Here is a 71,740-nt window from a genome sequence, read left to right as displayed (position 1 = left end):
AAGGTCTTTGTCAAACCTGACGAGGTGAAGGAAGTGAGTGACCATTCGCTGCAAGGTTGCGTCGCCCACATCACCGTCAGCCTCAATAACTTGCTTGTTCAAAGCAGCAAACACGTCAAGGTCCTTTGCATCCTTATACAAAGAAGCCAGCCTTTCCAGAATCTTCTTTCTGTGCAGCTTTGCCTCATCAAAGAGAGCCTGAAACTGAGGACTGACCCTTCGAGAATCACAGAAATGGGGCCTTGTTTGCTTGATACCAGCAATCATGGATTCCTCCACAAGCAGCAGCTTGAGTAATAAGATGGTGAACGAAATCTTCTTCCAGCATTTTATAAGATCATGTAGACAACCTGTGCCTTGAGGATCAACATATCTTTGGTGTTTCGTGATGCTGCCAGCAGAGTTATCATCTACGGGGGCGAAACGCGGGCATTCTCCAAACAATACGAACAATGTGTGAAAATACAAGGAGCCTCGAGCATGTGTCTTCTGCAAAGGATTCTCGTAGAGATCCCTGAGGAAGATCTCAATGTCCTCCAACACTTCCCTGTGTATTTCCACTTCTTCCCTAATAAAAGATTGAAAATGTGTGTTAGCAAAAAAAAGCAATTCTAAATCACTGAGTAGCCACTGTTATAAACACATTGCATTGCTACTGTTATTAACACTTACAGCTCATGGGCATAGCCACTGGGATAATTACATTTATGTGCCATATCTTTGAAAGGTTCATCATTCATATGGCTTGCCGTGTCTCTAAAAAATAACCAATGGGCCGTTTTACATTGCTCCGGCGTCGTCAAGACCCTCCACGCGATAAGATAATTGTCCTCGTCTCTAAACAAAAATTCAATAAATACTCGCCGACGGCCGGTTTTTTTAATCCCTCGGGTTCGCATTCTGATTATGTAATACGTGTCTTAAGAGAAAATGAAATATGAATATCAAAACACCAACAAAGTATATCCAAGAATAAGACATAACATTGCAAACAGTAAAGAAAAAGCAATAAAATACAAGTAATTGCAGCTTGCAACAGTTATGGTGATGAACAAGATAGTACAATGAATGACAGGGCAAGACCTGAAAAAAGTTTGGTTATGTTTTAATCAAGAACAGGTCTGTGGAGCGAAGACAGCGAGATAATACAAGTAAATGGAAGTGCAATACATAGAGAGAAATTGATAATTTGTAAACAACAATCAGTATCGCCAAGACAGCAAGATAGTACAGTCAAGACATCAATATAAGACAGCAAGGTAGTACAATAAATGAATATGAAAAACATAGAATAAATTAGTAATACTATTTGAACAACAACAAGGCAAAATAAACACAGCAGGGTGGTAGAGTCAAGCAAATCCATATCAAAACAGCAAGATAGGACAATGAATTTAGTGCAAAACATGGGGAAATTAGAAAAACAACGGCAGGTCAATATAAAGAAAGCAAGCTAGCACAGACAAACATATCATCAAGAAATCTAGATGGTCAAAAGGAATAATTCAATTCATACAATGACAAACAGTGAGTAGTTCATAAACATACAAGAAATGATACTCTGAAAAAGGGAAGATGCAATTAACAACAGTGCAAAACATGGAAAAACTCACTTTTGCTGGCGGGCTGGAAGGTGGTAACGGATATATGGTAGTATAAGCACCATTGACAGCTGAATCGCCCTCAAATGTCAGTGGAGACGATCTGTTGAAATGGTGACGCACCTGGTTGAACAAGTTCTTGAGTTGATATTTGTTGGGGGTCGTTGGTAAAAAAGTATGTTCCAGTTTCAAGTTCTTGTAATTCTCGGGTGCCCACGCTGGCCGTATCTGGGAGCCAGACCACAAAAAGCCAGGCTTGGGAGTATCCTCCTCATCATGATATCCATAAGGAAACTTAGGGATGTCCTAAGTCAGGAACAAGTGCATTTAGAGGCAGGTAATGAGTTGAAATGCAAGAACAACAGTAATGATAGGCAAAGTAAGGGAATGTACTTGGTAAGTCGTCTGCCTTGGCGATGCTTTCGCCACGGCCTTGACACTGGCATCTCGGTACATAGCCGACAAGAGGTCTGAGATGTAGACATCTAAAGACAAGACAAGAAGGAAAAAAACATCAACTTTTTTTTAGCAAAACAGAGGCACAATGGCATGCAAATCAATAGCATTTTGTATGGAAAACAGAAACATAGTACTCCTATTTGCTAGTATCAACCCCGACGATAGTAAAAGATTTTGAAATTTTGTTAAACCAGTGCTAGATTTGGCTCAACTTTTAAAAAAGGGTCAAGACACGAATTTGCCCGGAAAATTGCCACACCTACTTCTACCATGGTGGTTCGGAAACAAGTGGTGGTGAAAGGAATCGCATCAGGAAGCAAACAAATCACGCGCACATGATCATGTAGTGCTTGTGCCTACCCGCAGCAGGCGTGAAATGTGCTGCGCACATAGTGGAGGTATGCTCGTGATCTTTTTTTTTCTCTTGGAGGGGAGGGGGCGAGCTCTGTTTTTTTTTTTGAATTGTTTGAATTGCTTATCACATGTTTCATGTGGTAAAACATATTTCTGTTGACTGTAGCTGAAATAACCTGTCCAGGGGCCGGGGGGCGAGACAGGCACCCCGCACCACGTGCTTCATCGACACGTCTCGGCTCTCCACGTAACGTACATACGTACATCACTCTTTTTTTCGGTAGGCTATATATATAATACAGCACATTAAAATATACTAATAAAAATAGAGAAAAAGAAATCGGCGACCATGGTGATTGGCATGATTGACCAATGGCCAGCCAGCTCAAGGCGGAAGAGAAACTCCTCGGTTCAACTAGTAGCAACTTTTTGAGCTCCAATTTGGATAGTCCAGGGCTAAAATAACATGGGAAAGTCCAGGGCGTGCTGGGCTAGCCAAAATGTTGGCCCCAGTCCAAACGATAGCCAAATCATACGGGGAAGCCAATATTTTGGTATGGTCATTGTTTTTTTTTTCATGGTAACACGTGTTTTATTTACTAGATGATGCCCCGCACGTTGTTGCGGGAATATTTTGCAATATTTCAATGAGGTTTTTGGTTACACGAAACATCAATATTTGAAATAATAGTTTTTGAAAGTATATAAGAATTTGATGTAAATAGTATAATAGAATGGAATTTTACATGCATACATGGTTGCATGTTGAAGTGAATTTTTAATATACATAGTTGCATGTTGAGGTGTGTCTTTTTCTATGCATGTTGAATGATGAGGTGACATGCTTGCATGTTGAGAGAAATATGTTAGTGGGGGCTAGCTATTTAGATATAGAAGATATTGTAAAGAAAAGATCAAAGTGCAAGTCACGTAAGGACCGACATGACAAAACTGAAAATATAGCAGAACATCTTTGAACTTCACATCAATGCCTCTCACCTACCTCCGGCACCACCATAGCAGCCACAAAAAAAAGAATGACGGATCACCTCCTTACCCGAGCTCGACGCAGCTCCATCGCTAATATGCAACTTTACGGACCTCCAAAATGGCTCACCAAAAGTGAAGATTGCCGTTGAACAAATCAGACCGGGGTAACACCCGCACACGCTATTGAATTCCATATCTGGCACCCCACCACGACTAAGACGTCGAAGGAGGAAACTATACCTGCCATCCACGAACCACGAACTTAGCACACGTTCCGTCTTCTAGATGTCGTCGATGCAAACCATAATCTGCATCCGCTCTTGGTATGGTCATCGTTGGCTGTGAACCAAACACACTATGTCAATCTATTGGTCCGTCCCTAGCTAGGATGATGGTTAGTAACTCGCAGAGAAGTAGATCTAGAGTCCGTTTGGGGCTCCGGAGAGGGGGGGTCTTCGTTTTTCGTCATCACCAACCCATCTCCATCGCCAATTCCATGATGCTCCCCACCGGGAGTGAGTAATTCCTTCGTAGGCTCGCTGGTCGGTGAGGAGTTGGATGAGATTCATCATGTAATCGAGTTAGTTTTGTTAGGGCTTGATCCCTAGTATCGACTATGTTCTTAGATTGATGTTGCTATGACTTCGCCATGCCTAATACTTGTCACTTTGGGCCCGGGCGCCATGATTTCAGATCTGAACCGTTTATGAAGTCATCATTATATCCATGTTTTAGATTCGATCTTGCAAGTTATAGTCACCTACTATGTGTTATGATCCGACAACCCCGGAATGACAACAACCGGGCCCACTCTCGGTGATGACCGTAGTTTGAGGAGTTCATGTATTCACTATGTGTTAATGCTTTGTTCCGGTTCTCTATTAAAAGGAGTCATTAATATCCTTTAGTTTCCAATATGGACCCCGCTGCCACGGGAGGGTAGGACAAAAAATGTCATGCAAGTTCTTTAAATAAAGCACGTATGACTATTTACGAAATACATGCCTACATTATATCGATGAACTGAAGCTAGTGTCCTATCGCTCTAGGTTATAACTGTCACATGATGAATATCATCCAACAAGTCACCGATCCAATGCCTACGAACTTTTCCATATTGTTTCTGCTAAGTTACTACTGCTATTATCACTGTTACACTTGCTACAAAATTACTACTATCACTGTTATTGTTACCGTTGCTGATGTCACTACTATCAAAACTATCATATTACTGTGCTACTGATTACTTGCTACGGATAATTAATCTCCAGGTGTGGTTGAATTGACAACTCGGCTGCTGATACCTTCAAATATTCTTTGGCTCCCCTTGTGTCGAATCTATAAATTTGGGTTGAATACTCTACCCTCGAAAACTATTGTGATCCCCTATACTTGTGGGTCATCAAGACCTTTTTCTGGCGCCGTTGCCGGGAGCATAGCTATATTTGTTGTGTCACTTGGGATTATTATCTTATTATCACTATCAAGAATGTGAAGGATCCAAAGACTAAGATTTATCCCTCTAAGACGAGGGGAGGTAAGGAACTGCCATCCAATTTTGCTTTAAATTCACCTTTTGTTATGAGTAAACTTGCAACACCACCACATGCTATTAATTCTGATATGTCGCAAGTTATTGATGATGCTACTTCTACTATGAATGATGCTTATGATGATGTTAGTACCTTGCTTGATAATGATGATGTGCCACTGGGTGAATTTCTTGATAAACAAATTGCTAGAGTTATACAACATGATGTTGCTGAACCCGATGATGAGCTTGAAACGGAATCTCCTGAAACACCTGCTAGAACTAGTCTTCTTAGATATGAACTGCCTAAGGTACCGGAAGGTTATGTTATGAGTGACGAAACAACTAGAGATATTCTTGCTTGCAATAATAGAGATGATCTAGAGAATTATTACACAAGTATAAAGAAAAATCTCTGAATGCTAGAATGAAATGTGATCCTAAGTTTGCTACTTCACCTATCTTTAAATATTTTTTGGCTCCCCTTGTGTTGAATCTATAAATTTGGGTTGAATCTCTACCCTCGAAAACTGTTGTGATCCCCTATACTTGTGGGTTATCAAAGACCTGGGCGTGGCTGGTGTTATCTTGAACATCAAGCTACTGAGAAATTCTGAGGGTGGAATTACACTTTTGCAATCCCACTATGTTGAGAAGATTTTGAGCCGTTTTGGATATTCGGACTGCAAACCTTCTGCAACACCATATGATCCTAGCGTGCGGATTCAAAAGTTCGAAAGCACGACTGTATATCAATTGAGATATTCTCAAGTGGTTGGTTCACTGATGTATCTAGCATGTGCTACTCGTCCTGACATCTCATTTGTTGTGTCTAAACTGAGTCGGTTTGTTTCCAATTCAGAGATGTGCAGGCATGCTGTTTAGCGAGTGATGCGTTACTTGCAAGGTACCGTGAACTATGAAATTTACTATTCTGGGTACCCGACGGTACTTGAGGGGTATAGTGATTTGAATTGGATATCTGATGCTAATGAGATGAAAGCCACAAGTGGACATGTCTTCACACTTGGTGGTGGTGCTATTTCCTGGAAGTCTTGCAAGCAGGCAATCTTAACCAGATCAACTATGGAAGCAGAACTCGCAGCATTAGACACATCATGTGTCGAAGCGGAATGGCTTTGAGAGCTTTTGATGGATTTGTCGGTGGTTGATAAACCAGTGCCGGATGTCCTTATGAACTGTGACAATCAAACGATGATTGCCAAGGCTAAGAGTTCAAAGGATAACATGAAATCCACAAAGCACATAAGAAGAAGATTAAAATCTGTCAGGAAATCAAGAAACTCTGGAGTGATACCGTGTTGGGGTACGCAGTAATTTCAAAAAAATTCCTACGCACACGCAAGATCATGGTGATGCATGGCAACGAGAGGGGAGAGTGTTGTCCATGTACCAACGCAGACCGACTGCGGAAGCGATCACACAACATAGAGGAAGTAGTCGTACGTCTTCCCGATCCGACCGATCCAAGCACCGTTACTCCGGCACCTCCGAGTTCTTGGCACACGTACAGCTCGATGACGCTCCCCGGGCTCCGATCCAGCAAAGCTTTGGGAAAGAGTTTCGTCAGCACGACGGCGTGGTGACGATCTTGATGTTCTACCGACGCAGGGCTTCGCCTAAGCACTACAACGGTATGACCGAGGTGGAATATGGTGGCAGGGGGCACCGCACACGGCTAAGGGACGATCTCAAGGATCAACTTGTGTGTCATGGGGTGCCCCCTGCCTCCGTATATAAAGGAGCAAGGGGGAGGGGCCGGCCGGCCTAGGAGGAGGCGCGCCAAGGGGAGTCCTACTCCCACCGGGAGTAGGACTCCCTCCTTCCTTGTTGGAGTAGGAGAAGGGGGAAGAGTGGGAGAGGAATAAGGAAAAGGGGGCTGCGCCCCTTGTCCAATTCGGACCAGAGGGGGGGCGCAGGCCTCCTTCCTTTTGGCCTCTCTCCTCTATTCCCGTATGGCCCAATAAGGCCCATATACTCTCCGGCGAATTCCCGTAACTCTCCGGTACTCCGAAAAATACCCGAATCACTCGGAACCTTTCCGAAGTCCGAATATAGTCGTCCAATATATCGATCTTTACGTCTCGACCATTTCGAGACTTCTTGTCATGTCCCCGATCTCATCCGGGACTCCGAACTCCTTCGGTACATCAAAACTCATAAACTCATAATATAACTGTCATCGAAACCTTAAGCGTGCGGACCCTACGGTTCGAGAACAATGTAGACATGACCGAGACACGTCTCCGGTCAATAACCAATAGCGGGACCTGGATGCCCATATTGGCTCCTACATATTCTACGAAGATCTTTATCGGTCAGACCGCATAACAACATACGTTGTTCCCTTTGTCATCGGTATGTTACTTGCCCGAGATTTGATCGTCGGTATCCAATACCTAGTTCAATCTCGTTACCGGCAAGTCTCTTTACTCGTTCCGTAATACATCATCTCACAACTAACATATTAGTTGCAGTGCTTGCAAGGCTTATGTGATGTGCATTACCGAGAGGGCCCAGAGATACCTCTCCGACAATCGGAGTGACAAATCCTAATCTCGAAATACGCCAACCCAACATCTACCTTTGGAGACACCTGTAGTACTCCTTTATAGTCACCCAGTTACGTTGTGACGTTTGGTAGCACCCAAAGTGTTCCTCCGGCAAACGGGAGTTGCATAATCTCATAGTCATAGGAACATGTATAAGTCATGAAGAAAGCAAAAGCAACATACTAAACGACCGGGTGCTAAGCTAATGGAATGGGTCATGTCAATCAGATCATTCAACTAATGATGTGATCCCGTTAATCAAATAACAACTCTTTGTCCATGGTTAGGAAACATAACCATCTTTGATTAACGATCTAGTCAAGTAGAGGCATACTAGTGACACTTAGTTTGTCTATGTATTCACACATGTATTATGTTTCCGGTTAATACAATTCTAGCATGAATAATAAACATTTATCATGATATAAGGAAATAAATAATAACTTTATTATTGCCTCTAGGGCATATTTCCTTCAGTCTCCCACTTGCACTAGAGTCAATAATCTAGATCACATCACCATGTGATTAACATCGATGGTTCACATCTTTATGTGATTGGTTCACATCTCCATGTGACTAACACCCAAAGGGTTTACTAGATTCAATAATCTAGTTCACATCGCTATGTGATTAACACCCAAAGAGTGATCATGTTTTGCTTGTGAGAGAAATTTAGTCAACGGGCCTGCCAAATTCAGATCCGTATGTATTTTGCAAAATTCTATGTCTACAATGCTCTGCACGGAGCTACTCTAGCTAATTGCTCCCACTTTCAATATGTATCCAGATTGAGACTTAGAATCATCTGGATCAGTGTCAAAAACTTGCATCGGCGTAACCCTTTATGACGAACCTTTTTGTCACGTCCATAATCGAGAAACATATCCTTATTTCACTAAGGATAATTCTGACCGTTGTCCAGTGATCTACTCCTAGATCACTATTGTACTCCCTTGCCAAATCAGTGCAGGATATACAATAGATCTGGTATACAGCATGACATACTTTATAGAACCTATGGCCAAGGCATAGGGAATGACTTTCATTCTCTTTCTATCTTCTGCCGTGGTCGGGCTTTGAGTCTTACTCAACTTCACACCTTATAATACAGGCAAGAACTCTTTCTTTGACTGCTCCATTTTGAACTACTTCAAAATCTTGTCAAGGTATGTACTCATTGAAAAAACTTATCAAGCGTCTTGATCTATCTCTATAGATCTTAAAGCTCAATATGTAAGCAGCTTCACCGAAGTCATTCTTTGAAAAACTCCTTTCAAACACTCCTTTATGCTTTACAGAATAATTCTACATTATTTCCGATCAACAATATGTCATTCACATATACTTATCAGAAATGTTGTAATGCTCCCACTCACTTTCTTGTAAATACATGCTTCACCGCAAGTCTGTATAAAACTATATGCTTTGATCAACTCATCAAAGCGTATATTCCAACTCCGAGATGCTTGCACCAGTCCACAGATGGATCGCTGGAGCTTGCACATTTTGTTAGCACCTTTCGGATTGACAAAACCTTCTGTTGCATCATATACAACTCTTCTTTAATAGATCCATTAAAGAATGCAGTTTTGTTTATCCATTTGCCAGATTTCATAAAATGCAGCAATTACTAACATGATTCGGACAGACTCAAGCATAGATACGAGTGAGAAGCTCTCATCGTAGTCAACACCTTGAACTTGTCGAAAACCTTTTGCGACAATTCTAGCTTTGTAGATAGTAACACTACTATCAGCGTCCGTCTTCCTCTTGAAGATCCATTTATTCTCAATTGCTTGCCGATCATCGGGCAAGTCAACCAAAGTCCAAACTTTGTTCTCATACATGGATCATATCTCAGATTTCATGGCCTCAAACCATTTCGCGGAATCTGGGCTCATCATCGCTTCCTCATAGTTCGCAAGTTCGTCATGGTCTAGTAACATGACTTTCAGAACAGGATTACTGTACCACTCTGGTGCGGATCTCACTCTGGTTTACCTACGAGATTCGGTAGTAACTTGATCTGAAGTTTTATGATCATCATCATTAGCTTCCTCACTAATTGGTGTAGTAGTCACAGGAACAGATTTCTGTGATGAACTACTTTCCAATAAGGGAGAAGGTACAATTACCTTATCAAGTTCTACTTTCCTCCCACTCACTTCTTTCGAGAGAAACTCCTTCTCTAGAAAGGATCCATTATAAGCAACGAATGTCTTGCCTTAGGATCTGTGATAGAAGGTGTACCCAACAGTCTCCTTTTGGGTATCCTATGAAGACATATTTCTCCGATTTGGTTTTGAGCTTATCAGGATGAAACTTTTTCACATAAGCATCACAACCCCAAACTTTAAGAAACGACAACTTTGGTTTCTTGCTAAACCACAGTTCAGATTGTGTCGTCTCAACGGACTTAATTAGATGGTGCTCCTTTTTTAACGTGAATGCAGCTATCTCTAATGCATGACCCCAAAAACGATAGTGGTAAATCGGTAAGAAACATCATAGATTGCACTATATCCAATAAAGTACGGTTATGACGTTCGGACACACCATTATGTTGTGGTGTTCCAGGTGGCATGAGTAGTGAAACTATTTCACATTGTTTTAACTGAAGACCAAACTCGTAACTCAAATACTCTTTTCCACGATCAGATCGTAGAAACTTTATTTTCTTGTTACGATGATTTTCCACTTCACTCTGAAATTATATGAACTTTTCAAATGTATCAGACTTCTATTTCATTAAGTAGATATACCCATATCTGCTCAAATCATCTGTGAAGGTCAGAAAATAATGATACCCGCTGCAAGCCTTAAATATTCATCGGACCACATACATCAGTATGTATGATTTCCAACAAATCTGTTGCTTGCTCCATTGTTCCGGAGAACGGCGTTTTAGTCATCTTGCCCAAAAGGCATGGTTCGCAAGCATCAAGTGATTCCGAAAGCCCATCAGCATGGAGTTTCTTCATGCGCTTTATACCAATATGACCTAAACGGCAGTGCCACAAATAAGTTGCACTATCATTATTAACTTTGCATCTTTTGGTTTCAATATTATGAATATGTGTATCACTACAATCGAGACCCAACGAACTTGTTTCATTGGGTGTATGACCATCGAAGGTTTTATTCATGTAAACAGAACAACAATTATTCTCTGACTTTAATGAATAACCGTATTGCAATAAACATGATCAAATCATATTCATGCTCAACGCAAAAACCAAATAACACTTATTTAAGTTCAACACTAATCCCGAAAGTATAGGGGAGTGTGCGATGATGATCATATCAATCTTGGAACTACTTCCAACACACATCGTCACTTCACCCTTAACTAGTCTCTGTTTATTCTGCAACTCCTGTTTCGAGTTACTACTCTTAGCAACTGAACCAATATCAAATACTGAGGGGTTGCTATAAACAGTAGTAAAGCACACATCAATAACATGTATATCAAATATACTTTTGTTCACTTTGCCATCCTTCTTATCCGCCAAATACTTGGGGCAGTTCCGCTTCCAGTGACCAGTCCCTTTGCAGTAGAAGCACTTAGTCTCAGGCTTAGGACCAGACTTGGGCTTCTTCACTTGAGCAGCAACTTGCTTGCTGTTCTTCTTGAAGTCCCCCTTCTTCCCTTTTGCCCTTTTCTTCAAACTAGTGGTCTTGTCAACCATCAACACTTGATATTTTTCTTGATTTCTACCTTCATCGATTTCAGCATCACGAAGAGCTTGGGAATCGTTTTCGTTATCCCTTGCATATCATAGTTCATCACGAAGTTCTACTAACTTGGTGATGGTGACTAGAGAATTCTGTCAATCACTATCTTATCTGGAAGATTAACTCCCACTTGATTCAAGCGATTGTAGTACCCAGACAATCTGAGCACATGCTCACTAGTTGAGCGATTCTCCTCCATCTTTTAGCTATAGAACTTGTTGGAGACTTCATATCTCTCAACTCGGGTATTTGCTTGAAATATTAACTTCAACTCCTGGAACATCTCATATGGTCCATGACGTTCAAAACGTCTTTGAAGTCCCGATTCTAAGCCATTAAGCATGGTGCACTAAACTATCAAGTAGTCATCATATTGAGCTAGCCAAACGTTCATAACGTCTGCATCTGCTCCTGCAATAGGTCTGTCACCTAGCGGTGCATCAAGGACATAATTTTTCTGTGCAGCAATGAGGATAAACCTCAGATCACGGATCCAATCCGTATCATTGCTACTAACATCTTTCAACACAATTTTCTCTAGGAACATATCAAAATAAACATATGAAAGCAACAACGCGAGCTATTGATCTTCAACATAGATATGCTAATACTACCAGGACTAAGTTCATGATAAATTAAAGTTCAATTAATCATATTACTTAAGAACTCCCACTTAGATAGACATCCCTCTAATCCTCTAAGTGATCACGTGATCCAAATCAACTAAACCATAACCGATCATCACGTGAGATGGAGTAGTTTTCAATGGTGAACATCGTTATGTTGATCATATCTACTATATGATTCACACTCGACCTTTCGGTCTCCGTGTTCCGAGGCCATATCTGCATATGCTAGGCTCGTCAAGTTTAACCTGAGTATTCTGCGTGTGCAAAACTGTCTTGGACCCGTTGTAGATGGACGTAGAGCTTATCACACCCGATCATCACGTGGTGTCTGGGCACGACGAACTTTGGCAACGGTGCATACTCAGGGAGAACACTTCTTGATAATTTAGTGAGATATCATCTTATAATGCTACCGTCAATCAAAGCAAGATAAGATGCATAAAAGGATAAACATCACATGCAATCAATATAAGTGATATGATATGGCCATCATCACCTTGTGCTTGTGATCTCCATCTCCGAAGCACCGTCATGATCACCATCGTCACCGGCACGACACCTTGATCTCCATCGTAGCATCGTTGTCGTCTCGCCAATCTTATGCTTCCACGACTATCACTACCGCTTAGTAATAAAGTAAAGCATTACATCGCGATTGCATTGCATACAATAAAGCGACAACCATATGGCTCCTGCCAGTTGCCGATAACTTGGTTACAAAACATGATCATCTCATACAATAAAATTTAGCATCATGCCTTGACCATATCACATCACAACATGCCCTGCAAAAACAAGTTAGACGTCCTCTACTTTGTTGTTGCAAGTTTTACGTGGCTTCTACGGGCTTAAGCAAGAACTCATCTCACCTACGCATCAAAACCACAACGATAGTTTGTCAAATAGACTCCGTTTTAACCTTCTCAAGGACCGGGCGTAGCCATACTGGGTTCAACTAAAGTTGGAGAGACAGTCGCCCGCAAGCCATCTATGTGCAAAGCACGTCGAGGGAACCGGTCTCGCGTAAGCGTACGCGTAAGGTTGGTCCGGGTCGTCTCATCCAACAATACCGCCGAACCAAAGTATGACATGCTGGTAGGCAGTATGACTTGTATCGCCCACAACTCACTTGTGTTCTACTCGTGCAAATAACATCAAACCATAAAACCTAGGCTCGGATGCCACTGTTGGGGTACGCAGTAATTTCAAAAAAATTCCTACGCACACGCAAGATCATGGTGATGCATAGCAACGAGAGGGGAGAGTGTTGTCCACGTACCAACGCAGACCGACTGCGGAAGCGATCACACAACGTAGAGGAAGTAGTCGTACGTCTTCCCCAAGGTTGTCAGAATCGCGATTTTGAACCGGATCGGAGCTCCGATGGTAAGATCGCAAATCGTAGAATCTTCACTACCAGGATCGTAGAAACGTAGATTCTATGAACTAAAATCGTAGAATCATAGGGGTTAGTTTGGATCGTAAAGTCGTAGAATCGTATAACAGAATCGCGATTCTGACAACCTTGGTCTTCCCGATCCGACCGATCCAAGCACCGTTACTCCGGCACCTCCGAGTTCTTGGCACACGTACAGCTCGATGACGCTCCCCAGGCTCCGATCTAGCAAAGCTTCGGGGAAGAGTTTCGTCAGCACGACGGCGTGGTGACGATCTTGATGTTCTACCGACGCAGGGCTTCGCCTAAGCACTACAACGGTATGACCGAGGTGGAATATGGTGGCAGGGGGCACCGCGCACGGCTAAGGGACGATCTCAAGGATCAACTTGTGTGTCATGGGATGCCCCCTGCCTCCGTATATAACGGAGCAAGGGGGAGGGGCCGGCCGGCCTAGGAGGAGGCGCGCCAAGGGGAGTCCTACTCCCGGTGGGAGTAGGACTCCCTCCTTCCTTGTTGGAGTAGGAGAAGGGGAAAGAGTGGGAGAGGAATAAGGAAAAGGGGGCTGCGCCCCTTGTCCAATTCGGACCAGAGGGGGGGCGCAGGCCTCCTTCCTTTTGGCCTCTCTCCTCTATTCCCGTATGGCCCAATAAGGCTCATATACTCTCCGGCGAATTCCCGTAACTCTCCGGTACTCCGAAAAATACCCGAATCACTCGGAACCTTTCCGAAGTCCGAATATAGTCGTCCAATATATCGATCTTTACGTCTCGACCATTTCGAGACTCCTCGTCATGTCCCCGATCTCATCCGGGACTCCGAACTCCTTCGGTACATCAAAACTCATAAACTCATAATATAACTATCATCGAAACCTTAAGCGTGCGGACCCTACGGTTCGAGAACAATGTAGACATGACCGAGACACGTCTCCGGTCAATAACCAATAGCGGGACCTGGATGCCCATATTGGCTCCTACATATTCTACGAAGATCTTTATCGGTCAGACCGCATAACAACATACGTTGTTCCCTTTGTCATCGGTATGTTACTTACCCGAGATTTGATCGTCGGTATCCAATACCTAGTTCAATCTCGTTACCGGCAAGTCTCTTTACTCGTTCCGTAATACATCATCTCACAACTAACATATTAGTTGCAGTGCTTGCAAGGCTTATGTGATGTGCATTACCGAGAGGGCCCAGAGATACCTCTCCGACAATCGGAGTGACAAATCCTAATCTTGAAATACGCCAACCCAACATCTACCTTTGGAGACACCTGTAGTACTCCTTTATAGTCATCCAGTTACGTTGTGACGTTTGGTAGCACCCAAAGTGTTCCTCCGGCAAACGGGAGTTGCATAATCTCATAGTCATAGGAACATGTATAAGTCATGAAGAAAGCAAAAGCAACATACTAAGCTAATGGAATGGGTCATGTCAATCAGATCATTCAACTAATGTGATCCCGTTAATCAAATAACAACTTTTTGTCCATGGTTAGGAAACATAACCATCTTTGATTAACGAGCTAGTCAAGTAGAGGCATACTAGTGACACTTAGTTTGTCTATGTATTCACACATGTATTATGTTTCCGGTTAATACAATTCTAGCATGAATAATAAACATTTATCATGATATAAGGAAATAAATAATAACTTTATTATTGCCTCTAGGGCGTATTTCCTTCATACCGTTGGATTATATCCAGACGGCTAAGAATCTGGCAGACCCTTTTACGAAAGGGCTATCACATATTGTGATAGAAAATGCATCGAGGGAGATGGGTATGAGACCCACGTAAGTTGCCATGGGGGTAACCCAACCTATGTGATCGGAGATCCCATGAATTAGGACCTGGGAAAACAATCCAGCGGTCAACTAAGAAGATTATCCTTAATAAACCCACTCTGTTGGAGATGCAATAATACTCTCAATTCTGCAAGGCAGACTGACTTTTGTCTTAATGCGCTCCAAAGCTTGTGTAAGAAAGATGCTAACCTACAGAACACTCTTTGGAGGAACACACCTATGTGAGCCCGGCTGCTGGTCATAGTCTATGAGATTGGGTAATCTTTAGGAAGTTCATGAGAAGGTACGGAGTATGACTAATAAGCTCCAACCATGGGGTTTAGCCTTCAGAAGCCATGTATCAGCTGACAATAGGCGAAACTTCTACATGCCAAACTGACAATTCAAGGCATAGTTCATTGTTCAGTTGTGAAGAAGTCTAATCCTGTTGCTCTAGGTGGAAGTTCAACTTAACAATCTCCACTGAAATTTCTGATATATCAAACATTATTTGGAACAGTTGACAAACTTATGTGCCTCGAGATCTGGTGGGGGATTGTTGAATCATAGATGGGCTTTAGGCCCATATGAATAATGATTCTTGGTTAATCTTGAGGCCCATGTATGATATGGCAGGTGGTGGGAAGTTTAGTCCCACCTTGCTAGTTGAGGAGAGTTGAGACCCCTTTATAAGGGTTGTTCTACCACTTGCCATTGGGAGCCTTGGGAAGAGAAGTGGTACACGTGTGCTCCTCCACCGCCGTCCGCCTCGCCTCGTAAAGCCGCGCGCGCGCCGCGGGTTGCGGGAATGAGCCGAGCCGATACTTATTTTTCCCGCTTAGGAATGAATTAATTAATCAAGGATTAATTAATGAGTCGCTAACAGGTGGGCCACTGTCCGAGACGTTGGACTGTGGGCTGACTTGCGTTCCCGGGATTCGTCGACTCCATTCGCGGGTGTGCGACCCTTCTCCGGGAACGACGACTCCCTTCCCGGGAGTGCGTCGACTCGGCCGTGGGCCTCCGCCCAGGCCCATGACTTCCTACCCAACGGACTATATAAGAAGACTCTGACTAGTGGAGTGACCTAGTTCGGTTCACTCACTCCCTCTCGCATAAGCTAGCCGTTATCTACTGTTTCTCACTTTGTGCTGTCTCCGGCGACCCCATCCCGACGACCGCGTGCATGGTTGGTCGGGAGAGCATGTGCCTCTGGAACCCTGTCGTTCATGATCCTGCCCGGGAGAACGGCAATAAGGTTTTTGGGGAGCGTCTCGATGCGACTACTCCTGATCCGTCCCCGGCTCCTTCCGCCTCTGCTTCCACTACTTCCTCTGCATCGACACCATGGCCGCCGCCGCCGCCAAGAAGAAGGCCACGGACGACGCCGAGGCTGCTGCCGCCGCCGCTGCCAAGAAGAAGGCCACGGACGACACCGAGGCTGCTGCTGCCGCCGCCACGTTGGCCTGGCCAACCGAAGGGTATGATTTGTTCATTCCTCATTTACTCATACTTGTGATAGCCGTATGTGTGCTGCTCATAGATGGTTCGCTTCTATGTTCTGTACATGCTAGTATGCTTAGGTATCGCTATGAGATGCATACCGTTTATGCCATGCTTACTGTTTACTCGTGGATTAGTCTAATTGGAAAAGTGATAATATTTCCAACATCTCTGTTGTAAACTTTTTCAGGTTAGAATTTCAGCTGCCGACAATCTTTCTCTTTTGGTGTATCTTGCATTTAAGATAGAAAAGACACTATAATTGCATCAAAAAATGGAATAAAGCTTTAAAAATAAAAATAACAGTAGGATAATATGAGGATCCCATCAAATCCAACGATTTCTTCTTATAGTTATGGCCAACACTTGAGTTCTAGGCTAACGTCTCTAGTTGGGATGCCATTATGTGAGGTCATCATTATCTAAGACTACCCATAGTAGGAGTAACATAGGTAGTAACATCACACGTATCTAGATAAAATAGATGGTATGGCAAGCAATAAATGAAGAAAGAGAGAAAAGTTGTAACATAGCTAGTTAGACTAGCCACAATGGGTAGTAAGTGCCTGTTTGGTTCCAATAAGTCACCTGACTTATAAGTCAGGTGACTTAAAACCAATGACTTATAAGTCACGCCTGTTTAGTTGTTACCTGACTTATAAGTCACCTGACCACACCTTTCCACCTTGTTTTTTAATGTAAAGGTGATGGGACCCACGCAAAAGGGGGTGACTTATAAGTTTTAAGTTGGGGTGGAGCAACTTAGGGCCTGTTTGGTTCCAAATAAGTCACCAACTTATAAGTCAAAAAGTGAAAAAAGTGACTTAATTATTTTGCCAAACAGACCCGACTTATAAGTCACCCCAACTTATAAGTCATAAGTTGCTCCACCCCAACTTAAAACTTATAAGTCACCCCCTTTTGCGTGGATCCCACCACCTGCATGATGTTGATTGGTGTGGAAAGGTGTGTCAGGTGACTTATAAGTTAGGTGACAACCAAACAGGCGTGACTTATAAGTCAGGTGACAACCAAACAGGCGTGACTTATAAGTCACTAGTTTTAAGTCACCTGACTTATAAGTCGGGTGACTTATTGAAACCAAACAGGCCCTTATGACTTATAAGTTGGGGTGACTTATAAGTCAGTTCCGTTTGGCAAAATAAGTCACTTTTTTCACTTTTCGACTTATAAGTTGGTGACTTATTTGGAACCAAACAGGCCCTAACATATTACCACATATATGTTACTCCCCACTATATAGAGGTAGTAACATAGAGTAGTAACATGTACTCCCCACTATATAGAGGTAGTAACATAGAGTAGTAACATGCCCCATGTTACTACTCTATGTTACTACCTCTATATAGTGGGGAGTAACATATATGTGGTAATATGCAACACTTTATTTATTAGGCTATAGACTCATCTTGCCTTGATATATGTGATGTTGCTCATACTAGTAGTAACTAGCTATATTACCACATATCTCTCTTTCTTCATTTATTACTTGTCACATCATCCATTTTATCTAGATATGTGTGATGTTACTACCTATGTTACTCCTATTGTGGGTAGTCTTACTAGTAGTATGAGTAACTTCACACATCTCAAGGCAAGATGAGTCTATAGCCTAATAAATAAAGTGTTGCGTGTTACTACACATATTATTACTCCTCGCTATAGAGGTAGTAATATAGACTAGCTAGTAACATTCTATATTACTACTCATTGTGGCTAGTCTAATCGGGGATACGAATGGCCTATAGAATTTTCATTTTTTCTATATTACTACACATATTATTATTTGTTCTTCCCCCTTTCCTTTTTTCATTTTTTCTTTTCATTTTGTGATTTTTTTTAAATTATTGAACATTATTTTTAAATCTTGAACATTTTCGGTTCATCAAATTTTAAAAAATTCATTGATTAAAAAATTGTTGAACGAATTTAAAAATTGTCCATAGAATAAAAATGATCTTTAAAATTCAAAAAAATTCACCGAAATTAAAAACTATTCCTCAAATTCAAAATTTGTTCATGGAATAAAAATTCAAAGAATGCTTATTTCTTAAATCTTGAACATTGTTTTTAAATATGAAACAATTGTTGAGATTCCAAACTTTTTTTTAGAGAGAGATGAGATTCCAAACTTGGTGGAACTTGACTGTGAGCCCAAGAATCTGTTGGACTGAACAAGTAGTGGAATCCCACCCAAGCCGGCCACTTGGTCGAAACCCTAACTAGGTCAGTACTAACAACGAAGGAAAGCGGCGGCGGAGGCGAGAAAGAGAGCGGCGGCGGCGGCGGGGAGAAGAGATTCAGATGGATAGCGGGCAGATCTCGTCCGTGGGCAGGGAGTTGGAGATGGGCAGGGGATCCGGGAAACAGCAGTCTGAGATATCTATGCTGATGGAGGAGATCCTGTCCCTGCAGAGGGAGCGCCAAGATCTGGCCGGTTCTCTTACTCCCAGCATTTCTTACTGGAGGGAAAGGGTCTCTCCAACAGCAACAGAGTGGATGGTCGCTGGAAGGGGAACCATGGCCGCGAGCATTATCAAACCAGCCTCCAGTATCCTCCAGTCCGGCTCAGAGCAGGTACATTTACCCCACGCTGTTAGAGACGTCCAGAAAGAACTCGGGAACTACTTCGATTTTGTCCTCCAAGACATAGAGCACTTGGGTCACCGGATGCTATCTACCTCACATTTTCTTTGGAGTTCCCGTGCCCCAATCTCCTCGTGCCAGGCCGACGAGCTGGTTAGGACAACATCCAAATTAATGCAAATCTCTACGGATATCTACGATGCTGGGGTGGACAAGAGTAAGGAGGATGAGAAGAAGCAGAGGAAGAAGCACAAGGAGGTGGAAGAAGATACCACCAAGAAGATGGAAAGGAAGAGGGAGGAGGAGCAAAAGAAGATGGGATGGAACAAGGATAATCAGGCTGAACTGGAGGAGAGTAGGAAGAAGGCTGAGTTGATGCGGTCCCATGAATTCTTTCGTCTCTCATCCAATGTCAGGGAGAAGCCCAACCATTACAAAAATGAGTTGGCGATGATGTTTACAGAGGACGACGAGAAGGAGTATGAGAGGGAGATGGAGGCAGAGAGGCAGGCGGAGATGGAGAGGAAGCAGAGGAAGCAGAAGAAGAAGCAGCAGCAGATTGTTGTGGAGCAGGGCGCTGACCAGAACAGAACAAAGTCCCCAATGGAGCTTCTCAAAGAGGATATGGATACCGAGCTGCGACTCTTTGCCCGCCACCGTGAGTACTGGGAAGATACAAACATCAGCAAGACCGGACAGTGCGGTCGGTTCGAAGATAACAGTAAGTAGATCACCAACTTCCTCCCTCATTCTTCTTTATGTAAGAGAATGGCTCAATTTAGTCATCATATTATTAGATTTCTGATGACAGCTCACACTTTGGCTTTGTTGCTGCAGCCACTTTGAGTCCTATGCAGTTTACACACTACACACCCGGTATCACCCTGCCCCCTGCTGCTGTCACTGGGACAACCGTTCAGATCTACTCCTTCAAAATTACTCGACTGCACAATGACCTCAAATGGCCACTCTATGTGTACGGTGAGGTCGCTGCCCGGGACACCGTGGACCGCAACCGCAATCTTCTCTTCTGTCGGTCAGAGTTTAGGGGCCAAGTACTCACTGAAAATGTAATCATTGTTGTAGATTTAGTTTTCTCTTCACTTTCCTCTGTTTTTTTGAAGTGTTTTTTTCCTTCTTCAGCAAAATATTCCATTCAATTAAAATGATGATATAATCCTTGCAGGACTCTTCCCTATGCTTGACTGGCCCTTCTCGTGCAATTGTAGCGGAGGATCCTGTTGACTTCGAAGTTGAACTAAGAATTATTGAGGGCGATGATGAGATCAAAGACAGAGTATTGATGAGTCTTAGCAAGCGTTACGACGGTGCAGAGCAACCTTTATGCTTCCATGGCTCCATGTGTAGTGCAGAGTTGAGCCTTGGGCGACTTGCTGCAACGGTCCAGGCAACTATCGTGGGGGTTCGTGTTGGTGAAGGGAGGTGGCCTTTTGAATTCGGAGGCCGAGTTACTTGCTCCTTGTATTCTGCCGAGGTTGATGATCACTTGTGTGATGAAGTTGTTTTGCTTGATTCCGCTGAAAAAATTCCTGAAGATGGTTTAGATGGGTATATTTCTCTTTCAAGGAGTGTTGTGTCAGTACAATTGCAAGGACGGCTGAAAGTTAGCATACAAGCATACGGGAGATCTGAACCTCCAGTTGACGTTGAATTCCATCCCCAGGATTGCAACATAACTATGGGTAGTTGTTCTGTCTATGGCACTACGGTGGACATCACGGTTGCTTGGTCCCGGCTTGTCCGGGACAAGATGGATTTACTAATTGAGGGTTATTCTACCCAGGCGTAGTGTGATGTCTTCCCATCTAATATGTTTGCTAGTGGTATGTTATTTGTATGCCGGCCAGCTATGCAAGACTTATGATGTCCCAACTATTTGTGTATTGACTCTCTATTGTTATCTGATCTGACTATAACTTATTGTACTATGTTATTTGTGTATCGACTTTATATTGTGTTATCTGATCTGACTATACCATATTGTACTATATGTTATTATACTTTTGGTTGCTTGGTACGTCTAGTGCATTTAATTTCTCACCTGCTGCCATTGATGGGTTGTCTGTGGACATTGCATAAGTCAGGCGTCTGAGCTGGTGATCTACCAAATCATCATAAGGTGGTGACTGCAAGGGTGCAAATCTACTCCCAAGGAAGAAAATTAATTTGGAGTATCCAGTGTCGTGTCCTCCAGGTATGGTAGATGGCTGGAGTTCTCAAGTCACAGAACACAATCGAACCAAAGCTGTCACCAAGGACAGACATTCTATAGTTCAAGCAGCTCATAGATACTCCCTCTGTAAACAAATATGAGATGTTTTCGGTCACTAAAATAGTGATCTAAAACGTCTTACATTTGTTTGCAGAGGCAGTACCTTCTTTTTTTGCAACTTGAAATTTATGAAACTAAAAGCCAAGTCACTAACATCAATGTGCTTGCACATTCAGGGATCTGATAAGCAGCTTTTTACTGGGCAAGTAGAAGCAGACTGCCTTGGTCGGAAAAAACTATACATCCTGAGCAATGTGTATGAGCTAGCTTATTGTTCTCCCTTTTGATTTTGAAGATTCGGGTAATACCGAAGAAACTGATGCAGATTGGATTTGATTGTTCAATGTCATGGGTGCTTTTCGTGCCGCTGCCTCGGTAAGAGTTTGATAGTCAGTTAAGAAGGTAGCCTCTCCAGTTTGAGCGGCCAATACCTGGGCTTGGGCTTTCCACCTGCAATGCAGATTCTGCAACTGAAGTCGCTTGAATCTGTTTGTGCACGCTGGAGTTCCAGTGTATTAGTATTCGAGTTCCTGCCTTACTTCTTAGATCTGAAACACAGGAAGCAGATGAAGCCGCTCTCAATGCAGCTTGATTCTTCTCCTGTTAATATTGAAGTGATATTTAAACACAGTCTTCCATGCCGAATTGACAAAGTAAAGCCTTATTCACTGCTCCCGGATACCTGACGCCCATGCTTCTTCTCTTCTTTGACTTGCAAATCTCTGCTCAGGCCTCAAGATAAAGAGGTTTAGTTGGAGAGTCTCGTCCACCAAAAATCCCTGACCACTCCATTCATTTTTTGCTAATACTCTCTCTGTAAAGAAATATAAGAGCGTATTTAGTTGGAGAGCCACATTTTCTACTCCGTTGAGCACCCTAAAGGGACCATATTTTTTTTTTGAATATTTACTGTGGGGTAAAACCCCACAGCCCTTTATTAGAAAATAAAACAATCCAACACTATACAAGCACTTGGAAGGTGCTGAAGTTCAAAAGTTAGAACCTACCTTAAACCTACCTATATTTACAAAGGGCATTGACCCAAGCTATGAGCTGTCTTCTGATGTTATCACTAAGCCTATGAGCTAACAAGAGAATATCAATGTACAAATTTACATTTCCAGGCAGCAAAACGAGCTTGCTCCCCTCTGAAGATCTTTCCATTCCTTAAGATCCAGATGTTCCATGCTGCTGTGAGCATCACCTCAAAGAAGAAAGGATGCCCAAAACTGGTTTTGGATTGAAATATGCATTGTTGGATATCAGACCCCTGTGTCCAATCAATTCGAAGATAATTCCAAACCCTGCAGCTAAAGTTACACTGAAAAAACAGGTGTGTCCTATGTTCATGAACATATGCATTACATATAACACAAATATTATCACCATTTGGTGATCTCCAGTGCCTTCTTACCAACATATCCTTAGTGTTGAGTCTATCAAAAAACAACAGCCAGCCAAAGACCTTAATTTTCATTGTGCATCTGCTCTTCCATAACCATTTGCATGGCTGAATTGTAGGCATGTGTGAATGCATGACAGTGTAAAAACCTTTAGCTGAGAAAGATCCTGATCTGGAAGGCCAAACCCATTGGTCAGGAAGAAGTGAGTCTCTCTATAAATTCAGAAGCCAAGCTTCTAGAATATGCAATTCAGTAGCAGCCTCCTGGGAGATGGGCAGATTAGCAGATAGAACATGGAAACGAGGTCCTGAGTTTGGAGCACATCCATGACCGAGACTTTATCATCTTTAACAAAAGAAAACTACCTCGGGAGCCTCCTTACTAAAGGCATAGAAGAACCAGCCAGATGCCATGCATCATGCCAGAACAAAGCTGTATCACCCATGTTGATGTGAACAGATGCAACGGCTCTATACATGTCATTCAACTTAAAAACATCCTTCCACCAGAAAGACCCAGTCAGTACAGTGGCCTGTGGCACAATGTTATCATAGTAAGAATCCCATACCAAAGTAATCCAAGGCACATCATGCTTGTTGTAAATTTTATGTAGGTGTTTCATGAGCAGTCCTTGGTTCTGGATGTTCAAATTGAGGATACACAATCCTCCTTTGATCAAGCTCCATCGGTCCATACTGCTCATCCGACGAAGCATCGGAATCCATCGTTTTCCCTAACGAAATCTCACAAAAATCCGGTCAGACAATGCGTCGAACACATCAAGCGCAAGGCGGAGCCAGAGAGTTGCCGGAAGTACCTCGCTCGCGTTCGGGCCGACAAAGACATTCTTGGCGGCGACATAACTGCTTTGTCGAAGCTGGAGGCATAGAGGCTAGGAACGACTACGGAGCGCGGGCAGCGGCGGAGCTGCGAGACGGACGACGCGGAGGAGGAAGAAGAGAGGAGATATCAAATAAATCCGACAAGTCAGGGGATGGGTTTGGTGCAATTTGCGGTGAGACCGCGCCGTTAGGTTCGATGTGGCGGGCGTGCCCGGACGCCCCCATATCCGCCTCATATTGAGCCGGATATGGAAGGTGCCAGTCAGCCCAGGCGTTTGAGGTCCGTTTAAGGAGCCCGTCTGAGCCAAAAAATCATGACCAATTAGTGACTGGACGGATCGACCGGTTGTAGATGCTCTTAGGTAATAGCAGCGGCAACTTAGAAGGGTGTTGTAAAATGCAAGTGAAGTAGTTTATGAAAGACCAAGTGACAAGTGGAGAGCCTCTAATTTCTGTGCCTCGCAATATTAAAGAGGAGAAGAATCGAGCAGAGATTAATAATATACACCTTCCGTTCCTAAATATTTGTCTTTTTAGACATTTTAAATAGACTACAATCTACGTATGTAGACATATTTTAGTACAGATTCACTCATTTTGCTCCGTATGTAATTAATTTTTTTCGAAAGTACGCAAATTGCATACCTTAGCTTTATAGAAGAAGAGAGAATTACAAATACAAGACGACTACAACATGTTGCGAACAACCAGCATAGTGAGAACTCCACTCCACCCATAACCATAACAACTAGTACAATGCAAGAGTGTCTGTCCAAAACAGAAAACACCTAGCTGCGTCTCGACCAACACCGGTCACATACGAAGAAACAACAACTCCCATCGAGCTTCCCTTGTCGACGCACCACCCACCCATTATGCCTAAAGGAGGTGGCAGGTGTATGGTGGGACTCGATCATACCCAAGAAAGAGAACGTCTTGGAGTTACAAGCGGCGGCCGTACATTTCGCCACAAAAGATCGATCATGGACAGCGACGAACACCGGAGGAGCACGACGAAGAGTCTCCAAACCGTGTCTCCAGACACAATGCTCCCAACAGAGGGACATCATCTGAGGACGCCGCCATCGTGCCGATTCTGAGAATCAAGGCTTTCACCCGAAGACCACAACCAACGCCAAGCGAGGGACGAAGATGGTTGCACGCCTCGGCGACGCCTCCAAGGAGGGGAAAGACACCCGCAGGTGCCATCGCCACCGGCCCGGCAAAAACCGGGCAAGATTTTCATCCGTATCAACACCCATCTCCACACCTTCAAGGATTGGGGCAGCAGCATCCTTGTAGCCTCACACCGCCGCTGCCACAGCACCTCGCCGTCGTAGCCACAGTCATGGACCACCGACACCGCACAAAGCAGCGAGGAACACGGACCGAACCTCCACCATCAACCCATCTCCAGAAAGACTTATATTTGTGAACGGAGGAGCATTATGCAATGTTCACAAACAACCCATCAATGGCAGCAGGTGGGAAATTAAATGCACTAAAGGTACAAACCAACCCAAAGTATAACATACTCCTTCTGTTTTTATTTAGTCTGCATATTAGGTTTGACCGAAGTCAAACTTTGCAAAGTTTGACCAAGTTTATAGAAAAATATATAAACATTTACCATAACAAATCTATATGATGTGAAAGTACATTCAATAATGAATCTAGTGGTATCGAATTTTTTATTATACATATTAATATTTTTGTTTATAAACTTAATCAAAACTTACAAAGCTTGACTTTGACCAAAGCTAATATGCGAACTAAATAAAAACGGAGGGAGTACAGTAGTACTCCCTACACTAAGTTAATAGTCAGATCAGATTAACACAAACGGTTGGGACATCATCCTGGTTGGGACATCATCCTACTTGCATAGCTGGCCGACATACAAATAATTCAAACATTTTTACTAACGAGTAGCGATACATAGTAGATGGGCAAGATAGGTAGTAGATCCCTTGATCACAAGATTTCCATCTTGTCCTGTACAAACCACGACCAAGCAACAGTTACCTCCACCTCAAAGCCACCGACCAAGCATGTGCGCCGACTTACCCTGCAATACTGGGAAGGGAAGTAAAGAAGACCGGATACGGATGGACGGTCAGATCCCCCATAGGCTTGTATGGCAACTTGCAATCCTCCTTGTAGTCCTGCCGTAACAACCTTCCTTGACAGTGTAAGGTAACCATCATCCTCAGGAATCTTTTCAGCAGACTCAACCAGCACAACTTGCTCGCATGTGGGATCAACATACTCTTCAGTAGAGAACGAGCAAGCAACCCGGCCTCCAAATTCGAAAAGAGACACTCCTCCAACCACTCGAATAGACAATATAGTTGCCTGGGCCGCTCTAGGAACTGTCTCAAGGCTCAACGTTGCCGAACAAGAGCGGCCAGAGAAAAAAGCAGCATCACCTCTAGAAGTGTAGTGGTAAGTAGAACTGATCAAAGCTATATCTTGGGACTGATTTGTTCCACATTTTATCTTTAGCTCGACTTCAAAGTCAACAGGTTCGTCAGCCACAATTGCACGAGAAGGGCCAGTCAAGTGCAAAAAAGGATCCTGCAAACATCATCATTGTCATTACTAATGCTTAACTGAAACGGACAAACATATAATGAGATAGTATGGAGAGTATTACAAAGGTGTAAATTTAAATAGACCATCACAACTTTTCTTAGGAACAAACTCAATGACTTTTTGGTTTCTCATAAATGGAACACAAGCTCCCATTTTCAGTAAACAAACTATAGATAGACTGATAGAGTATAAAGGTTCTGTCCTGCAAGATATGTTCACACAGCAAAGTTAACCAAACTAGATACTCCCTCCGTCCCAAAATTCTTGTCTTAGATTTGTCTAAATACGTATGTATCAAGTCATGTTTTAGTATTAGGTACATCCGCATCTAAACAAATCTAAGACAAGAATTTTGGGACGGAGGGAGTATTACTTATTTAGTTTAGATGCATAGGCATAGTCAATCTGCATGCTACTACCTCCGTTCCTAATTTTTTGCCTTTTTAGAGATTTTAAATGGACTACCACATACGGATGTATATAGACATATTTTAGAGTGTAGATTCACTCATTTTGCTCCGTATGTAGTCATTTGTTGAAATCTTTAGAAAGACAAATATTTAGGAACGGAGGGAGTACCTGCTTTTTGCTCGGGTGCACGCACTAGGTGTTTTGCTCCTGCTAGAACTTTTTTTTCCTCTTATCTTTATTTCTGACTTGGATGTCTCTTTTTAAGCGCCAGTGAATGCTCAAGTAGCTAGCTAGATAGGATGTCTTTCCTAGAAGGAGGCCCGACCCTGGGCAGGAGCAAGAAGGGCGACGGCCAAGGGCCCGCACCCAGAAGGGGCCCAGACCATGTACACATTAGTTACAACACAGCCCATTAGCAACTAGTTATTAACTACCAGGCCCAGTTTGGAGTTACCTAACCATCCTAACGTTGCTTCAATCACAATGCACACACGCGGCTGACATTTCCTTTCCTCTTCCCTCTTTCTTTATTAGATTCCAATTTCCAAAGAACTACAGTAATCAATGCCTTTTGCCTTTGACCATGATTTTTCCATTCACTGTTAATTTCACAGCTCTTATGGCCTCCTACAAGTAGTTCCCATCCCAGCACCAACGACACAAGAGTTGCAGATATATCAATCTGCAACAACCCAAAACAAAAGCTAGCCTGGTGGTTCAAGGTCTCAGAGAAATCATGTAAGTTTCAAATTATTTCCACTCTGAACACTCTACAGTTTCTTTTAATCAATGAACACTCTACTGTTAGTAGTCTATTTCTTGCTTCTACTGAATCACTATTTTTTACTTCTACAATCTGTTTGTGCAGGTCCTACTTTGAGGAAAACAGGAGCGCTGGAGACAGGTTCATAGTCAGATTGATGTCTTCGGTCTTCCTGTTCTTTGCTTGTAAGAATGTGTACTAAGAAAAGTCTATCTGTATCACGTATTTCTTAGAGGCTACTTGGTAGTTGGTTAGCATGTTTGTTCCTCTTTGTTTCCATTAGAACGCCTATTTTCATTTATTTGGAATCAAGAGTCCGTAGCTGAAACTTGTGCCGTCTTGGATATTTTCCTCACTTATTTACACCTTAATTTGCAAATGAAACTTTAGTTGTTGATGTTTCATCCCATGTTTAAATCAAAAAGTAATTTGGATATATAAATACAGGTATGCAATCTAGCATCTTTTCTCACTAATAGTCGATCGCCCAGGGGCCCCTAGAAGAACAGGACTGGCCCTGCCTGGAAAGACGCCAAAATATTGGATCTTGTTAACTGAATATTGTATCTCATTGACTGAAAAAAGTAGAAGCCAGACACCCAATTGAACATTCAAGTTGCATCATTGTGGTACAAAGGCATCAAATATATAATTGTTTGCATCCATATAGATGTGTGCTCATTGACTGAAAAAGTAGAAGCCAGACACCCAATTGAACATTCAAGTTGCATCATTGTGGTACAAAGGCATCAAATATATAATTGTTTGCATCCACATAGATGTGTGCTCATTGACTGAAAAAAGTAGAAGCCAGACACCCAATTGAACATTCAAGTTGCATCATTGTGGTACAAAGGCATCAAATATATAATTGTTTTGCATCCATATAGATGTGTGTGGACAATCACATGAAGGTGGGCATGTGATTTTTAGGAGGAAGGAAGGAAATCTGTTCAATATTACCGAAGGTAGAATTGTAAAGTGTAGCAACCAGATAAAAGAAATGTGTTGCTTCGATCAGGTTGTTTTCAGCCAAGAGTAATAATAATCAAGCTATGCTTTTCTTACTTAAGAACCAGCTGAGCCATATCGACATATTAAGTTTCTATGTTTGCTAGTATAATTACAAAAGATCACATGCATGGAAGAGGAAGGGGAAAAAACATTGCATAGCATACATACCTTTTCAGTGACTACTTGGCAGTTAGCCCTGGAGCGAGAGAAGAGAAGGTTGCGGTTACAGTCCACAGCGTCTCGAGCAGCGACCACGCCGTACACACAGAGTGGCCACTTCCAGTAGCCATTTAGGTCAGAGATTTTGAAGGAGTAGATCTGCAAGGCCTTGGTGATGTAGCGAGTGGATTCGATGACACGGGGTGCAGAGTGCGTGAAGTACATAGGAGACAGTGTGGCTGCAGCATCAATGTGGGTAGTGTTAAATAAATCTAGAAAACCGTTATTCAAGGGACTAGAATATTTTCTAATGTACAAGAAGAAGCAAAGCTGAGTAACAAGATGAAGTTACTTATGTCGTTGAAGCTGCCACACCTAAACACAGGACTGCCCCAAGTATTTTCCCAGCAGATACGGCGCTCATTGAAGAGAGAAATTTCAGCATCCTCAGAAGATTCTCAAGAAACTGGCGATCCATGCGTCCCTATGGTTTTGGAGATTCTGAAACATTCTTGCGAGAGGAGAAGCAGCAATCTGAGCTTCTCCAGAGGGATGGTGACACCGAATTCTTTCTTCAGAGATTGGAGCCGGTAGGCGAATTTGTGCGTCTCGTGCAAGAGCAGATCGAGGGCCTCCTCCTGATTGGGAACCAGATAGGGCAAACTCACCAGTGGCAAATCCGCAATCCTATGGACGGACGACTGCTCGACCAACTGAGATGGTGCGCCGGAGAGTGATCTTCCGTCGGAATGACTCTTCAGATGGGCCTTCTTCCCAGCAACGGTCGCCAGATTCCGGGACGCGATTTCTCCCCTCAGCAAATTGGTCTCGAGCCTTAGGATCTCACGGTGACGATACAGAGCGTCCAGCAAATCCTTATTCTCCCTGCCCACGGACGAGATCTGCCCGCTATCCATCTGCATCTCTTCTCCCCGCCGCCGACGCCGCCGCCGCTTTCCTCTGTTGTGAGTGACCTAGGTTTAGGGTTTCGACCAAGTGGCCGGGTGGGATACTCAGAGAGGGCCTTGGCCCAAGAAGAAGAGCCGAGATGATGGAGCCGAGACATGAAAAACAAAAAAGAACCCACTTCTCTTTTTCTTATTCCTTTTCCCTTTTTCTTCAATATATGTCTATTTTTTTCACACGCACAATGTAAATTTTTAGTTACACCGGGAATATATTTTGATGCATCTTTAATATTTCTAAAATACATGATTAACATTTTTAAAATTCATTTGTGTGATGTCTATATTTTCTGTATACATCAAGACCATTTTTATACATGTTTAACAATTTTAAATACATTATTAAAATAAATTTGCATAAAAAATAATATGTTTTTATGTCTGCTTTTTTTCATGCACATTGTATAGCACCTCGGCCACAACTTCTCGGGCCTATCAAAGCACCCGGAGCTGCTCGTCCCACGCCACCTGTTCAGCTGACACCGACCCTTCAAAGTCGTCTTAAGCCATAACATGCATCGATTTCGACTTGTGACTTTATGCCAAGCTAGGTTGCCAGGCTCCTATATGTATATCCCTTATGTTTTCACACGTTCGGCTAAGAGTGTAACGAGAGCACCTCTGCGATTGTTATCTCTGGGTCACCCAAGTTAAGTACCTCATGTGGGAGAAGCCAAAAGCTAGCAGTCACAAACACATGAAGTCATCAGCACGAAAGAAGTGAAAATAGCAACCCCTTAAGGGGGAATACCACAGACTTGATCCTACTTTGCGAGCCACGAAAGGCTTGTCAGCCCTCCTCGAAAATAAGCGAGCCAACGACGCAAAAAAAGAGTCATAAAGACAACACCTTGGGCAAGGGAACCACTGGAGGATTTCCCTGATCGTAACCCTGGCTGCATTAAGCACCTAAATATATATTCCGTGTTCGGCTTGTGTTATAGACCAATATAATAGGCTGGATTGCCTTGCACCTAAAGAGGTCCCCTTGAAGTGGGATGACACCAGGAGCAATCCTCATTTGCTCCTGGCTTAGGAGGTGGAAGCCGAAGGCTTGTTAACACAACTATTTTGACTAACAGGTTCAAGCAACACTGGACACGTGTCTGGTATACAAAAACGGTATACAAAAACATTGCTATGGGAAAAGCTAGACTATAAAGGAAGTTTTTACAAACCTTCAATAAGTTTATCTAAATGGCAATCCTTTTCGGTTATCCTAGACAAAGGCGTGACCTTCTTGAAATTGATGTCTGACGGCATTTCATTCTTGTCAGGTCCTTCGGGACCAATTTCAGCAATCTTGTGAATTTTCAATGTTGGAAAATGCGTTTGGAGCATGGCCCACACTTGTCGAGCACCCTCTCAGCATGCCGAGATCTTCCACACCTTTACCCGCTCGCGAGCCTCTTGGAGACGTCGGGGGAGGGCAGCCTGGTCCTCAGGTAGCTTCTCCTTAGGCCATAGAGCTCGGAAAACATCCTCCATGTCTGATCTCGTGAGTTGGTGTTGCTCTCCCAGCCGCCTCATATCGTCCTTTAAGGAAAGCCCCGTCATCTCCGGCTGGCAAATCTAGAAGAGACGCTAAATAGCATGAACATGGGTGTGTGTGAAGTTTAGGACACATGACAACAAAAAACAAGGATAGAGGTCAGATGTGAAGTCACTTGCCATAAAGAAACTCGCAGGCTTGGTTTATGTCTTGTTCGGTAGTAGTCAGTCGAGATTTGAGTTGTTCCTGCTCCATCCCTAGTCGTTTCTTCTCCTCGCACAGAGTCGTGTTCTCTTTCTTAAGTTGGTTGCACCCTCGGATGCGCCTCGTAAGAATACTGCGTCCAGCGATTCCTGCGATTGGAAATAGTTTGCATCTTCCCGAGCGTGCTCAAGATCCTTGTACAAAGCAGCAAGACACTCATCTCCTTAAGGAAGTTATGTGAACTAGCTCACCAGAGGGTAAAGGCGTTCAAGTAACAAGTGTTTGGTACTCCTTGAGCTAGGCCTTGACTAGAGCCAACTCTTTGGATAGTTGATGTGCCTTTTTATATTTATCCTGTAAAAGTAGTCAGCACAGTTAACGAAGGGCATCGATCCTTAGGTCCGCTGCCAGAGCCCAACCTAAGACTCCGAGGCTACTGGACTCTGCATTTCTAAAAATATGCATGTCCTACAGACGAAGTTTTGTCGATCCTCCGATCGATTGCGAGCACTCGAGTCTCGAACGCTACTGTACTTTGTGGTTTTCTATAACACTTGTCCAAAGAGCATTTCCACATCTTCCCCGTCAAAACAACACATCAGAAAATGGTTCAACGCCCTTCGGAAGCAAGTTTAAATCCGGAGATATTTTACGGTGCATCATACTACCCAATATAACGGATAGTATTAAACTGATCCAACGGTGTTGATCATTTCTAATTAAGGGTAAATTTGTCCTTTGTTTCAACCTTTAATTGTAACGATTCATATATTTAATTAAAATATGATTCATCACGCGGTCGTCCTCAACCTCCGACATCCCGTCGTCGCCAATAACTACAGCCGGCCAAGCCTGGAGTCCGCCGGCGGCCGCCGGCCGCCCCTAACCTCCGCTTCCCAACGCCACTTGCAGTCCCCCACCCTCAGGACCTCCATCATCTTGACGCTCCCTGCCCTCCTCCAGGCGCGCGCGCCCTCATCTCCATGGCGGTGTGCGTCAGCAGGGCTGCCGGTTGGGCTGGCAAGCTTATGTAGCTGAAGGATCATCCAGGTATGTAGAGATTGGTACAATTCTCTACCCAGCAGCCATACAATCCATCACACACACTCAACGCACTACAAATCTAGCGCCCCGCACACATCCAGTACTAAGCAGCGCACGCACCTATCATCCATCCAGTACTCGCACGAATCAGCAAAACACACAGGCCACAGTTACCAGATGAGAGATAGAGGGGATGGACTGAGCTATCTTCGTGAATCGTGAGAGACGGGGGTTTACGAGGACGACGTCAGGTCGTTGGCGACGGTAGGCGTCGGTGGTGTCACATGGGAGGAATCCATCTCCGAGCAGTGGCCCGGTCGTGGCGTCTGTGGCGTGGGGCTCTATGTGATGGAGAAAGGCAGCTCCGGTGCGTGAGTAGACGGCCACCGAGCGGCATGGCGAGGCTGTGTTGGATTGCCGGGTCGTCCGGCTGTGACTTCGGCGGGTCCTTGTCTGGCTGAGGTTTAACTGATGATTACTACCCAAAATACCCCTGCCGTCTTAATATACTACCCAAACCGTGCTGTAGTATTCGTAAATCTGGAGCATTCGTTCGCTTAAATGGACGGCTAATATATCATGGATGTACTGTAAAAGGTCTCACTAAATCCCGCCAGGTCTACCCTGACGTGAAGAGGGAGCACACCTTGAGGGCTACCAGGTGTTCGAGAACTCATAATTCAATTTGAAGAAATTTCTTACCTCCAAGTCCTCGGCGAAAACTGCGGCGGCATCCTTAAGCCCCAAGCGGGCGGCGCAAATGCACTCGTGCATCGACCAAAGAGCATCTTGTTGATGAGTTGTAAAAGCATGATTCTTCAGGGGAATCTTTTTTTCTCGGTGGCGCAGCATGCTCTTGCACTCAGAAGGAGCTACGGACATCGTCGAGGATTCCTCCTAGGCACTTTGAGCACCCTCAGGAACCGTGGGGCTAGGAGGAATGGCTGATTCTGTCACTGAACCCGGCACTGAAGACGCATGCACATTGCCCTTAGACTAGCCATAGTGGGGAGTAACTTAACATATAAGTTATCCTAGGCTATGTTACTACCTCCATAATGGGCAGTAACATATGTGTGGTGTCATCCAAAGCTTCATTTATTAGGTTATAGACGCATATTGTCTTGGGGTATGTGATATTATGGTAACTATCTAAGTTACTCAATATACCCCGCTCCTCATTAACTCACTGCCACATAGACAAATTTGCTGAGTTATACCCGATGCTATTCTTGGAGTTACTCCAACTATGGCTAGTCTTAGCAGCATAGTTGGATCTGCAAATTAGTGTCATTAATCATCAACTCGTGCACCTGCACGGACTAGCTATTTCGAATACATGGATAATACATATTGAAAAGCACATTGCGACTCTAAAAAAAAGCACATTGCGCTGGTTCTTACCATGGAATTAATTGTAAATTATGTACTTCATTAAACTATTAGTGTCAAGAAAATCCAATAATTAGTACAATAAGTAGGGTGAGATGCACGAGTAGGGCGTTTGGTCCAGATTCATCTGCACCCGGTTAGAAAATTTCATAAAAAAATTCAAACAATTCCAAAAGAAATTTGTGTGGTAGACAATTTGATGCGTGAGACCCATTCCAAATTTTAAATCATTTAGACATCTGAGCATCTCTCCGCAAAAAAAAGACAAATCGGGCCAAAAAGTACGTGAACAGTAAACATTTTTACAGACTCCCAATTTGTCTTTTTTTCTGGGAGCTCCTCAGATGTCCAAAGGATATGAAAATTGGAGCGCACCTCACGCATCAAATTGTCTACCACACAAAAAATGGATTTTTTTTAAAAAAAAATCTAGTATTTGTTTTGATTTTTTTCGTCAGTGCGGGTGTTGATGAGCTCGGGTGCAGAGATGAATTTTTGGAGATGCACATATTTCTCAAATTCGTACTTGAGTGGACTATTTTTGGTTGTGATCTTCAATAGTTATAAATATATTTCAATTGTGTTCTTGTTGGGCAACTTTAGATTTGTGAGCCTAATCATAATCACACATATACATGTATAAACCTTATTCAAGAAATTTTTCTCTGTCACTTGACACTGGACACTCATGGAGCATTCTTTGTTTGAGGTAATGTGCCAACATGTTTGAAGGGTGGTAAACAATAGTATTTGTTTGAGTCGTATTTTATAATATTCTATCTAAGATCAAATCAAACTATAGAGGATCTCATACAATGCTTAAATATATTTTACCCTCTTAAAATTTAAAGCTTAATGAATTTGTCTGATGCCTCTTTTTGAAATACTTGACGACCAGTTTTTTCCAACCCCTAGCACAAAAAAATGATATTCCAACCACCACGCAAAAATAATTCATATTCGTTCAACTATTTATCTTACGGTTTTAGAATCATTGATACTTTTTGATGCATGACAACCTTGGCGATGATGATATGTAGGAGTCAATACAGAGAGACTTGTCTAAGTTTGTCTTATTTATTTTATTTTAATTAATTGGGTCTTCTTTTCGTCAATGGGGATCAAACGATAGAATATCTCATATAATAATTAAATATACTTTAGCCTCTAAAAATTTAAAACTTAATGGACCTGCTTGATGTCCCTGTTTGAAATACTTGACCATCTCCTTTTCGAACCCCTAGATATAAGTGATATTCCAGCCACAAAAAACACCAATGATATTCGTTCAATTATTTTCGTAACAGGTTTAGCTTCATTGATATTTTTTGATGTGTGACAGTTTATTCAAACTTTCCTTCTTCTATTACAATTAGGTGATTTCATATATTAAATTAATAAACATGGCGATGATGATATGTAGTAGTCAATACGGAGAGACTGATGTACGTGTGTCTGATTTATTATTTTAATTAATTGGGCCTTCTTTATGTACGTGAGAATTGGAAAAAAAAATCAATCAAACATAGGCTTTCTTTTAAACGTGACATATCTGGACTCCGCATGTTTTTTCTTGCAAGTGTACTTTTTTTTGTTTCTTCAAGCGAACATGCACGTGGTTTCTATATAGTTGGAAACTGAGGTGTGTGCTCATTTTTTAGCATGAGGAAAATGTACATGTTTTGTACGTAACTTTTTTTTTTCCTTTTTTTTCAAAAAAGGAGGAAGGCACCTTATTTATTGGAATGATGTATGTGAACATGGCTCTTTTTTTTACAGCGTGAGGACTCTTTTTTACCTCATTTACTTTTTTATAATAAGGCAGGGTCTATTTTTTTTGCGAAGTAAAAGAGTTATTATTCCATGTGATCAGAGTTACAGTCAGCTGGCAGAAGCTCAGCAATACAAGGAGGGCAATTTTGTAGCCAACAAGCTGTGCTACACTCTAATCTCCCGTAGTTCGCCAGATTAGCAACTCTACTTTGATCTCACAAAATTTTCATGGGAATAAACTCTCTACAAACTAATAGATGTTTAATCTCCATAATTAAATGTCCATAAGCTGAACGGTCAAGAGTACTGGAGAAGGGAGCTCCTATGCGGCGCTTTTAGCACCGTTAACCGCTGCTGGCCGGCCCACTAACCTGCAGAAAAAACAGAAGCGAAGAGAAAATATTCATTCGAACTCAGGTCCGACAGCTGCAAACTTATTGGAACAACCAATGGACCAAGAATACTTGGATGGTTACAATACGAAAACAATTCTATTTAACAATTGTTTTAGTACAAAACATTGACATATATTTTGTACATATAATACTTTGAAAAAATAAAAACGTGAAATTGGGAAAAATAATAGAGTTGCTATAAAAAAAGGTCCACCTGTATGAGGAAATAGTTCAAATTTTGAAAAAGTTCATGGAATTCAAAAAAACTAAAAGTTCACCAAATTGTGGAAAAGTCCTATGAATTTGAAAAAAAGTTCATTGATTTTGTAGAAAAGTTCAAAAATTCGGAAAAATGTTCATCAACTTGAAAAAAAGTTCATCAGTTTTGGAAAAAAGTTCAAAAATTTGGAAAAAAGTTCATCAAATTTCAAAAAAGTTCATCAGATTTGAAAAATAGTTCATCGATTTTGAAAAAAGTTCACTGATCTTCAAGAAAATCCATCAATTTGAAAAAAGAGTTCACGGATTTTGAAAAATGGTTCACGAATTTAAAAAAAGTTCACCAATTATGAAAAAAATCCATTAAATTTGAAAAAAGTTCAATGATTTTGAAAAATGTTCATCAATTTGTTTTACAAAGTTCACATAAAATAAAAAAATTCTTAAAATTTGACCAAAAAAATTCACAAAACTTTCAAAAGATCATCGCTTTTTGAAAAAATGCTTGTGCATTCGAAAAAAATAAATGTAAGGAAACTAAAAGAGAAAGAAATATGAAATAAAAAAAATTATCACAAAGACCAGTTCAGAAGAAAACAAAAATGAAAATACCCGGCTGGTAGGATCCAAAATCCGAGGCTCCGGGAACTAAAGGCAGAATAAGTAGCAAACTGAAGAAATTAGTCACAAGCATGAGGGAATTCCTGGTAGTTAGTGGGTTTGTCTATGAAGGGAGAGGTCTTGTGTTCGAATCTACTGCTCGCACTCTATTTCGGAATTTAACAGAAAAAATTAAATGGGAAAATCGGATCGCTCAAAAGCAAGTGAAATACCCTCCCTTATTGCGTGTAATCTGCTTCAAGAGCATTACAACAAAAGAAAAGGTGACGATAGGCAGTAAAGATCAGACTTCCGTCCACATTCCGAAGGACCATACCCGCACCTGCGGACCCTTCAGTGGCAAATGAACCGTCAACCGAGAGGGCGACCTGACCTACTGCTGGAGGAGGCCAGGGCCTCATCGTTGTTCTTTCCAGCTCCGGCAAGTCGACGCAAACCTCGCTCAGGGGCATTTTAGTTTTAATCATATCCTCAACACTGTCAACTTTTGCATGCCATAAGGACTTCAAATAGCTGACTAGAAAATCAATTGATACCTGTACTGGAACAAGGCCCTTCCCATGAAAAACATCATTCCGAACAGACCATATTCTCCAAATCAGAATGATCACCATATTACGTACTTTTTCTGTACAATTAGCATGGACATTCAGCAACCATTCCTCCCCATTGCTTAGTAAAATTTGTTTGCTTGGGAGGGGCCAAACGTTCCTCTATACCATCCCATAGCTGCACCACTGCATTACAAGTCACAAGGGCGTGATAGGAGCTCTCATCCTCGACGCCACACAGCGGGCATGTTGCCCGCGTCCTTAAATCTAATTGTACGTATAGGTTTATAATTCTTCAGGTACACATTGTTTTTCTATAAGGCAGGTCTTATAATAGATCTTGGCCACTAAATTTTAAATCTAATGGCTAAATTAATTTTAATGACGCGGATTAACATGAAGACTCAAAAGGTGCATCCAATTAGTGGTCATGTTTTTCGGATCTTAGGATATCACTAGCAAACATGCCCGTGCGCTGCAACGGGAGAGTAAATATTTTTTATCCGAGCCACTGTTTTCATTTGGTTTTGATTCTTCATACACCCACTCGACATCTGTCTCTTATCTATTGCATGGAAATATAAGATGCGCCATACACAACAGATTAGTTGGTTCCTGGTGAGCTAGACCAGCAAGGACGAGACACTACTAGAGACGCCGCACCCCAGGTACAACGCCGCACCCCCCTCTTCCCTCCCACTGCCGCCACCCCTGGGAAAATACCGGCAAGAAAAGGGCTTGGAAATGATCTAATTGTATTACATGCCAAGAAATGTGCTTAATATATTAAATATAGAAAGTGAATCTTGAAAATGCCAAATTTTGGCATCTTATATGTTATTGTGTATGTTGAGTGAAGTAAAGTTCGAAGGCCAAACGATGAAGCAACCGACACTTGGTTATAAACCAAGATTCGTTTCCTGTTGAACCACAATTCTTCCTTGGAAATGTTCTTGTCTATGCAGTGCATGTCACAGTTTTTTCAAAGCCTTCTTAAATTTTTACCACAACCTCTAGGTGCCATATGACAACACAATGCCAACTTTCATGTTTTTCTTACTTTTTGCATTTTTTGAATTGAAACACCAATACTCTCCATGGTCGGGGTTCAGTCTTGGCACCCTAGCACCCCAAGGTTTGGAGTTCCTTTCCTTTTCTTGCTTAAGGCCTAAACATAAACTCAAGAACACAAATAGGAATTTTACCCATTTTCGCCAAAATTTTCATGCACTTGCAGTTCAACTTTGAATTATATCCATTATATTCCTAGAAATGTCGTTAGTGAGTTAGATATAGCAAACAACCCGAAAAAATAACATGTTTTGACATGAATATGTGATGGCGTATGTTGAGTGCAAGAAAAGTTTAAAGGTCAAACGATGAGCAACCAACACCTCGCATTAAAGCCTGACATGTTCCCTTTCGAAACCACAATTCTTTCTCGAACATGTTTTGCTTTCTAAGTAGTATATGTCACAATTCTTCCGCGGGCATATGGACCGGTTCTCGAGGAGCCACTTGAGTCGCACACCGGATGTTCTGTTCCCCTTCATGGGAGGGAAGTCGCTGATGAGGGCGATCACCCTCTCCTGCCAGTTGATCCTCTCCACTCGCCAAGTGAGAGCATGGCCCTCGATGGGCAGGGTTGTGATCATGCCGAAGTTCTCGAGAGTCACTGTCATCTCACCATAAGGGAGATGGAAACTGTGCGTCTCGGGGTGCCACCGGTCAATCAATGTCATGAGAGCCGAGTGGATGAGCGTCAGCGGGTGTCTTATGAACTGAAGAACGAAACCCAACATCCGTGCTCTCCTAAAGTACAGAGTGTAGCACTCGTCATACTGCAGCTGCATAGCCTTCATGTGGCCCCTCATCCGCAATGGGGAGAGCATATCTCAAAATGTAAACGGTATTGTTAGTGACTTATTTTGTGATAATAAAAAATACAGCAAATTGATGATAGCATTACCACTCCGTTCTCAATAAAATGGGCATGGTGACCGCTGTCGGAAGCATGATCAAGCATGGTGTATTTCACGCCGATTACTGACGCAAGGGGGGCCGCCTATAACAATTGGAAATGATGCCATTTTCAACCAACTTGTATCATTTTGAACAAACATGAAACATATCAAGTCCAAATATAAATGAATCATATTCAACCAACATGAATCATATCATTTTCATCATTTTGAACAAACATGAAACATATCTAGTCCAAATATAAATGAATCATATTCAACCGACATGAATCATATCATTTTCATCATTTATCACTTATTCAACCAACATTCATCAATTATCATATATTCAACCAATATAAATGATCGATCTGAATGAATCATATTCAACCAACATCTTTCATTCAACAACATTCAACAATGCATCATATCATCATTTTTTTAACAAAACATTATGAACTAGGGTTCATCTTGAGGCTTCACCATTTTTTCTCCAACAACATCCACTACTTGCATCATATAACATCCACATGCATCATATATCAAAACAAATTCCTCCAGCATGCATCATATCATATCATCATTTTTTTTAACAAAAAAATTATGAACTAGGGTTCATCTTCACACTACCATTCGAACTAGTGAGTAGGGTTCATATTCAACACCACTAGTGATTAGAGAACATCTAAAATCAACCTAAAACAATCCTAGGTAAAAAAAATTCAATCTTAGTTCAAAAATAGGGGTGATTTGAAGCAAATAATGCGTGGAATCTGAAGCTATTTGACTAAAAGTAATTGGACGGATCGGAGGAGTTTACTTTTCTTTCTTGGGAGCCAACTCGATCTACAAAAACGATGTAGAAACAAAGAAGATCCAAGGGGAGGAGTAGAGAAGGGCGAGAAAGAGCAACTCCCTTTGTTCTTGGCAGCTGGGAGGAGAGGGGGTGGGGGAGATGGGGCTGGGGCGGGGGCGTTGGCCCCTATAACTGCTCGCACCATATCGCCAGGGTCGACGGCGGTAAGGTTATACAGCCTACCGCCAGGGACAGTGGCGGTACGGGGGACGGAGGGGGCGGAGGGGGCGATGGCCGTCTAGGGCTGCTGACGTGGATTAGTACCTTACCGCTAGGCACCACTCTATCGCCAGGACGCATGGCGGTAAGAAAAAGGATCGGATTTCAAGAAAAAAAAATTGAGCTAGGGTCAGATCCTGAAAATCTTTGCTAAAAGGGTCAAAACACGAAAAATTGCCCCTCCAAGGAGCCCGTCCTCCAAAAATTCGCACTCCTCCACTCCCACTTGTAGTGCGCATTGTTTCTAGCTCAAATACCAAGGAGTTAGGTGGAGCTGCATTTTGGACCAAAATAGCCATGTATGCATGTGGTCTCTGTCCAACTCATGTGCGCGCTGGTGAATGGAGGGTTACGTTATGCATGTCCCGTGGATCAAACAGAGTGTTACTATTGCCGAAACATGCTCAGCGGCGCATATGCGCACTACATTCGGATTTTTTACAGAAAAAATCATATGTGTGGTTCCTTCGGGACTTGTGAGCAAAAGAACGAGGGAAAGCAAAGGTGCACGGATGGCTTTGCTCGGGATTTGGGAGCCTCCCGATTGGACCAGCTGCTGCCCAGGAAGAAAGACGGGGCTTAGCCGACACCCTCTCCAACAGGGAACCGCTAGATTTCGTTTTCTAATCGGTTTGGTAAGCGAGAAAGAGACGTGGACATCTTTTCTCAAAGGATATATGCAATGGCCAATGGGTTCACATACCCAAGCATCTATTCCAGCTAAAGTTTTTGCCGTGAGGTTTAGCCACTTGTGTGAAAATGATGTATGATGAATTCCGCATGTGACACGTGCTATTAGTTTGGTACCTGGTGGTTTAGTTTGGTACCTGGTGGTGTAGAACTACTTTGTGGATTTAAGGTTTTGTTTCAAATTTTTTGAACTGGTGTGGCATTCGGTTTGGTTGGTTTATCATTTTTTCATTCAATGTGGGGCAGGGTGGTGTGCTTATTTTTCTTGCATGGGTCATCTCAATCCGTTTGTGTCTCTGTTTTTGTACGTGCAGTCACTTTCGGTTGTTTGGACGTGAGCGTTAAAATTTCGCCTTTCGTTGTTTGCACCGTTGTAGCATGGAGGGGTTATACGTACGTGTTTGCCTTGCATGCATGCACACTAATTGTGTGCCGCCGCGTGGTGGACCAGTTCCATCATGCAATGGGATCGGTGTCATCGGTGGCCAATGAGCGGGTGGACCAATTAGAGCTGACCAGGGGTGTTGCATTTGCATCCAGAAGCAACACGACAATATGCATGGGCGGCATCATGCAGGCAGGCGACCAGTCGAAACTGATTAGTAGAACTGCACTTGCTTCCAGGAGTAAAACGACAAGAGAAAAGGGATGGAGCCATGCAGCGAGTTGGTGTTATGAGTGGACAGCGGTGATCGGATGAAACGGTTCGCTTACGCCGCCCGGATTTCTCGCGCGCCGTTCAACCTGTCGTTTTCACCGTATAACTTGCGGCTGCCGCTTTGGTCGTCCTTTCAAGAGTGTGTGCATCGCTGCCCGTCGGTGCTGATTTTCGCGTGTCTTCTGAAGTTCTGCCGCGTGATATGGGGCTATAAATATGCTGGTTTTCCTGAATGTTGTACGTGTCTGTGTAGGCTTCGATCGCCGCCTGCGATGTGCATGCTTCTTTGTCGATGTACGTGCCATTGTGTGTGCTTCGATTGGTTGGCGTCGTTGCATTGGGCCAAGGGAACAGGCGGTGCCGCCTTGATCGGCCCATCCAGACGTTCTCGGTGTTTCTGGTCGGTGCCGTTGTTACCGTTTGTTCGAGAGAGGTCGCGTGGTTCGTTCTAGAAATTCTACCGCTTGCCGCTATCGCTTTTGTCCTTCGGTGTCCCGTCCCATATACATTGATTCTATGGTTGCTCTTCTCCAGTCGTAATGGTCCTCGGCGCCCCCGCTGCTGTTCATGAGCACCGCAGTTGCCACCCCACCAAAGCTTCCTCTGGTCTGTGCCGGCCGGGCTGCTCGAGCGGGAGTGCAAAGGAGCGGCAGCCACCACGGAGGAGGCGGCTGCGCCGTTCTGGCTGCTCCATCGAGTAAGGCCGTTGCCAGGAGCTGCTTCGCGCCATCGTCGGTGGCATGGTGGCAACCGGGAGTGTGGTGGAAGGCGGCGAAGCACGCCGATACCACCGGCGTGGTGGTTCGGGCCGTTCTGCTGCGTCGGCTCGGCCCGTATGTATGGAGCATGCTCCGGCGTCTGATGATCGGCTGTTGTATCGTAGTGGCCTTCTGCACGCTAGCAAGGTCGTCCGATGAGCGGCGCTCAAATTCTGTCAAGCTGGACTTCATTCGTGAGGTCCTCCCCCCGTTCTTTCTCTTGAGGGTGTTTTCTCTTCTGTTGATCCGAGGCAGGACAGGAGGTACAACACCAACACGGCACGACGGCTACGGCTACGGTTACGGGAGGCCTCTGGCCAGTGGTGATGCCGGTGTTCAGCGAGGTCCTGGCGGCACGCGACGTGGCTGGCTGCTTACAGCTGAGCTCGCGCTCTTGGCCGTGAGCAGCGACCCGCGAATCCCCAGATCCATGGTAGCAAACCTACATCTGCTACTCCAGCATCCACCATGTCTCATCTACTCTTTTTTTTCATGAAACCAACATCTAGCTAGCTAGCTAAAGATTCCAGGGTTGATCCTTCTTGCGGCGAGGAAGGGGCGCGTGCATTGGCGGGCGAATGGTGGTGGGCTGCATCACTTATGGGTGTGCGACGAAGGCGTCAGCGACGACAAGCGGGACGTGTTGGTGGTCAGTTCACAGAAAGGGCACGACATGGTGTTCCCCAAGGGCCAGTTGCGCTTGACGAGTCCATGGACAACACGGTCCATCGCAAGGCCGAGGCCGGCGACTGCGCTGACACAGGCAAGGTGCTCCGCTGCTGGCACTACGAGAGAGGCCTCGACCTCAAGTGCTGCTCTCCTCTCCTTTGCTCTCTGAAATCAATTGATCACTATTTCGTTTTGCATATATTTCGTTTTCAGGCAGAGGAGCACCGGCAAATCAATCTGAAGTATTTATCATAATGACACCATCTCACCAAAAAGCTTCTTTTGAGAGTACCATGTCAGGTCTATGTGGTGTGGTCGTTTATATGTGACACCACAGGTACGCATGGGATACTGGGCTCACATAACTAATTAATAATTCATAACATTGAGTTGCAAATTAACTGCATGTCATGTTTCAGTTGATCATGCTGCAACCATACAATCCATGGGCTACAGCTTAGGGCACTGCATATGATTTCACATGATGTTCTGTATATGGGGTTGCATGTGGATTAATTAGTTCCTCCGTGCCCATCATGGTCAATGTGCTAATTATTCCCCCATTTGATGTGATGGATAACATATTCAGACAACTAGGCGCCGCTCTCCTCTCCTCTGCTCTCTGAATTTACCCGATCAGTGTTTCATCCTGCCATGTTACGTACTACTACATCTCTATGGTGAAATCTACTGACCAACATTTATGTACTACTCCATCTCTAAGTACGCAACTGAAAAAATAGCTGTGAGAGAATGCTTGGGACTGCTATAATTCTAGCACCTACGCATTCAAGCGTAAAAAAATAAAGAAAGAAAACCGCCATGCTACGCAGCCGGAGAAAAGATCTCTCCATAGCTACGTATGGAAACGAAATGAAAGAAACCAAAAGTGCGTGTACGCTTAAACCACATGATCTCTTGACCAGTATGCGTGGAAAGGGAAAAAACCCGTTGATGTTATAACCATGTGGCCATCCCCCATGCAAAACTCACTCGTTCACGTAGCCACCTCGCCTCCCAATCCCATGCACATGCACGTAGTGATATCACTCTGAAATTCACGCCCAATCAAAGCATGCACCCACCAGCGACAAAACGAAAGCAAATAAATCTCATGCTGTCACATGGAACATAGTTTGACAAAACAAACCGTAGAAGAAAACGCTACGGCCACACATCGTATACCAGCACATGGGCATCCAGTTCATGGAAAAACTGTTTTTTTTTAAGTTTGTTTAGGAGATTTCAAAAGGAAAATAAACACCTTTACCTTTTTTTAGTGGACCTTTACCTTTTATAATTTGTGAAAAGACATGAAGATCTGGTATGAACGGCGACAAATAGAAGTTCACACAAAATAGAAAAACTGACACACGAATGCACCAGCAAAGTGCGGCCACAACTCAAATAACTAAAATTAGAAGAAAAAAAATGTACATAAAAATTTATATACTACATAGATGATTCACCGAGATCCATCCAACTCAAACTTAGCATGCGATATAAAAAAGTACTTCCCTTGTGTAATATGTATCTGTATAGATTACTTAATGCAATAAAACTATCCCTTTTTAAAGCACCTTAGCATCCACAATGCCTTTATGTTCATAAAAAAATCATTCAAAATTATTGTTACTTAATAGACATGCAAAAAATTAAATGAATAAGTAGTAACCAACCAATTAGCAACATGGCACACACATGATTTTAACATAGTATTGCGTGCACACCTCTATTAGACCACTTAAGACAAATTATTACGAACTAAATTAAATTTCACCCTAAGTGAAGACTAATAAATAAAAAGAATTTTTTTTTCAAATAATATATATACTAAATCTGGCCAGGTTTCTTTTATCTTGTTTTTTTGACTTCTTTCTATCAGTGAAAACCCGGCCAATCAGATCGTGCCACGTTATTTACTAGGGGATATGGTTGGGTACATTTAGGGTGTGCCTAGCAGGTTTGCATTAGATTTTGGGTTGGGGCAGTCCATGATTGGTGCGCTGCATGTCGGCACCGCATGTGCGCTGCACCTTGATTTGCCTACGTTGTTTCTGGCCGTTTCTTGCTTGGCTGTGTTTGACCACCGCTTGGCTGTTCGTTTTTTATATTCTTTTGTAGACACGTGGGTGTGCATGCCCTTGACGGTGTTTTTGTCCAGGCTGACGTGTGCTTTTATATTTAGCTTGCTGTCATACTGGGTGGCTGCCACGTACGTGCCTGATTAAGATTTGGGTTTGTTGATCGCCACGTGCGTGTGTGGTGCGATTAGGATTGGCCGCCGCTTGCATCGCGCGTTCTAGGCATTTGTTGGTAGATCGTTCTAGGCCGACCTCTCCACCGCAGTATGGGCCTATAAATGGAGGTGAATCCTGTACGACCCGTTTGTGAGAGAGCTCGTCGTGGGGTGACCCACCTGACAGCCTCCCCTTGCGGCCGGGTCGCACGTACGACCCGGTCGTACAGGATTATTTTGCTATAAATGGGGCTCGCCTTCCCCATTGCTCATCATCACCTCGCGCTCACCCCTGCATCCTTGTGTCCGTTCCTCCAATTTTTGCTCCGCCCATGCCCATGCCTGTTCCTCGCCGGAGGCCACTAGACAAGCTCTGCCCCATCACTTGCGCGAGAGGAAGCCACGGCGGCGCGCCGCTGGCTGCCACGCTGTTGACTCCGGCGGTGGCTGCGGCACTCGCGATGGCATGCTCAGCTTCCTTGTCGGCGGCGAGGAGGCCATCCTCGCATGCCTCGGGCTGCTCTTTGCCCACCTTGGTCGACTTCTACACGGCCGGTCAGGAGCGGCGAGCAGCAAAATCGCGAGGACAGTTGGATCAACGCGCAGCTCTGGCACTCCTGCTTGAAGATGTGTGACGCTGACGCCTCGGCGTCTGCAAGGTGGAGCCCAGGCTGGAGGCCGCGCGTTCTGCCCTTGCGCGATGGCTGCGACCTATGCGCTGGTGATTGGTGACGAGGAAGAAGAGGGTGGAGGGCATGCCCTCGAAGAACCTGATGGCAAATCACCGCCGTCGCAAGCTACCTTGATCATCAAGGTAAAGAGACCAAACGTCAATCGAAAGAATAGGGGTAGAATCCTGGGAATAAATCTGCATGTGTGTTCTTGGTTTTGGGCATCTAGATGGATAGAACGTCTAGCCTGGGGAGGGCACGTTTAGTTCGCTCAGGAGGGCACGCTGGATCTGTGTCCATTGCAGTTTTCCACTAATTTGGTTCCTGATCAATTTTATCGGTTTGTCGGGCGGCGGATCGTTTCTATCAGCTGCTTGCATGATGTGTAGGACTGGACGCGTGATGTGACTACCTGCATGCATCAATTGTTTCCCGTATCTTCTTGACGGGCGTTTAATGTAGGCGGTTGTGCCTTTTTCAAATCTCCTTCGTGTGTCATTGTTGTGCCGCTTTGATTCCTATTTTTCGGTGGCCCGCTTTGGTGACCATTTAATTGGTGCCTTCATTGTGGGTCTATAAATATGGAGATTTAGTATTGGGTTGTTTCACTGATGCGTTTGATTCCTGCTTCATGGTGATCCCCGCGGTTCTCGCCGTCTTGGGTCCTCCTTGTGGCATCCGTGTTGGTGTTGTTGGTCATGCCCATGGTTGGCGAGCTGCTGCTGATGGTTGGAATCCTGATGGTCGTGCCCGTAGTTCTTCTAACCATGGCTGAGTTGCTGCTGATGGTTGGAACACCGCCGCCTTGTGAGGATGCGGACGGCTTTGACGACGTCCACACCGTGTTCGTGCAGGGGCATCACCGCCTCCGGTGTGGAGTGACCTCACGAAGGGTGTCCTCTAATGCGGCTGATTTTATTGCCGGTGAGGAGAAAGAGCATGCACCCATGGTTTTCAACCGTGTCCTGCAGCCGGAGGAACTCAGAATCCTGCGATAGGCCACCCTCTTGGCTCTCAAATTATGTGCTATTCAACTAAAATTTATGTGCTATTCAACTAAAATTTGATTCAACGTGCACCTCTTGGCTCTCAAATTAAGGCATGTATTTTTTTTTTGTTCTCTCCAAAATCAGTGGAAAAAGAGAAGAGCTTAGGATGTTCATGATTCTATAACAACGTATATACTGGGTTGCAACCTCGATGACGCTTTTCTCCTTGACGGCGTGTGTGCGTTCTTGTGTAGGCTGCTAGGTCGCCCTGCCTTGTGTTTTGTGGACGTGTTGTGACAGTTTTCGTTCGTCTTTCGTTAATTAACCGAGTAACTCTTTTCGACCTTTTTCATGGGCCCTAAGGGGCCGCATTTAAAAAAAAAGATAATGCTACTCTCCATTTCGAATGATAGAAGTTTTTGCTAGGTACATTATGCCAACTTTTCCGATGGTTGAGGGCCCTAAAAGACATGTCACTATTAAGGCATGACAACCTGAAAAACTCTTGGATAACACAACTAACATAAACGACCAACCAATTAGCCAAATAATCAACACAAGGCTCTTCCTATCACACATACAGAACTTCTATGTAGCGTCTAGATAATGTGTGTTTCTTTATGAAAGATTTTAACATCCATACAAATATGATGTTTATACATACACCATGACATAAAAAAAGTGAACAAATAACAACCAAGTAATTAGTCATAATATCACTATGGACAAAATTTCTCACATAACATATCAACAGGCGCGGCGTGCCACCCTGCGGGCATGGCTATATAGAGTGGACTGCACACAGTTTTAATATGTAGCTTTTATTACAAGTGTATAAACGTGTCATTTTGTTTGTCAACATGTGCATCATGCATGGTTGTAATAAATGTACTTCTTTCCCATTTTGAGCTCTTATATCACGTTTCTGTGTATGTAGCAATGTGTATTTTTTCATGTAATAGCATATAACACGCATAAAGCCACCACATATTTTTTAAGTTTATTACTATAACGATGTATATACGGGCGCTCGCCGCGCCGCACGGGTTATGCTAGTATACACTACTACGCGCTGTACATTTGTTACCCGGCCGGGTCAACACTACACAGAAACGTGCACATCTTCCTCAGTTAAGATATAAAAGCTTTAAAAAGTTGGTTAGGTGGACAAGTATAAACAAAAACCTGATTAAACGAACTAACTAGATTGTCATAATCTCTCTGTCTCAATGTCAAATCTCTACTCCTAATGTCTCAGTTGGTAGGTTGTGTTCCGAATTTTATTTTCGTCCCACCAACATCGGTTTATTTTCGTCCTCGGTTCCGGGTCTTTTTTTTGTCCCACCTCCCACCTTCGCTTGGTTTTTTCTCGTCGTTCTTTTTTCGCCCGGTTCTTTTCCCCTGCAGCACCGGTCTTTTTCCGATAGAGATACTACACGCACGACATGCAACGCCACCCCGCTCGATCTAGATCTCGGCGGCGGCGGCGGCTCCTCCCTCTACTCGCGCACGAACGGATCCCCTAGAGCCCTCCCCACCTCCTCCCTTCTCAGCGCCCATATCGCCACCCCTATGGCGATTTGAGCCGTAGTGGAGGTGACGGAAGTCCGACGGCGTCGGCTTGCCAGAGATGAAGAGGACAACCCAGTGCTGCGGTACTTGGGAGGAGGAATTGGCGACGGAGGTGGCTCCACCTGGATGTCGCCGACCGCCCACCGGAAGGAATCGAAGCGGGACGATGTGGTTCAGTGGCCAACGCAGGGCAGGAGGCGGCCATGGCGTTCCCGGCCATGGCGGTCTTTCTCGATCCGAAGAGGAGACGTCCTCCAATCAGTTCCGCCCTCTCCCCTGCCGGCTTCGCCCTCCACTCACCTTCTTTCCTTAAAGCGGGGAGGCCTCAGATTGAGTCGAGCAAGTCAGCGGGCCGGCGGCCAGATCCGCCACAGCCACATCTTGTCGAGATGGGTCACAGCGGGAGAGGTAGATTGAGGGGGCGGGCACTGGTGCAGGGTGTCCGAGGACTGGTGTGGCAGCCGGCGGTTTGATTCCGTGGTGGAGGAGGCCTTGACCATGGTCGGGGCATCTGCTTGATCTCACACCTCCCCTGGCCACCGCCACCGCTCGATTCCATGCCTCCACCAGCCGCCGCCGTTTGAGCACATGGGCGCGAGAATGGGAGACGATTCTGACGGGCGTATGGGCCATCATCCTCCAGTCAGCATCATGGACGGTACTAGATGCAGCAGCGGGACCTTACCCCTGCTCTCGGCTATGGTCAGTGATGAGCTCCCCCATCCCCCCTAGCTCTCTTCTTCGCCCTCACAATTTTTTTATGATCCTGTTTATTCTCAGATCAAAGTCAATGGGACATGATGCACCATAAGAATAATATGTTTGCCTATTTTCAAATGACGAGTTGTTTCAGAGTTGTTAGAATAAGTGGGCCCTCATTCTTTTCTGTGTGAATTAGATTTGCTTGTTCGGAATTTTGCAGGCATGTGCTGTAATTTATTGATCTGGTCTTGTTTTGTTTGCAGAGACGCCTGGTGATGTATCAAATTCTGTCATGCAAAATAAAGGAGCGCTGAGGATGATGGTTTTCATGTTGCCTTGGATCATGCTGGTTCAGTACCTTGGATCATGCTGGTTCGGTAGTGGCCTCTAATATGTCAGGTAAGATCTTGGGGTATTATATTCTCTGATTCTCCATTAGATTGTCGGCTCATTGCAGGATTTGTCTTGTTGTGTTGGGTTAGTTGTGATGCGTGTCGCCTATAGGGATACGATGTGGCCGCGTGCCATGCGTGTGCCTATGCATGCTAGGTAATATTTGTGTTCATCCATGCAAGAGGAAAGTAACTTAATAGTTTGAAATAAAAATGATTCCGAGAAGATTTGGTCATGGTGTAGTATTCTTAGGCTAACTTATTATTTCTTGTAGAAGCTAGAAAGATATGTCTAGATAATAAATGTACATAAAATTTGGTACGTATAGTTTCAATACATTTGCATTTCACTTTCAGTTATATGTAGGTTTCTAGCATGCTTTTATTCGAGGTCTTTGCCAAGTGGTGTGTGGCTGAATTAGATGGCAGTTGTTCCATCGGTTGTTGCTGGTCATATAGAGTTTACCTTTGATTTCCTATATGGTGTACTTGGGTCCAGTTCTCTTCAGAAAATTTGATGTAGTTTTCTACAATAATTAGCCTGATTGGTATTATTTGGTGACCTATGAAGTTGTATAGCTATCTTGTAGAAGGAACCGCTGATCTGCCAAAAGTAGAGCCATCATAACTGCATTCAGTGATGACTGTGTTACAAGAATTTTCAATCAATAATAAAACCATGGTTTTCAGTAGTGCTTGTACAATGAAAAGGGATAGTCCCAAGATTCAAGTTTGTTCACCAGAGTGGCTTTTTGATTAGTTTTTGCTTTTGTTTCAAGTGCCAATCGAGGAACCATGGCAAATACAAGCTTTGTAAATTCTACATCACTTATTAATCTTTGCTATACATTGAAGATGCAAAAAAAGAAATAGATGGTTATTCTGGGGAAGTAATAAGTGTAGTGGCCATCGACCGGGGGCGGGGAGAAGATGATGGGAACTTTTTGGGATGACAAAATTTGAGAGAGAGGAGATGCTACTGCTCCTGATTGTTGCTGATGATGTCTACGGGAGAGAGATTGGGAACGCGATTTGTCATATGCATATCAATGTATAGCTACCGATGGACTGCTCTGAATTTCTGGTAGTCATCGAAGGATAGAGGATTATTCAGTGATTGAACCACCCAACTGTTTTTTTGTATCTGACTTGCTAAGTGTTTAGGTGTTTAGGTGCACACGTCTGATGTGAAACTGAAATTAAGAGCTGAAAATAATATATTTTGTGCACAATAAGAGATGCAAATATTTGCCAATCTGAATTGATTAACTCGATTCTGAAAAAAGAATGAATTGATTAACTTAAGAGCAACAATACCATGTCCTTATTAATAACAAATACCAAGATAAGCTGGGTACTGAAGTCATATTGAGTTACTGACACAACTCCATAATGAATGAGATGTGAACCAAGTCTTGATACGTATGACACAACTCTGTAGCAAACGTGCTACTTTGGTTTCTGAAGCTTAGTGCATACGATTTCTGGGCACTGGAGCCATACTGACACAGCCCCATAACGAATCTTCCACCATGCACTTCATTTGAACAATATGTAGTTTATATTCGAGGGTTCATGTGCTGGAGAGATAAATCATTGCAATCTTGACTATTGTATACTGCTTTGGAACCTTGCCGAGCGCAAATCTGCAAAGCCATGTGTGTTATTTTCTGATCCTACAATTATTTTTTAAGACAATACATGATTGACCACGTTTAACCAGTTGGTTCATGTATGTTCATTAAAGAGCAGAGAAGATTTGCTGAGAAGAGAAACAAAACACTGTACTAGCGACAGGGTAGAGCACGACGGGTAGGAGGAGGTGAGAAACAGAGTAGAGAGTACTGCACCTACAACAGAGTACGGGAGGATTGGGAACAGGGTAGAGAACGACGGGGAGGAGGCGAGAAATAGAGTAGAGAGTACTACACCTACAATAGAGTGCAGGAGGATTGGGAGAAGGAAACGAGGAGGAAGAGGCAACGAGAAGAAGAGAGGGGGCAGGAAGAGTGGTGAGGGATCGCTAGAGTGCGACCATGGCCTCGCCCTCTCGGATTCGGAATTTCAGCCTACTTTGGCATGCTCACACCTGCGTACTGGAGCTCGCGCTGGAGTAGAAGTAAGGCCGATATTGTGGACGCGGATGGACTGCGGCGCCTCCCGCCTCAGCAGCTCTAAGGTTCACATTCTCTGCACACACCGCCTGACAGAGTGCACATATCAATGGAGGGCCCATGCCGATCTTTTGGTCCTTGAGGTTCATCTTCACGAACTTTTTTCGAAATCCAAAATTTGGTGCTAGATCATACCACAATGCTTCATATGATGTGGTGCAAATGTTAATTTGGAACTCAGTCGTCTTTTATCTAATATATTTGCATATGATTGTTGCATTTCAATTCTTTTGCAGATAGTCCATGTCGTTGGACGTCGTCGGGCTGGCGGAGAGCATGTCCACGGTCGATCTGGAGGTCGTGTTCGGCTCCATCGGCCGCGTCACCGGCTCCGAGTTCATGCACACTAGCGGCCGCAGCTTCGTCTACATTGTCACTGCCCCTCCCACAAGGTCATGACGAAGTTGTTCTCCACCGTAATCATCAACAATCTCATTGTAACTATGTTTCTACACCTCGGCAACAATTAATAGTAGCAGATTGGGGTTTTGTTGATTTTCCACATTAGCCATGTGCATTCCGTGGTTTGAATGGAGAAGTTTGTGTTTGAGGCGAGTAGAGCTTTACCAACTTAATAACAGAGGGTGGTGCTTGCAGTTTCTGTGGGTGCTGATTGTTCCCCAGTCTCAGTTTCTTGGAATGTCGGTTCAAGAAGGGACATCATCGTGTGGCTTGCGTGACCATAGGGCTCTTGACCAAGCCGAGCGAATTAATTTTCACAGCTCACCAGTATTGCAATTTTATGGTGTGAGTGTCTCTTCCATAGGGCATCTGAACCATTGTGTTGATTGCCATGTTGTCAGTTGTCATTTTACAGTCCTAGAAGTTTTGCTTGAAAAATCTCAGAATATCAGAATTCCAGCATTTCAAAAGCTAAACAACACGATGTTCCTAAAAAGATGTTGTTTTGCTTGCAGAATATAATTAGTTTTGAATTATTTTGTAGTGAAAAGGTCTGTACACAAGGTTTGTTGTGTATTTTGTAGTTACCTCCATTGATTGTATCGTATTGAGTGTTGAATACTACTACTCGAAACAATTTGTGTGCCCCATATTTTGAGTGAAAAAACTGGCGACGGGACTAGCTCAAAAACATCAAAGATTTGATGTGTTTTGCAAGTTTATCTGTGAACTTTATTTGATAATTATGTTGCCATTGATGGTTCAGGCACTATGGAATTTCAAGCATGACTTCATGCCTCCAAGCATCTAGAAGTAACGTGCTTGTAGAAATATAACACGAAGTGCAGGTATAAGCCATCAAGTAATAAATTTAGAATTCCTCAAATTTTTAAACAATGAAATGACTTGCAGAAATATATGTGCAGACCTGTAGAAGAACATAACTTCAAAGCACTAGCACTTTCATTGCCCTGATTCTAGTTACTTCAAAGACAGAAGATTACCAAATAATATTCTAAGGCAATGTTGACAGTTTACCGAAAAGCTTAGCAATAAAACATGAGGAAATTGTTTATTGCATCATTTACTAGAAATTTGCATAACACAACACTTGCTGGCAGAGATTGGACTAGTCATGTAAAGTATATGAATCGTGAGTATTATGCCCATTTTAATCCACTTTACATTGCTGTGGTCATTTTACTCTTCTGAACATATCCATGTCAAGGGAAAAATGTGAGAGTGTATTAACAACCTAAATATAAGAATATTGTGAAATACATTGTTATTGTACAATGAGGGGTCTACTTTATGTTTCCAAAATTCTCAAAGAGTGGTCACTGCAGTTAGAAAAAAAATGAACAAACCATGTTGGAACATCGCACCCCACTATCTGCTACAAATATTACTTGGACAAAGTGGTCAGCTAAGTAGATCCCATGGAGATAAATCAAGAGTTGCCAGAATTTGAATGTTCAGTGGAAGGACAAGATACCATGGTACTCTTCTCCTCGGCAAAAAGGCAGATATCATCGTCACCAGCCCCACTGGCAATAACATCCTTGCTGCTTGCACAGAGTAGCAAGGAACCAACAGGAGCATCTCATGGGCGTTTACTTATTAAACAAGGAGCTTTAACTAACTAGCAGATCTCAGAAATTCTACATTGCTGCTGCTCGCAATGCTAGTTGGATGTAACTTGCATGTCAGAAAATGTGAACAAACCATGATGTAACTAGCCACGTTTTGTGCATCATAGTTCAGTACAAGAAAATGTGAGAGCCCTTGGAGAACTATGCCAGAGCAGAGCAGTAATCACTTGGAAAGGAAAGAAAAACATAGCGAGAGGGTCGACCTTGTTCTGTGGGGAATCATGGTGGTCGGGGCGGACGATCTCACTGTCGAGCTCGAGCGTGGGGTGCCGGTCGTCACCGTCCATGGAACAGGAGAGACGGAGAGCTCCTGCTGATCTGAATCAAAGCAAAAAAATCGATTGGGGATGGGACAGAGAAAGAATGAATGGAGGAGAAAGGACACGAGGGGGTAGGGAGGGACGTGCGGGCATCGTCGTCCCCAGCAAGGTCGAGCTTGTGCCTCCTACAGGTCACGGTCGTCGTCCTCTCCTCGTCCCGCGCTGGCTGATCCGAATCTCCAGACGGCGAGGCAGCTGCGTGGCCTGGGAGACGGAGTAGAAGGCCCCTGCAGTAGATCCATGGCCCTCTTCGCTGCTTGCGAGCAGCAGCTGCTCGCCGCATCGGCTATGGTTGTCTTCCGCTTCCATCGGGCCGCTTCAGCCGCCGTCGCCATGGATCTTGGCTGCCCTCATCGGTTGGAGGCGGGGAGGTGGAGGTGAAGGACGGGGTGGAGAAGATGGGAGGCGTGGAGGCGGAGGACGGGGACGAGGAGATGCGATGTGTGGTGGCGGCGGACGGAGAAAAGACATAAGGGACGGGTGTGTCTTAGGATTAGGTTTTTTTTTTTGTACGGGGAAAGGTTTAGGGCTTTTGGCGGGCTTGCGGTGCTGTACTAGGCCGTTCATGACGATTTTGAAATTGTCGCTGGAAATTCGTCATGGATTAACAGGTTTCTTGTAGTGTAATCAGAATTTCAAATTCAAAATTTGATCATTTTTTCAAAAAAGTTGTTCAAAATTCCAAAAACAATTCTGGTTCTGAAAAAATGTTTGGATTTTCAAAGCAATTGGAATTTGCAAACATAAGTATTTGTTTTTTCCAAATTTTAATCGAAGTTTCACAAAGTGTTCCTGTTATAAAAATTATTTGCAGATGGAAAAATACCTTTATTTTCTCTAGTATTTGTTTGTGAACAGAGGTATTCGTTTTTTCAATTCTTTTTAGAGTATCAAAAAATGTTCGTTTTTTCAAAAAAATTGCGTTTTCAAATTTTGGTCAAAATTTCTAACACCACTCCCATATTTAGAAATTGTTCACACATTCAAAAATGTTTGGGATTCAAAAAGATAATGTTATTCTTTCACAAAATGTTAAGTTTTTTAAAAATTCTTCAAAATTTGAAAATGTCCACAGTTCAAAAAATATTCTATTAAAAATGTATTTGAAATTTCAATTTAAATCGTCCGCTGCTTATAGTTCTCATCCCACCCTGCCAATTTAGACACGTAACCTCATTAGCTACAAAGGCTAGTGTATTATTATTTATGAATATTTGCACAGTTTGTGCGTGGAAGGGCCGGCCCAGTCGGGGATCCCCCTGTGCATACTTGTCGAACGGACGCAACAGGCGTGGTATAGGAGCCCTACGTCGCCCGTACTTGATTCCTAACAGGAATCGCATACAGGTGATGCCTAGCAGGACGACCCGTCAGCGTGGTTGCTTTATTGCCGCTGGTATCACACGCAGGTTCCCTCTCTGCTTCGGTTTTCTTTCAATTTTTGTTGTGTTTTTTGTCTTTTGACCGTTTTCCTTGGTTTTTCTTTTTCCCATTGTTTTACTTGGTTTTACTCCTTATTTGTTTTCTTATTGGGTTTTTTCTTTCTTTTTTTCAATATACTATGTTTTTCGTTGTTCTTTCTTGTTTTTCCTGGATTTTTTTGTTTTTCTTTTGTTTCTTTGTTCGTTTTTATCCGTTTTCTTTTTCCCAAAACATATCTAAATTTCACAGTACACAACGTATATTTTCAGAACATGCGTGAAACATTTTTTTGATACATGTTGGACATATTTGAAATACATGATGTACCTTTTTATAAATAAATGTTGTGAATACATGGTAATATGTTTTCCATATAAACGTTGTATACATTTTTTTAAATAGCACTAATTTTTTTAACCATGCGGGCGTTTTCTTAAATTGCATAACTATTTTTTTTAAAATTCAAGGAAATTTTTTGGGAACACCAAACATGTTATTAAAATATCACAAGACATTTTTAATAGAATAAATAATGTTTTAACCAACGTGGACAATATTTTACATTTGTACTTCCTCTACCCCAAATTATAAGACATTTTTGGTAGCCTAAGTAGCCTACAAAAAATGTAATGTCACAACTTTTTTCTGAAATGTGGAAATATTTCCATAAAATGTGATGTCCATTTTTTAATGGCATGAAACCATTTTTTACATTGTATGCACATTAAAAAAATTGCATTCATTTTCGTGAAAGTGGGAATATTTTTTTATTGTCAATAACATTTTACTTTTGAAGTTATCAACATCTTTTAATACTACGCTAACATATTTTTTTATACTATGTTAACATTTTTTTAACCATGTTTTCAAATTTCCTAAGTAAATTTAAGTGTTGGAAATATATGCATTTAATTTTAAATATAAATAAAAGTTAAAGGAGAAGATAGAAATTTGGGTGATGTCGGTAGGACGGGCCACAACCTACTAAGCAGCCTACAAACGGTGCCTGGGAGTTCTAATACATGTCTAACGAACTGACCAAACCAGCAGCGCACCATATTCTTGGAGGCACTCCCTGCTGGAACTTGTCACAAAACCAAAGGCGCCCCCTCCGGATTATGCTAAAATCCACGTTGATGCAGTGGTGGGCCATGCGGGGGGGGGGGGGGGGTGGATCGACGTCCGCAGTGTGCAGAGACTGTAATGGTAATTATCTTTGTGAACAGGAGAGATCGGGGAAGCAATGCACCTTGGGTGTTGCTGTATTCCTCTTGGGGTATATATGGTGTTACAGTACAACAGAGAGAGCACATGGCGCAGTGGGGCGACGTGCTGCAGATCGTGGTGATCGTGCATGTCGTGGGAGAGCTATACAACTGAGAACGTACGTTAGGGCTCCTTCCTCCCGGAGGCGATTCTCACGCCGCCGTCGAGACCTTCTCTCCCCTCACCGGATCTTACCCTGGGAACGACTCGGGCTGACAAAGGGGTGATCTTAGCATCACTACCCAACCTTGGTTGAACTCCTGGGTAGGGTTTGGACGGTAGGGCTCCCACAAACACACGGTTGGTTCTAGATCGGGTTAGGGTTTCGAGTATGGCAGCGAGTTCGTCAGCGTCGGCAGGGCCGTCGGAGGCTGATCCCGCTGCTGAGATGGAGAGGATGATGGCGGAGCTTGGGCTGCGCGAAGAGGATTTAGACGACGTGATCTATGATGAGAAGGAGGCACCGCCAGATCAAGCCAGATGGACTGCGGTCGCACGGGTGCATATCAAAAAATCTTACAGTCAGTATTGGTTCTTCAGGAACATGCGCGCGGCTTGGGACCTGGCTCAAGATTGCAAGTTCCGTCCCTTGGAGGACAATCTCTATACCGTGCAGTTCTTCTGCTTGGGAGACTGGGAGCGGGTCATGCAGGAGGGCCCCTGGAATTTCCGCGGGAGCGCAGTCATCTTAGCACCGTATGATGGCATAACGCAGCCCTCTATGGTTCCTTTGGACACGCTGGACATATGGATTCAGATCCATGACGTCCCTGACAAGTATGCACACCTCGTGGATGCCTTGGCTAGCCGGGTGGGAGAAGTACTTTTCACAGAGAAGCTATTCCAAGATTTTGCCGGTAACTTTTCCCGTGTTTGGGTTAGGATTAATTTTCAAAAACCCTTGAAGAATGATGTCACAATGGTGCGGGAAGGCACACGCCAGATCTACAGAGTCCGCTACGAGAAACTACTGAATTGGTGTGCAGTTTGCGGGCACCTTGGCCATGTGTTTAAGGAACACGGTGATGGAGTTCATCCACCGTCAGCCTTGTACTTCAAAGATCTCCGGGCTGCATGGGCAATGCGGACAGGAACTGGCCCCGGTGGGGGTCGGGGACGTAGGGGAGGAAGAGGCGCTCGAGGTGGAAGGGCAACAACTGGGGACGCATGGCAGACAAAGCCGGTGGACATGAAAACTGCTATCACTGACCAGACCGGCGCGGAGGAGGATATTGATATGTCTGAGGCAAGCAGTAAGAGAGGAGGCAGGGAAGAAGTTATCCAGGGAAGTGGCATTAAACAACAACTGAAATTTTTTGACAATCCACTAGCGATTGTGCCGTCATCAACAAACCCTACCAGTCCGCCCCCCAAGAGGGACCCAAAGAGAGTCAAAGCATCAGAAGAAAGCGAAGGAAGCAATGCAGCAGCAAAACCAAATGAGGCGGGCCCCTTTGACGGGTGCCGCCGGGCCCAATGAGTATCCTAGTGTGGAACTGTCGTGGTGCTGGCAAACCGGCGACAGTTCAAGAGCTTCGCAATATGGCGAAGCAGTTTGCCCCCTCTCTTGTATGCATTGTTGAGACTCAATTAGAGGGTACTCGTGTAGAAAATTTAGCAGAATCATTCGGTTATAATAAAGGTTTTGCTGTTAGTAGTTCTGGTAGGAGTGGTGGCATAGGCTTGTTTTGGAATGACTCAATAAAGATTGAAATTATTGGTTACTCGAAGTACCATGTGGATGTGGAAGTGGATTCTTTGCTAGGAATTCATGCAAGATTTACCTTTGTCTATGGAGAGGCCCAGGCAAACGAGCGTTTCAAAACGTGGAATATGTTGAGGGGTATATCCAGCTCCAGTGCTCTGCCTTGGGCGGCCTTGGGGGATTTCAACGAAGTTTTAAGAGCAGAAGAACATGATGGTATTGGTAACAGGAGCCAGGCACAGATGGATGCGTTCCGGGATGCACTCGATACATGCGGATTAGCGGACATTGGTTATCAGGGAAATCCTTGGACTTTTGAAAAGAGAGTCACAGGAGGCACGTTCACACGTGTACGGCTGGACCGGTGCGTTGCCTCACCGGCTTGGTCATTAACGTTCCCGTTTGCAAAGCTCGAACACAAGAACACAGCTAGCTCGGACCATGCGGCAATTCTTTTAACTCTTGCTGATGAGAGTGTGGTTAATAAGGGACCACGACCATTTAGGTATGAGCTTATGTGGGAACGACACCCTGACTTTCTTGAACTCGTCAACGAAAATTGGAACAAAGCTGCTGCTAACATAGTGACGGAGTTAAAGGCGAAGCTGAATGACTTGTCGAAGGGTCTAGAAGTCTGGGAGCGAACGGAGTTCGGATCAGTGTTAGCAGAGATAAAAAAGCTAAAGTATGATCTTGATGTTTTGCGTTCCCAGCCAGGTAGGATGGGGCCGACTCACCTTGAGACAAAAGTGATGGACCGACTGGTCGAGTTATACCACCGCCAGGAGAACTTGTGGCGTCAACGGGCTAGAGTTGAGTGGTTGTCTCATGGGGACAAAAATACCTATTTCTTTCACCTACGAGCGAGCAGAAGAAGGAGGAAGAATAAGATAAAAGCTCTCTTGCGACCTGATGGTAACCTCACGGAGGAAACAGAAGAGATGGAGGACATGGTAAATTATTTTTATGTAAACCTTTACACTTTGGAGGGAGTTCATGATATGGAGAGAGTAATTGGTACAGTGCCAAGGAAAGTAACGGACGAGATGAATGCTCAACTAAATGCGCCCTACTCACAACAGGACGTGAAAGAGGCCCTTTTTCAAATGTTCCCCATGAAGTCACCTAGACCCGATGGCTTTCTCGCTCATCTTTTCCAACGACATTGGGGTGTGTGTGGCGAAGAAGTCACAAAGATGGTGCTGAGTATAGTAGAAGGGAATGACTCGTCAGAAAGTATCAATGAGACTATTCTAGTCTTGATCCCCAAGGTAAAAGATCCAAACCAGTTAACCCAATTCTGCCCAATCAGTCTTTGCAATGTTTTATATAAAATTTCTTCAAAGGTGATCTCGAACCGGCTAAAAGTGGTACTCCCTGATATTATTTCCCCGGAGCAGTCAGCTTTTGTTCCGGATAGGTTGATCACTGACAACATAATTGCAGCGTATGAATGCCTACATTTTATGAAGAGAAACAAAGCAAAGAAGAATCAGCATTGTGCTCTTAAGTTGGATATGATGAAGGCCTATGACTGGGTAGAGTGGGCATATCTTCGAGCAATTATGGTGAAACTTGGTTTCACACAAAGATGGGTGGAGATTGTCATGGGCATGGTTACTTCAGTAAAATTCTCGATGATGTTCAATGGTAAGAAGTTGGAGCAGTTTATTCCTTCACGTGGAATCAGACAGGGGGACCCAATCTCCCCATACTTGTTCTTGTTGGCAGCAGAGGGCCTTTCGTGCCTGTTAAAATCTCGAGTTGAGTCATCAAACCTTAAGGGAATACAAGTGGCACCTTCGGCGCCGCATGTAAACCATCTTCTTTTTGCAGATCACAGCCTGCTGTTTTTCAAGGAGAATAGTGTGGGAGCAGATGAGGTTAACCAGGTCTTGGATGTTTATTGCCAAGCAACAGGGCAGCGCATAAATTATGGTAAATCCTCAATATTTTTCAGTAAGGGTGTTCCGGAAAGTATTAGAGATGAGATCAAGCAAACCCTCACTAGTAGAAAAAGGGCCTGTTGTCCCGGTTCGTAAGGGCCTTTTGGCGCGGTTCCTGAACCGGGACTAAAGGGTCGGTACTAATGCCCTGTCCCTTTAGTCCCGGTTCAATCCAGAACCGGGACAGATGGGCCTCCACGTGGCCTGTGCGCGGAGCCCAAGCAGGAGACCCTTTGGTCCCGGTTGGTGGCACCAACCGGGACCAATAGGCATCCAGGCGTCAGCATTTCTGTGGCTGGGGGTTTTTTTTTTTGAAGGGGGGGGTTGGGGGTTTTGGGGGGTTAATTTAGGTGTTTCATATATTGTGTTAGCTAGCTATAATTAATAGAGAGAAGTGTCCTCTCTTATGTTCGTGCTTGGTCGACGCTACGTACTATACGTATGTATAGAGAGGACTAGACACGTTAGCTAGCTAGTAAGCAAACGAAGGAAACAGAAGATCGTCATGAACATATATGCATACAGAGAGAAGTGATATTGACCACCTCTCCTTCTCCGAGTGATTGGTCGAACAACAAGTTCTCGTATATCTATCCGACACTACCGGTTACATATATACAATAATTATCTTTTACAAATATAATCTCCTAACATACGGACTCATGGTCCACATAGTATTCTCCATCTTCAGCGATCACGTGGTCAAGAAAGAATGCCGCCAATTCCTCTTGAATTGCTCGCATGCGAGCTGGTGCTAGGAGTTCATCCCGCTTCCGAAACATCTAATTTGAAGAAGGGGGTCAATACATATATATATATATATATATATATATGTGTGTGTGTGTGTGTGTGTGTGTGTGTGTGTGTGTGTGTGTGTGTGTGTGTGTGTGAATGAAACTCAACACAAATGATGGTAATAAAAAAAAATTGTGAATGTTGTTATTTACGCACTTCATATTGTTCGCCAGAGTAGCCCCGCTCACAGGTCGTGTGGCGGATGGACTCGCAAATGTAGTATCCACAGAATTATTCCCTTGTTCCTGCCACAACCACTTTACAAGAAATAGAGGTCAATCAAACTGATAAGCAAGAATGCCAAATGGTATTGATGAAACTAGCGCTTGAATCAATAGGAGATGTGCGGAACATGCTACTATAGTACTTACTTTCGGGTGTCTAAATTGCAGCTTCTTCGGGAGTCCCGGAGCTTTTTTGGTGAATTTTTTTCAAACCTTGCCAGACAAAGAAAACAATTACTTGATATATCAGGAAATGAACAAAGTTGTTGATGTGGTGGATAATGATCGATTTAACTTACTTCTCGAGCATTTGAGTCATGTCTGCATAGTCCTGGGGATCTTTTCGTCTTGAGTCTAAGACGGTTACTAGTCCCTGCTCAAGCTTAATCTCTAGGAGAATATAGTGAAAACTGCACGCGCATGCATAACTCATCAATTACATTACTATAACCTTGACTAATATATAAGGGAAACCGAATACGCACAAGATAGTAACACTCACTTAAAGTTGTAAGGAAAGAGTATTATATCTTTGTTTTCATTTATTACCAACGATCGTAGCAAGTTGGCCTCGGTATCCGTGGGATGAAATTTAACCTCAGTTTCATCTATGAGATATGTGTTAATGAACCCAATATCACCGACTTGTCTTTTCTTCAATTCGGTGATCTTCAATCTGCATAATATAGTGAGGATAATTATAAATACATGCAATGAAAGAGTTGAGCAATATAGAGAGACTTAATGACAGAAGTCGTACTACTTACAGACAGTAGCAGGTGACCGTTGCTTTATCGAGGGCCAATTGATTGAAAAACTGAAAGAACTCCTCAAATGGAACAGGCAACAGATCAATTCCAACGAGATCATGCTCCTTTTTAACTCTCACATACAAAGTACTCCTCCCCCCAGACTCTCTGCAGATTTTCAAGTACCAATCATGCAATCTTCGCATCATCGTTGATAGAGATCTTTCATCTTTGACAAGAGGCTTCCCGTACTCATATCTTTGTATCTGCACCTCGATGAAATCATAATGTACATCGTCGGGCAGGTAATCTCCAAGATTGCTATAATCGGGCACCATCCTCGGATCATTAGCGACGATGTCGCTAGGCACCTTGAGTGGGGGGCACGATTGCTTCGCTTGTTCGCCGAGCTGTGCAATTTTTTCCCAGCTCGTCGTTCTTTCAGCCTTTGATCACTGACAGTACTTCCCGACCGCTCCGCTTCGACAAATTCCTTTCCAATAATGCACTCATAGTTTCCTTTCGACGGAGACTTGGGTGGTTTTGTCAGGGCAGCCAGAGTGCGCTTCGCTTTCACCGGATCTACCTTCTCCTCCGGAGGTGGATGTTTCTTTGCTTTCACCCCTTCAAAGAAGTTCCTCACTTCTTCTCGCGCGATCTCGGCATTCTCCTCCAGGGTCCTCTCGTATGGTAACTTCTCTGGAGTCTTCAGAGAAGGACCGAATCTGTATGTTCTCCCACCTCTGGCTGTACTGCTAGACGCCGGCAGAGCAGACGGAGCGGTTGTCTTCTTTACTTGCTTACGAGGCGGAGGAGAAGGACTACGACGCGCCGGAGCAGCCGGAGCGGTGGCAGGTCTCTTCCATCCTTGCTGACGAGGCGGAGAAGGAGGAGGCTGGCTGCTCGGGCGCGCCGGCGCAGGCGGAGAAGGAGGCGGAGTGCCGCCACGCGCCGGAGAAGGAGCCGGCCGAGTGCCCTGATCGTCACTCGCCGGAGGAGGAGGCGGTGGAGGAGGCAGAGTGCCCTGACTCGCCGAAGGAGGAGGCGGTGGAGGAGGCGGAGTGCCCTGACTCGCCGGAGGAGGAGACGGAGGCATCCAGTTCGGAAGGTTGATGAGCTCCTTCCGCCATAGGCATGGAGTCTTCAGAGCAGAACCCAGCCTAGTCTCCCCTTCACCGGTAGGGTGGTCAAGCTGGAGGTCCTCAAATCCCTCCGTTATTTCATCCACCATCACCCTAGCATATCCTTCTGAAATCGGTCGACAGTGAAAAGTTGCGCCGGGTTCAGTAGGATAAACAGAGCCAACAGCCGCCTTGACCTTCAAATTCATCCATTGCGTCATAAGGTGGCAATTTTGAGACTCCGTGATAGCATCCACGGGATAGCTGGCAGGAGCCGTCAAGACATGCTCCGGCTGAAGCAGCTCGGTGGAAGCCACGCTGCTTCTCCGCTGAGATGGCGGGGTAGCTTTGGGGGAAGCTTCGGCAGTTCGTTTGCTGCGATTTGCTTCTCGTTCCTCTACCGCTTGTACCCTTACTTGCAGCGCCTGCATTTGGGTCTGCTGCACTTTTTTCCTCATCTCCTGGCATTTGTAACCGCCTGCGTCCGGAAACCCAACCTTCCACGGAATGGAGCCTGGCGTGCCCCGTGTCCGTCTAGGGTGCTCAGGATTCCCGAGGGCCATTGTGAGCTCGTCATTCTCTCTGTCTGGAAAGAACATCCCTTCCTGCACTGCTTCGATATACTGCTGAAGCTTCTTGACTGGTATGTCCATTTGATCGTTCGTCCAAATGCACTTCCCTGATACAGGGTCCAAGGTTCCGCCAGCCCCGAAGAACCAAGTCCGGCAACGGTCTGGCCAGTTAATTGTCTCTGGTTCGATCCCTTTATCAACCAGATCATTCTCAGTCTTGGCCCACTTAGGCCGGGCTACGAGGTAGCCACCTGACCCTATGCGATGGTGATGCTTCTTCTTCGCAGCATTTTGCTTGTTTGTCGCCGACATCTTCTTACTCTTTTCCAATGTCTTGTGGGCCACAAATGCGGGCCAGTGATCTCTGATCTTCTCATATCTGCCCTTGAATTCTGGTGTCTCTTTATTTTCGACAAACTTATTCAGCTCTTTCTTCCACCTCCTGAATAGTTCTGCCATCCTCTTAAGAGCAAAAGACTTGATTAATTGCTCTTTAGCTGGCTTCTCCGGATCATCCTCTGGCGGTAGGGTGAAATTTGACTTCAGCTCAGTCCAAAGATCATTTTTTTGCATATCATTGACATAAGACACCTCAGGGTCTTCTGTAGCTGGCTTTAACCATTGCTGGATGCTGATCGGGATCTCGTCCCTAACCAAAACCCCGCACTGAGCAACAAATGCGCTCTTTGTCCGGAGGGGTTCAATCGGTTGGCCGTCGGGCGCGATTGCTATGATCTCAAACTTTTCATCCGAGCTCAACTTTTTCTTCGGGCCTCGTCTCTTTACCGAAGTTGTGCTCGATCCGGACGGCTAGAAAAAAGAACAAAGACTTAATTAATATGTGTACATACCAAAACAATGAATGCATCAATTAGCTAGTCAGCAGAAGCTTAACTAATATATATACCTGGATGGACTCGGTTCGGTCACCGGAGACGTCATCACGGTCTCCTTCTTGCACCGGCATTGGGTCACCGGAGCCGTCCTCACGGTCTCCTTCTTGCACCGGCATTAGGTCACCGGAGCCATCATAATCATAGCCAGCTGCTTCCAGACCATCGGTGTCGTTGAGAAACAACGAGCAGACGGCATCACTTCCTCGTGCGATTATGTCCCCCAACAACTCTTCTTGTACTTCGTCTCGGGCGGTGTCCATAGTTTCTACAAATATTTACAACATGGCAATTATTATTCAAACATGACAGCTGGATATATTAGTGGCAAACGTAGAACTAATATTAATTAGTGGCCTCGACGCTTCTTCTCTAGGGTTTGGGGTGGCCTCGACGCTGCTTCTCTAGGGTTTGGGGTGGCCTCGACAACGCTTCAAGGATAAAAAAGAAGAGGAAGAAGAATAAAAGAACTCCTCTATTCTTTCTTCTCCTCTTTTTTTCTTCTTCTTCCTCTTTTTTTATCGGGAACGAGGGTCGTCGAGGGTCACCGAGCAGTAGAGGAAACCCTAAATAGCAAGTATCGTGGGTGTGAGATACATGTGGCCGTCGGTGTCGGACACTACATCCACGTCCCACAAGTGACATGGGCGTCGAAGCCCGCATCACTTGTGGGACGTGGATGTACTGTCCAACACCGATGGCCACATGTATCTCACATCGACGATACTTGCTATTTAGGGTTTCCTCTACCGCTCGGCGACCCTGACCCTCGACGACCCTCGTTCCCGATAAAATAAAGAGGAAGAAGAGGAAAAGAAGAAATCTTTCTTCTCCTCTTTTTTTCTTCTTCTTCCTCTTTTTTTATCGGAAACGAGGGTCGTCGAGGGTCGCCGAACGGTAGAGGAAACCCTAAATAGCAAGTATCGTGGGTGTGAGATACATATGGCCGTCGGTGTCGGACACTACATCGACGTCCCACAAGTGATGTGGGTGTCGAAGCCCGCGTCACTTGTGGGACATGGATGTACTGTCCGACACCGACGGCCACATGTATCTCACACCGACGATACTTGCTATTTAGGGTTTCCTCTACCGCTAGGCGACCCTCGACGACCCTCGTTCCCGATAAAAAAAAGAGGAAGAAGAAGAAAAAAAAGAGGAGAAGAAAGAATAGAGGAGAAGATCTCCTCTTTTTTTTCTTCTTCCTCTTCTTTTTTTATCCTCTTCTTCCTCTCATGTTCGACCCCCCCCCTCATGTTGAAGTTATCGGGAGGGGGTATATCGACCCCACCCCACGTGTTGAAGTTATCAGGAGTTTATATCGACACGACATACGTACATGCGGGAAAATAATATTATCGGGGAGGGGGTATATATATCGACCCCCCCTCGTGTTGAAGTTATCGGGAGTTTATATCGACGCGACATATGTACATGGGAAAATAATATTATCGGGGAGGGGGTATATTGACCCCCCTCGTGTTGAAGTTATCGGGAGGGGGTATATCGACCCCCCACGTGTCGAAGAAAAAAAAGAAGAAAAAAAGAGGAGAAGAAGAAAGGAATAGAGGAGAAAAGAGAAAATAGAATATATATTCTATTTTTCTCTTCTTCTCCTCTATTCCTTTCTTCTTATCCTCTTCTTTTTCTTCTTTTTTCTTCTTCTTATTTATTTCTCCTTGTCTTCCTCTCCCCTCTTCTTCTCCTTTCTTCCTGTTCTTATTTCCTTTTTCCTCTCATTCTTTTTCTTCTTCTTCCTTCTTAAAAATACATGAAGTAGTATTGCTTGTTTTTTTAAATAATGTTCAAATAGAAATTTTAGAAAAGAGTAAAGGTTTTGCCTAATTCATTGTTCATATGAATATGCAAACATTTGCATATTTACAATAATCAATATCACCAAAAAAATCTATGAACAGAAAAAAATACTATTTTTTCTGTTAATCTATCTTTTGCATACATACACACACATACATATACTATACATATACATATAATCAGGAAAAACATATATGAATTTGCAAAAAAATTTAAAACAGGGGGGAAGAGGGGGGCGGTGCCGGCCCTGACCAAAGCGAGAGGCGACAGCGGCGCGGGGCGGCGACGGCGAGGCAGAGGCGGGGCGGTGTTAGCGTCGGGGTGGTGACACGGGGCGACGACGGCGTAGGGGTGCGACGCGGGGCGGCGATGGCGTCGGGGTGGCGCGGGGAGGTGACCGCGACGGCGCGGGGTGGCGACGGCGTCTGGGCGGCGCAGGACGACATCGGAGGCAGGGGCGACGACAGCGACGGCGAGGCGCAGAGGGGCAGCCTGGCGGCGTCGGGCAGGGAAGACGAACTGAATGGAAATTTTCACAAGTGGCACAAACCGTGACCAATGCCCCCATTTAGTCCCGGTTGATGCTACCAACCGGGACCAAAGGCCTTGTGCTGCTGCGGCGTCGAAAGTTTAGTCCCACCTCGCTAGTTGAGAGGGGTGCTCAGTGGTTTATAAGCCCCACTGCCGCACCCCTCTCGAGCTTCTCTCCATTGTAGGCTTATGGGCCTAATTGTCACTGCTATGCCTGTGGGCCTACTGCGAGCCTGAATCCTGGCCCTTGGATGGGTTTCTAGTCGTATTCAGGCCGTGGGGGCCCAGTAGGTGGCACTTTTTTTGTTTTTTTGTTGCTTTATTTATTTTATTTTCTTTTGTTTTTTGCTTTATTTTTTAATTCTTTATGCTTTTAGTTTAAAAAATTATAAACTTTTTGTTAATGCCATTAGTTTTCAAATTTGAAAACACTTTTTTTTGTTTTCTTTGTTGCTTTATTTATTTTATTTTGTTCTACTTACAACAAAATACTTATTGTTGCTATTGTTTTTCAGTTTTTTTGTTTTGTTTTCTGCATTATTTATTTTCTTTTGTTTTTTGCTTTATTTTTTTTATTCTTTTTGCTTTTTGTTTTAGAAAAATTATAAACTTTCTGTTAGTGCCATTAGTTTTCAAATTTGAAAACACTTTTTTAGTTTTTTTGTTTTCTTTGTTGCTTTATTTATTTTATTTTGTTTATATTTAGAAAAAATACTTATTGTTGCTATTTTTTTGTTTTCCAGATTTTTTGTTTTGTTTTCTACATTATTTATTTTCTTTTGTTTTTTGCTTTTTTTTTCTTTTTGCTTTTAGGTCAGCAAAATTATAAACTTTCTGTTAGTGCCATTAGTTTTAGAAAAATTATTAACTTTTTGTTAGTGCCATTAGTTTTCAAATTTGAATAGTTAAAATTTGAATTCTTTGAAATTTGTGTGAATCACAAGTTTGTGATTAACTTTACTAAAAAATGAACATAGATGCACCTATAGAGAAAATTCGACCTAAATTCATAGTTTTCAAATGATCTCTGAAAAAGTTGGCATAGCATACTCGTGTTACAAAGTTGGCATGGTATCATCATAATACTTGCGGGAGAAAGTCTTCACTTTTTCTTCGCTTGTGTCATTTGCTTATTGCACCGTAACCATGGATAATCTTCATCATTTATCAGGATGCTTGGGTCAGCCTTGACATTGAAGGGAGGGATTTCATGAAACTTTTCATAATCTTTAGACATGTCTGTCTTGCCGTCCACTCCCAGGATGTCCCTTTTCCTGAAGGAACTATGTGGCGCTTTGGCTCATCGTATGATGTATTCGCTTCCTTATATTTTCTTTTTATCGGTTTGGTAGACATGTCCTTCACATAGATAACATGTGCCACATCATTGGCTAGGACGAACGGTTCGTCAGTGTACCCAAGATTTTTCAGATCCACTGTTGTCATTCCGTACTGTGGGTCTACCTGTACCCCGCCGCCTAACAGATTGACCCATTTGCACTTAAACAAGGGACCTTAAAATCAGGTCCGTAGTCAAGCTCCCATATGTCCACTATGTAACCATAATATGTGTCCTTTCCGCTCTCAGTTGCTGCATCAAAGCGGACACCGCTGTTTTGGTTGGTGCTCTTTTGATCTTGGGCAATCGTGTAAAATGTATTCCCATTTATCTCGTATCCTTTGTAAGTCAATACAGTCAAAGATGGTCCCCTGGACAACAAGTACAACTCATCACAAACAGTGGTGTCACCTCTGTGACGTGTTTCCAACCAACTGCTGAAAGTCCTGATGTGTTCACATGTAATCCAGTCGTCGCACTACTCCGGGTGTTTGGAGTGCAGACTGTTCTTGTGTTCATCGACATACGGGGTTACCAAGGTAGAGTTCTGTAGAACTGTGTAGTGTGCTTGAGACCAAGAATATCCGTCCCTGCATATTATTGAGTCACTTCCAAGAGTGCCTTTTCCAGTCAGTCTCCCCTCATACCGCGATTTAGGGAGACCTATCTTCTTAAGGCCAGGAATGAAGTCAACACAAAACCCGATAACATCCTCTATTTGATGGCCCATGGAGATGCTTCCTTTTGGCCTAGCGCGGTTACAGACATATTTCTTTAGGACTCCCATGAACCTCTCAAAGGGGAACATATTGTGTAGAAATAGGGGCCCCAGGATGACAATCTCGTCGACTAGATGAACTAGGACGTGTGTCATGATATTGAAGAAGGATGGTGGGAACACCAGCTCGAAACTGACAAGAGATTGCACCACATCACTCCTTAGCCTTGGTACGATTTCTGGATTGATCACCTTCTGAGAGATTGCATCGAGGAATGCACATAGCTTCACAATGGCTAATCGGACGTTTTCCGGTAGAAGCCCCCTCAATGCAACCGGAAGCAGTTGCGTCATAATCATGTGGCAGTCATGAGACTTTAGGTTCTGAAACTTTTTCTCTAGCATATTTATTATTCCCTTTATATTCGACAAGAAGCCAGTCGTGACCTTCATACTAAGCAGGCATTCAAAGAAGATTTCTTTCTCTTCTTTCGTAAGAGCGTAGCTGGCAGGACCTTTATACTGCTTCGGAGGCATGCCGTCTTTTTCATGCAAACGTTGCAGGTCCTCCCGTGCCTCAGGTGTATCTTTTGTCTTCCCATACACGCCCAAGAAGCCTAGCAGGTTCACGCAAAGGTTCTTCGTCACATGCATCACGTCGATTGAAGAGCGGACCTCTAGGTCTTTCCAGTAGGGTAGGTCCCAAAATATAGATTTCTTCTTCCACATGGGTGCGTGTCCCTCAGCGTCATTCGGAACAGCTAGTCCACCGGGACCCTTTCCAAAGATTACGTGTAAATCATTGACCATAGCAAGTACGTGATCACCGGTACGCATGGCGGGCTTCTTCCGGTTATCTGCCTCGCCTTTGAAATGCTTGCCTTTCTTTTGACATTGATGGTTGGTCGGAAGAAATCGACGATGGCCCAGGTACACATTCTTCCTGCATTTGTCCAGGTATATACTTTCAGTGTCATCTAAACAGTGCGTGTGTCGGAGTAAATAGCCATGGGTAGCCTAGCCGGCTTCCCCTGTCCCTTCTGAAAAAATTACGAGCCCGCCCGGCTCTCAAGAACCCAAGACACGGGGCCGCCTCCCTCTTGCTGGCTGTCATCCAGGCCGGCTTTTGGAAGGCGGCCCGACTTTAGCCCTCATGAAGAAAGCCACGGGAGGGCCGACTTCGGGAAGCCGGCCGCGGGAAGGCCGACTCCAAGAAGCCGACTCCCATAAAGCGGTCGAGACCGTACCCTCAAAGTTTGCATCCACCTAGCGGCAATGTGACGGGGCGTGGCTACAGTGGAGCCTGCCACCCCCGAATTCCGGAGCACGCCTGGCATAGTGCGCCGTACAGAGTGGGCATGACTCGTCCGGCGCAGCACTGTTGCCATGTTGACCCTGGTGTCACCCACGACGGGCCGCCAGCGCGGCCCATAGACGGTGGGCCCCTTCGGGCAGAGAGACACCCGAAGGCGGCCACGCCTCCCCCTAGTCGGCCCAAGACAGAGCCGGCTCCTAGCAGCAGGCTTGCCACCTCCCTCGAAGGAGATGCCCCATTAAAGAGACAAGACGCGATGAGGCTACAGCGATCGCCCGACGGGCGGCGGCACTGTAGCCACGCCTACCACGACGAAGCCCACGTCACCAAGATGAAGCCACAGTGATCAGCCGCCGACCAGGTCCTGGACAGTGGGGCCTGCCTGTCGACCAAGGGGGCGGCAGCCGGCAGGACCCACCAGTCGGCGGGCCCCAGCAGCCGGCGCAGAAGCCGGCGAGCGCAGTCATAAATGGATGGGCCCCGCGCCCAGTCGGATTACCATTGTACCCCCGGGGGTAGGCCTATATAAACCCCCCGAGGCACCCATGCAAAGGGTTCGACCCCCTGCTAGTCCTAGACACCACACAAGGAGAAGAAGCAGGCTAGCCGTGCCCTTCTTCCTCCTCCCACCGAACAGCTGAAGGAGCATTGTGTAGCTACTTGTCCATCTAGTGATCATGCGGAGACCCCGCAGAGCAGTAGTAGGGGTGTTATCTCCACGGAGAGACCCGAAGCTGGGTAAGATCCGCCGGCGTGCATGTCTTCACCTTATCCCGTTTCCAGGCACCGACGACGTCTTACTGGCTCCCACAATGATAAGCCATCCGTTGGCATATGTCGCACCTACCACCCGACATTTGGCACCCACCGTGTAACGCCCCAGATATAATTTCCATATTTGTATCCAACTCTTGCCGTCTCCGGCGCTAAGTTATATTATTTCTCGGGTTTGGGTTTTTGTCTCCGTGTGTTGTCTTCGTTTTCATGCATCTCATACCATGTCATCATGTGCATTGCATTTGCATACGTGTTCATCTCATGCATTCGAGCTTTTTCCCCGTTGTCCGTTTTGCATTCCGGCGCTTCGTTCTC

General features: G+C 44.2%; 3 protein-coding genes, 1 long non-coding RNA gene and 1 pseudogene across 8 annotated transcripts; 3 read left to right on the top strand and 2 right to left on the bottom strand.

Annotated features, from left to right (window-relative positions):
- Nucleotides 1-18,793: 18,793 nt before the first annotated feature.
- Nucleotides 18,794-21,173, top strand: LOC123191184 (uncharacterized). The gene is made up of 3 exons (XM_044603971.1): nt 18,794-19,895; nt 20,012-20,244; nt 20,361-21,173. The coding sequence occupies exons 1-3, from the start codon at nt 18,893-18,895 to the stop codon at nt 20,982-20,984; spliced, it is 1,860 nt and encodes a 619-aa protein (XP_044459906.1). The 5' UTR covers nt 18,794-18,892; the 3' UTR covers nt 20,985-21,173.
- A 4,283-nt stretch (nt 21,174-25,456) lies between these two features.
- Nucleotides 25,457-29,645, bottom strand: LOC123186713 (uncharacterized; annotated as a pseudogene).
- A 12,565-nt stretch (nt 29,646-42,210) lies between these two features.
- On the top strand, nt 42,211-43,679 carry LOC123186712 (uncharacterized). Of its 3 annotated transcripts, XM_044598429.1 has the most exons (4): nt 42,211-42,599; nt 42,708-42,885; nt 42,966-43,458; nt 43,541-43,679. In XM_044598429.1, the coding sequence occupies exons 1-3, from the start codon at nt 42,262-42,264 to the stop codon at nt 43,374-43,376; spliced, it is 927 nt and encodes a 308-aa protein (XP_044454364.1). In that variant the 5' UTR covers nt 42,211-42,261; the 3' UTR covers nt 43,377-43,458; nt 43,541-43,679. The 3 variants fall into 3 exon arrangements, with proteins under 3 accessions (XP_044454364.1, XP_044454362.1, XP_044454363.1); XM_044598427.1 differs by having other exon boundaries at nt 42,211-42,885; XM_044598428.1 differs by having other exon boundaries at nt 42,211-42,885; nt 42,966-43,667.
- A 1,847-nt stretch (nt 43,680-45,526) lies between these two features.
- On the top strand, nt 45,527-52,231 carry LOC123191183 (uncharacterized). Its single transcript, XR_006496736.1, has 3 exons — nt 45,527-46,174; nt 49,558-49,693; nt 52,097-52,231. It is a non-coding gene; the product is annotated as an uncharacterized lncRNA (long non-coding RNA).
- LOC123191182 (uncharacterized) lies at nt 50,964-54,684 on the bottom strand. 3 transcript variants are annotated; one of them, XM_044603970.1, is made up of 3 exons: nt 54,322-54,684; nt 54,118-54,232; nt 50,964-51,332 (listed from the first exon to the last, which is right to left on the bottom strand). In XM_044603970.1, the coding sequence occupies exons 1-3, from the start codon at nt 54,515-54,517 to the stop codon at nt 51,260-51,262; spliced, it is 384 nt and encodes a 127-aa protein (XP_044459905.1). In that variant the 5' UTR covers nt 54,518-54,684; the 3' UTR covers nt 50,964-51,259. The 3 variants fall into 3 exon arrangements, 2 of the variants coding, with proteins under 2 accessions (XP_044459905.1, XP_044459904.1); XM_044603969.1 differs by having other exon boundaries at nt 54,364-54,684; XR_006496735.1 differs by having other exon boundaries at nt 50,964-54,232; nt 54,318-54,684.
- Between the last annotated feature and the right edge of the window lie 17,056 nt (nt 54,685-71,740).

Source organism: Triticum aestivum, chromosome 2A, assembly GCF_018294505.1.
Source record: "Triticum aestivum cultivar Chinese Spring chromosome 2A, IWGSC CS RefSeq v2.1, whole genome shotgun sequence".
NCBI classification, from domain to species: Eukaryota; Viridiplantae; Streptophyta; class Magnoliopsida; order Poales; family Poaceae; genus Triticum; species Triticum aestivum.
This window is presented reverse-complemented; position numbering and strand designations above follow the sequence as displayed.

Bases quoted from the DNA above. Each gene is read 5' to 3' on its own strand.
- LOC123191184 (XM_044603971.1), top strand. From the start codon at position 18,893: ATGGATAGCGGGCAGATCTCGTCCGTGGGCAGGGAGTTGGAGATGGGC. The intron at 19,896-20,011 runs GTAAGTAGATCA...TTGTTGCTGCAG, and splicing joins CGGTCGGTTCGAAGATAACA to CCACTTTGAGTCCTATGCAG. The intron at 20,245-20,360 runs GTAATCATTGTT...TAATCCTTGCAG, and splicing joins GCCAAGTACTCACTGAAAAT to GACTCTTCCCTATGCTTGAC.
- LOC123186712 (XM_044598427.1), top strand. From the start codon at position 42,262: ATGAGCACCGCAGTTGCCACCCCACCAAAGCTTCCTCTGGTCTGTGCC. The intron at 42,886-42,965 runs GTAGCAAACCTA...ACATCTAGCTAG, and splicing joins CGCGAATCCCCAGATCCATG to CTAGCTAAAGATTCCAGGGT.
- LOC123191182 (XM_044603969.1), bottom strand. From the start codon at position 54,569: ATGGCGACGGCGGCTGAAGCGGCCCGATGGAAGCGGAAGACAACCATA. The intron at 54,233-54,363 runs GTAGGAGGCACA...GCTTTGATTCAG, and splicing joins GAGGACGACGACCGTGACCT to ATCAGCAGGAGCTCTCCGTC. The intron at 51,333-54,117 runs GTCGACCCTCTC...ATGGCTTTGCAG, and splicing joins ATGATTCCCCACAGAACAAG to ATTTGCGCTCGGCAAGGTTC.